At 38.3% G+C, this 72,089-nt stretch overlaps 1 protein-coding gene across 1 annotated transcript; it reads left to right on the top strand.

The window, feature by feature from the left end:
* Window positions 1-15,682: 15,682 nt before the first annotated feature.
* On the top strand, window positions 15,683-58,217 carry LOC111602263. Its single transcript, XM_023319258.2, has 13 exons — window positions 15,683-16,503; window positions 32,040-32,360; window positions 35,083-35,188; window positions 40,405-40,636; window positions 40,715-40,862; window positions 45,867-46,046; window positions 48,584-48,723; window positions 49,110-49,317; window positions 53,809-54,033; window positions 54,234-54,466; window positions 55,220-55,358; window positions 55,644-56,714; window positions 57,188-58,217. The coding sequence occupies exons 2-12, from the start codon at window positions 32,084-32,086 to the stop codon at window positions 56,099-56,101; spliced, it is 2,346 nt and encodes a 781-aa protein (XP_023175026.1). The 5' UTR covers window positions 15,683-16,503; window positions 32,040-32,083; the 3' UTR covers window positions 56,102-56,714; window positions 57,188-58,217.
* The last annotated feature ends 13,872 nt before the right edge of the window (window positions 58,218-72,089 follow it).

Below are 72,089 nucleotides of genomic sequence, written 5' to 3'. Positions count from 1 at the left end.
GATCGCGAGCATAACCTCAGTTAGTTTAACTATGTCTGCAAATGTCTTATCTGTCGCCCAATTCGATTCCTGTCCGTTTTCCGTCTTCCAATTAGTATCCCATTCTGTCTTCATAGCCTTTTTCCTACTTGTCTCAATATCTGTCTAATTATCCGTCGTCGTATCCACATCAGTATCCATCTTCTTATCCGTCTTCCCATTGGTTTATTTGACTCCTTATTTGTCTTTATATGCGTCCCTCTACCTGTCTTCATATTCAGCTTAATATGCGTCTCTCTATTCTTCGCTTTATCAGTATCCTCAGTCGTTTCCTTATCTGTCTCTGTATCCATATCTTTTTTCGACTACCTATCCGTCAACGTATCCATTGCCCTATCCGTCTCCATACCATTTTCCTTATTTTTCTCTCTATGTCTCTCGTTATCCGTCTTATTATCCGCCTCACTGCCCGTCTCTCAATTCGTCAATCCATCCGTCTTCCGATTCATCCCTTTATCCATTCACTCTTTATCCGTAATTGTATCCATTGTATCTATGTCTCTCTCTCTATCCATTTCTTTATCCGTCTCAATGTGCTTCTCCCTATCCATTTATCTATCCGTCTCTATTTGCCTCTCACTATCCGTCGCCTTACACGTATTTCGTCGCCTTATACGTCTTCTTATCCGTCTTCCCATCTGCCTCCCTATGAGACTCCATCTTCGTTCTCCTTATTTGTCTCTAAATACGTCTGTCTACCTATCTTCCAGTTTAGTCCCCTTCTATATGTACCTATATCCGTCTGTCTATCTAACCTTGAGTCTGTCCATTTGTTTGACCGATCTCCTAGTTTCTTCCTAAATCAAAAGCGCTAAAGACTCTCTTATACAAATTACGCTTAAGCCCTTAATAAGCTCATTATTTCGAGCCGATCTCATCTCATTATATAGTTATCTTCCCACGCCCTAACCAAATGTCAACGAACGGGCAATTATTTTATTTACACTTTGCAGGCGGAAAGCGCTCCGAAATGAAAATATTTATGAACAATGGCAAAGAAATTCATTTGAACGCAGCTTGTCCAGCAACAGCAGAGGGACTGCATATGGAGAAAAACTGAGCTGAACCCAAGCACAACAATTGACATTGACAAAGAGGCGTTGACGATGACAACGAGTGCGTGGCGGGGGCGTGTCGGCAGAGGGCAGCGTCTTGGGGATGCCGCTGGCAGACAGTGGCAATGTTTTCTAATAAATCGAGGCGCACTTTTTGCGCAGCACTGAGAATTTAATTAAAACTAAGCTCTTCTATTTGGGTCAGCGAAGTGGGCGTGGCAGCAGCAGCTGCTACTTCGCCCAACACCCAACAAAGTTTCGGGCCGGGTCCATATGCTAATGATTATTGTCATCATCTTTGGCATTTGCTTATTCATATTTTTAATATGCTTGTCGCAGCCGAAAATTAACGTCAAATAATATGTTTTCATTATGTTTTAAGGCGCCTTTTTGCAGCCAGCGCTGTCAAATTAATTTCACTCCATTTTGTTATTAATGCGCACAAAATTATGCCACGCTTTTGCTATTGTTGTTGTTGCTGTTGTTGTTGTTGTGGCTGTTGCGTTGATGAAATGATTAAATGGCCAACAAAAGCTTGTGGACAAATTATGCTACAAAAGCAAATATTTAAAATTCGTGCAATTAGCTCAAAGTTTACCCAATTTTTTAGAAAGTTACAAAAATTAAGAAGCAGCAATAGATGTTGGTGAAATATTTGGACTTTTGCGAATATCTGAATATTATTATATATATTTAAATAGCTTTAAAGTTACAAAATTATTTGAAATCGGAGTTAATTAAATATTAAATTATACTTATTTATTTATGTTGTTTCTTCATTTACACAAAAAGTGAGCAGGTTTTCTTCAAAAACTTCCTGGTGTTTGTTAAATGCCAAATCTGGCGGAAAAAAAGCCAGATTCGCAACACTGCTTACTTAGCCTTAACCAGTTGAGAATTCTAGGGTTGCAGCGAGCTTTCGCTTTCTGTGCGTCTTACAAACGACTGTAGAGCGAGACAGACTCTCTGTATGCTCTCAGAACGTTAGCATAGTTTTAGCCATGTGCAACACATATAGCCAATTCTCTGAATATTTCAGCACTATAAGGTATTATAAAAACAAATTGGAGAGCTAAACTGTAGCACAGCAAAGTGCAATTGGGGCTCACAAAACTGAAGCGTGGCACAAACAAACCGCAATGGGTGGATGCATGGCGATTGCTACACAGAGCACCAAGCCCACATTTAGTGGGCATTGATGTCAGCAGCCATTTGAACCCACACACACACACAGATACAGACACACACATGCACACACTCACCTATGGGATTATTTCTATCTCGCTCTGTCGCGCTTAGCCCTTTGCCTGTGTCGAATAAATTTATTTAAATAAATAATTTTTCCATTAACCGCAAACATGGATTTTGGCGCATTTGCATAAATGGAATGTAATAAATGAAGTGCAGGAGGGAAAAATTGCATGTTTAGTTGCTGTTGTTGCGGTTGATGGCGTGTTGACGCGGTTGCAACGGCTTGGCCTATGCATTGGATTTTCATATCCCTAAAATAAAATATAAATAGGGTATTGCAAAGTTATGAAAGCTGATTGCATCGAACAATGCTCTAAAGCAACTATACCAAATTATTAAAATAAGGTTTTGTGTGTGTTTTCAAATTTGTTGTATGGAATACTGTTATATAAAAATATTGTTTAAGCATGAACATAGCGAAAGTAATGTTTTTTTTATAAGAATGTGTCTATTCGATAAGAATTTGATATAAAAGGCGACTTTATTTGGAGCGAAGAATGCTGCAGCTTATGCAATCTTTAATAGCATTTTCTTTTGAAAAAGAAAATAACAATATTTCCAAGGGAAAATTCTATTGTGCAGCTATAAGACAACATTCATGTATCATTTTCTTTTTGGTTCAGGATTTGCAATGTGTTTTTCAATTCAAGTTTATATTATACCGGCAATAACTTCTCAAGTTAACTGTCAACTGATTGAGGAATCTAATAGAGAAGTCTTCAGAGAGTATAGAGGGAAAGCTAATCGATGAAAAACCTGTGAAGCACCCTATGTATAGGACTGTTTTAAAACTTCTTTTGAGAGTTTCGAAAGCTACAATTTTACAACAAAGAATGGACGCAGAGCCCACTGTGCAGCGACTCTAAGATAACATAACTCTTGGACTTTCGTTTAAAAGTAAATAATTGAAGTAAAATTTGGTAATATTTAAAAGTTTCTAGATCAAATTGAAAATCTTATGAAATGTCTGTATCTAATTGTTATCGATAACATGAACAACTACTGAAAAATAGTTATAGAAAATTATTCTAATTTAGTCATATTGAGCAGTGTAAAAAATAAATAATTCCTTTAATAAAAATATATAAAATATATTAATAAAATTGCTAAAAATGCTGAAGACTCGAAAATGTTGTCCGATAAATAATAAATAATGCACAAGTCAAATATTAAGTTGACTTACCATGTCAATAACTCGAACTGATTACACAATATCTCAAAGTCGATCCGCTTCGATTAGTAAAATTTGTAGCTTGGGCATTTTTTGCTGTTCGAGGCTGAAAATGAGTTTGTAATTTGTTTAGTTTACACTGGGTACAATGGCCGCACAATGCATTTACATATTACATATTATGTTTTGCGGTCGCATTGTTGTTTCGTGTTATTCGGATTCGCTGGTTTCCTCTTTCTCTCTGTGTGCGCTTTGTGCCATAAACTCTATGGCTGACTGGTTGTTAAATTTTAATGTCGACTTTTAGGCGCTGGCATCGAGTTAGTTAATTAATTAACTGGTGATTGGAGTGGGGCTGGGCAGCACGGAGTTTATGCCTGTCATGTGAACTTTAGTTATAGTAAGTAACTTAATGCCGAGTGTATGCAAAAAATTTATTTGTTTGTGGTTATTTACCTATTGCGTGGCATAAAAGTTGATGAGCTACCTCCAGAAGAGAACTTGACGCTCTTTTAATACAGTGTCAGTCTGAGATAGGGGAAGGAAAATTCATGTATATAGAAACTAATTCAGATGAACTGAGATGAAATGTCTGTGATCAACGATTATAAATTGTAAGTTTCCACAGCAGATAAATTGTCTAAGCAGCTTTGTTATTTGGGGAATTGAACAGGGGGAGTCGAGTCTGTGGAGACGTTGTCTTGTCTAAGCTGAAGGAGTTGGTAACTCAAGTACCTTCAGTTTAGCTTTAAATAGTAAGTATAATTCAATTTGGACTAGATTAATATTAATTAATTTCAAATTTAGTTAATAGTTATTGAGTTACTCAATAAAGAAGCCAATGGGTACATTTTGATGAATTGTTTAGTTTAATTAAAAAAAGTAAATTAATTTTATGTAATTATGTATATATATATAAATTAAATTTGTGGAATATCTCCTGAAATTACAGCAAAAAAATGACATATTTTATTTATTTAAATTTATTTTACATTTTTTTTATACATATTTCATTTATTTTCTGTTAATTTCGGTATGCACTTTCAGTCAGGCTCCTCTGATTGGTTTATCAAACTGCATTTACTGCAGGTTGACTCAAAATGTTTCTCTTTCTGAGGCTGCAGCCCACCTTGGAGCTAGACGTTCTGCCTCTTTAACCTTTAAGGTGGAGTCCATCTAAGAAGAAAGTCATAGAATATCGCTTTAGAATTCTATTAACTTTTTTAACAATTATAATTATGTGCGTAATATTAATAATATTATAAATAAAAAATATATAAAAATAATTAAATTAAAAAAAAAAACAAATAAAAATAATTAAATGTAATAAATGAATAAAAGAAAAATAACAAAAAAAATACATAAATTAAAAAATTAAATAATGTTATACTAATATATGTCTATATATATTATTATTTATTAAATATAAATTGTTTATATACGTTATAGTTATGAAAAATTTTAATTTTTATCAAAATAATAATATTTATGCAAATACTTATGATGTGAACAATATAATAGGCAATATTAATTTAGTAAATTTAATACTTTAACTTTAGCTTGTTAGAGAATTAAACCAGGATCTTATCTAATTTTCTATTTTTGTTAGTTTTATTTTTGGCATAATTTTCTTTATTATATTTCAAGCTTTTTACACTTATCTCTTATATTTTAGTGTATATTTTGCTTTAGGAGTATATTTTAGGCTTCATCAAATTTATTTGCCAAAACCTTAAAGTTAAGCATGAACACGCAGATATATATAAATAAATATATTTGTATATATACGCATGCATACGCGTATGTCTCGTTCAACATTTCAAATCTTTCATTCATACAAGTTATTCGAAGTTTTATGTTGAATGCTTTTCTCCAAAAACTCACTCAAACTTTCGCGCTGATAATCCAAACAACTTTTGCTGTTGTTGACTTGCTAGTTCTTCTTCTTCTTCTGGTTCTACAGAAAACGTTTGACAATTCATTGAAAGTGACCTCACGCGGCATGCAGCAACAACAACAACAACAATTGGAAACTACGAAACGCACATCTCATAAACAAAGTGACTTCAATTGAAAAATTATACAAAAATAACAGCAAATGAAAACAATTTGTTCGAGCATTGCCGCTGTTGTTGTTGTTGTTGTTTATCGTTTAATATAAACAAAAGAAAACGAAAAAAATAAAATACAAAATTAGCTAAAAGGCAACTGGCGAGTCGCGTTGAGCGTCGCATTTGGCCACTTGAAGCCATCGCCACGTCGATTTGAATCGATGCGATGCGACTCGACTTGCCATTCGAATATCCTGCCCAGTTCTCGCTCGATTATTATCGAAACGTGCACTGACAATTTGTGTACTAAATTTATGGCCCATTCCACAATAGATGCCAGGCAATGTATACATACAAATTTATGTATATATATATCTATATGTAGTTAATGTATGTATAGAAAACATGAAATGTTTTCTGTCATCTTTCGAAATTCTTTCAATAATTTTACGACACTTTTACAGCGTCACGTTTTCGAACTGTTTTCGAAGCAGAAACTTAGGTTTTTTTCTGTTTTTTTTTTTTATGAATTTCTAATTAGGCATTTGCAACGCACATTTCTGACACCTATTGAAGGGTTAAGCGCAGCTCGTAAAAGTTCTGAGCCGTTTTACGATATTTTTATTTAATTGCAAAAATAAGCATTAATGTAATCGGAGGGGTGGCGTGGGGCCAAGGGGGGAGAGGGGGCTGATGACTGGGGACAGCCCTGTCGGGGCAATCCGCAAGCTGCTTCGTTGGCTTTTACGACAGCTGGGAGCCATTCGCTGCGACGTTGTTGCACCGACGAGGTGTCGGCCAAGTCGTTACATTACAAGTTTTACTGTAATATTATTTAAATTTTCAAAACTCGAATGCCAAGTGTCGGCACACGCCCCAAACGGAAGTCATGATATATAAGTTAAGGCATCAGCCGAGACTCTGAACTGAAACAATATGTATTTCGCCCCCTCATGATTAATGCTTCAGAAATGCAGCGCCGCGCAGCTAAATGGAAACTGTAAAATTCCAATAAAATTCTTTCAATTTCACACAAATTAAATTTGTGCAGAAGCACAAATGGCAAACATGCCATACGAAGTGTATTTTTTATATGGGGTATATCAAGAGGTATATAGGGTATAATGCCTACAAAGTCTCTATGTTTGATTCTGATTATGAGCTCTGAGAAGTCCGTCAATCTGTATAAACGCCTCTAAAACGGATATAGAAAAACTCTTATAATATATCTTTAATATGAATAAGTCTAGATAAATGGACCTAGAAACTGTGATTTAATCTATATATAATATAGATGAATTCCAGATAAATGGACCTAGGAAACTGTTATACAATCTATATATAATATAGATAAATTCCAGATAAATAAACCTAGAAAACTGTTATACAATCTATCTTTATTATAGATAAGCTCTAGATAAACTGACTTATAATAACTATTATACAATCTATATTTGTTATAGATAAGCTCTAGATAAACTCACATATAATAACTATTATACAATCTATATATAAATAGTTCCAGATATATACAAATAACAACTGTTATACAATCTATATTTAATATAATAGATATGTAGATATAAACGGACCTATACAACTGTTATATAATATGTTTATTTTATATAGATTCCACAATGAACACAGATTGACTTATACATACTATATATGTGTAATATATGAATAACTCTTATACAATCTTTATTTAATATAGATTAATATTATGGTATACTGTTAAGGTTAACCAGATATGATATACTTCCGTCCATTTGAGCTGTGGTCAATCGAAAAAAAAAAACAATATATTCCAGCTTTTTCTAATATTTGCTAATATCGCAAAATATTGGAGATGAATTACAGACTTCCTAATTAAAAGATTCTTATATATAAGCGCGGTAATTGAGTTACCCTCGATCTCCTCTGCCAATGCCCCAAACATCTAATAGTTCCCTTCTATGGATTGACCAAAGATAATATATATTCACCGCAACTGGGGTAACTTTTTATAAGGATCTGGAGCTAGAGCTTCCACGTTTTACCAACAAGGTTACAACTGTGAACGAGTATTCCACAGTCGGTAGCACCCAACCATTTTTAATATAATTTATCCCAAAATTAGATTTTTAAATCAATTTCAACGCGAGTCTTGTAAGCCTGCTGACCTAGCGCTATATCCTACTTATATAGGATATAGATGATATATATTCTGAGCAGAACACACATAAAAATAATAAATTAAAAAATGTTAATTAAATCTCTATTAGCTGAACCGGAGTCTGTTGGCCAAATCTGATTCGAAATGAAGTCAACGTTCCACCTGGCTGAGCTCTTTAGCCAGCTGCAAATCGCTGCTGTTGCTGCCACAGTTTGGGGCAGCTGTTCATCATGCTGCTCATGCATCTGAAGTTTTGACAGTTGACTGTGATTATTCAGGCCCTCCTCATGCGCCTCTCCCCTGCTCTACGCTGGCGAATTTAGCAGTGCGTTTGCGTTTTACATCGACGTTAACATTTTGCTGCCTTGCATACTAAACAAAGCCTCCAGTTGATTCAGCAACCCAAATGTTATGGCTGCTGCTGTTGTTGTTGCTGCTGTTGCACAAACCACAAAATGGACAAAATGTGTTCAATTTCAGGCCTGTGATTTTTCAATAGAGACAACAACAACAGCACCAGCAGCAGCAGCAGCAGCAGCAAGTTGGCTGCGGCGGCTGCTGCTGCTGCTGCAGCTGCTGCTTTGGCGAATTAACATTGATGACGTGCCTATGAATGGATCAGGCCAGGTGATGGAGCGCTGAGAGGCAGCAAGGCAGGCAGCAAGCGAGGAAGGGCAGCTTATGGAGGCTTCGGCTGCTGCTCCATTTTGTTTGCCGGGCAGCGCTCGCAATTGCATTCGCACTGAGCGTTCATTAGCACGCACGTCGGCGCCATTTTGCAAACGCATTTCCGCTGCAGTTACGTGCAGTCGTGCGGCGGTTCCGTTCGTCCGTTTCCCGTTAGTTCAGCTTAACCGTTAAGGCCAGGTAAATGTTGCAGCTACTCTGATTCCTGTTTTACTACACTTTTCGTTGTTGTCTTTTTTTTAGTATGTGTGTGTGTGTGTGTGTGTGTGTGTGTTGTGCTCTGCGCATGTCATCATCAAAAGGCATTTTTAATTGGCGTGTTGCAGTTTAACGCTCCACGGAGCCAACGAAGCAGACAAACAGGAGCAGAGCAGGAGGCGGGAGCACTGTGTTTGTGTGTGTGAGTGTGAGTGTGGCAGGCAGACATGCAACAGTTCTCGAGTCGATAATTGGTAACGCGTCACGTGTAATGCCCCCAAAAGCCAAAAATGGAATTTCTAATTAAGTTTTGCTGGGATTTAATATCGACAAGCGAGCTGAGCTACAAAACATCAGTTTCAGTTACAGGCGCACACACACACACACACTAACGGTATACATATCCGTGTCTGCCTCCCAGCGAGTGTGTACGAAATTTTGGTCAATTAACACATCAACGAGCTTAGTTTGGACCAAGCCAAAAGCCAGAGCAGCGCATAGCCAGCCCCTTAGCCAGTCCCCCCACCTCCAAACAAGCTTCGCTTGCAACAAATATACAGCACACAAAAAAGTAAAGGAAGAGAAGGAGGAGGAGGAGGAGCATGAACTAAATTTTGACTTACTTTGCTGCAACATTTTGCAGTTTGCTGTTTGATGCGCTTGAGGGATTAGCAGCCGAAACAAACGCCAGAATATTTGGAATACAAGACTCTCTTCCTCTCTCTGTCTATGTTTCGCTCTCTGCTTTTCTCTCCCTTTCCGCTTGGCATTGATGTGCGCAAAATAGCATTAGGAATCACTGCAGCAATTCGAGAACTGCTTTACATGGCAATCTGATGAGCTTTTTATAGTCTGTCCGTTTGCAGTTGTGGATTAGACAGACTCTGCACATCCCTTGCTAAGCAGCACTCGTTGGCTGGTGTCTGGTGTCTGAGATTAAATCGGTTTCAGTTCTAAAATGACATAATATATACAGACGATATATAGCAAATGTAAACAAGCAACAAATGTGTCTATGCTGTTTATTAAGATAATATAGAAGAAAGAAAAGCTTTCGCTCTCTGCCGCTCTTTATCTATATATCTCTTTCTTTCAGTCACATTAAATTGTTTTATGAGTAAAAAGCTTTTTTCCTTAAGAATTGCAGAGCTGCAGAGCTCTTCGTTAACAGTTTTATAGTAGCTTAACTACACACGACACTTACTTTAATGCCTGGGAATATATGTTTTTTACTTAAAACAAAAAGTCACTCATTTAGTCTGCTAACCAATCACTAAATTGTCTCATTAAGCCCATATTAACAAAATAATTGTTAAGAGCTTAGAGTACACAACATGATATATCTATTGCGCTCACACTGGCCGCTCACATGTCTCTGTCACTCATTCTACTTTGCTCGTGCTCTCTGTTTAAAACGGGATCAAAAAATCCTGTGCTCAGAAACTCTTTTTTACGCTCTTTTACTCTCAGTACTGCGTTCAGTTTCTATGTGTGTTTGTTTTTGCATGCATCTAATGAGAAGCATTTGAATCAACGAAAAGCTTTGACATTTGTGGGGACTAAGAATTATTCATTAAGAAGTAATGTGAGAAGCAAAACGTAAAGAGCAAAGAGCAACTCAAGCTTCAGTTTACGTAGCTCACGCACACACTTATTTATACATGCATATTCATATGAGAGAATATTACACTTACTTTGTTTTATATCACAAAAAGCAACTTAATTATTGTAAAATATATCAATAAATTGATAAATTGCTAAAATTGTTGTCTGAAATTTAACATTAATACAGCAGACAAAGAGTTGATGAAATGCATAAAGAATCAATATAATATACACATATGTATACAGACAGTGGGACAGCCAAGCCGCGTAACAGGCAACCCGTCAATCGCTCAGTCTGTCAGTCAGGCAGGCAGGCAGGCAAGTTGGGCCATCATTTGCCTAGAGCTGGCAGCAACAATTGATATACGCGTACGTGAGCCGCATATCGAGTCGTCACACTGGGGCCGGCAATTGATTTGATGTAAGCGGAAGGCAGTTGGAAGCAAAGGGCGGGGGCGGAGGGTCGGGGTAAGTTACTTGCAAGTTTCCGAAGTGCGGTCGCAAACTTTGTGAGTGGCACGCGTTAAACGAAATTTATGAGCCAGGCCGTCAGAGCACCAAAGATACCAAAAAAGATACTCAAAGATACTTTAAGTGTAGCAAGTTGAGGAAGTCGAAAAAAATCATTTAGTTGTTCTGCTTGGCAGATACTCTGCACAATCTCTATTTAATTCAGCTTTATCTACCAGAAAAATATGCATATTAGATACTTGGGTATAAGTTATTAACTTATTAAAAGTATATTACGGACTGACTGACTGACTGCTAGTTAGCTGCAATATAAATATTATATCTAAATAAATATATATAAATATCTATAATATAATATATATATTTTTCTTTTGTATATTTTTGTATTAAAACTCAACTGATGTACGTAAAATCAATTTTGAATTATATTGTCATATCCATAAATTTCCAAGTTCTTAAAAAAAACAATAACTAAAAATAAAGTGTCAGAAGTCAATTTGCTTCCTAATTGAAAAGTTGAAAAATATATGTATTAAGCTGTCAAAATTAATTAGGGCATTATTTGCTCACAAATAAATATATATATAAATAAATATAAATATATATATTTATTTATCGAATTGTGAGAGTTAATTAATATTTGAAATGCGCTGTCAAAATGCATTAAAAAATCAAAGACTTGGACAAAAAATGTATTAAAATCTGACAATGTTAAGTGAAAGAGAAGGAGAGAGAGGGGGCTATAAGTGACAGAGAGAAAGAGAGAGAGAGAGATAGAGAGAGAGAGAGAGAGAGAGAGAGAGTGAGAGAGAGAGAGAAAGAGAGAGAGAGAGAGGAAGAGAAGGAGAATGAGCATGTGAGAGTCAGGAAAAGATAAAGAAGGAATTAGAGAGATGAATAGAGAGAACGAATGTAGAAGGGAGAAAGAGTTACAAAGAGGATAGATACATACATGTAAATATATATATATATATATATATATATAGAGAGAAAGAGAGAGACTCAGAGAAAGCAATGGCAAATGCACGGCAGAAAGAATAAGACAGACAGAGAGAGAGAGTGAGAGATAAAAAAGGAAGAGACGGAGCAAAAGAGCGGGAGAACAAAAGAAAGAGAGCGCGAATGAAGAACAAAAAAATAAACAGGCAAAAAGAGATAGAGAGAAGGACATAAACACAGAGGCAGAAAGAGAGACATGGACTGAGAGAGAGAGATAGAGAGAAAGAAAAAGCCAAAAGAAAAGACAGAAGCAAGGAGGTAGAAACATACACATATATAGAGAGACAGAGAGTGGAAGGAGAAATAAATTACATATTATGCATTATATTTAGATAGAAGGGTAAAAAATAGGGAGAGAGAGCGAGAGAAAGAGAGAGAGAGAGCAAAAGGAGTTCGAAAAAGAATATGTTATTGAAAGAGACAAAGAAATAGATATAGAAGAAGAAAGAGGATAGAGCGCGCACAAAAAGAAATAGTAATTTGTCAAGGGAGAGTGAGGGATAGAGATAGAGAGGGAGAGAAAGAGAGATACAGGGATATCAAGGAGGCACAGTGAGAGAGAAGAACAAACTGAGTTACAAATTCACAATTTTAAAGTTAATAAACAATTGAACAACTTTTCAATATTCAATAAAATTGTTCAATTAAAATTGTCAAATAAAGCGAATGAATTAAAGTGAAGCCATTCTCGGAAGGAAAGGAAAGTAAAGTGAGCAAACAGTTTTACTGTCGTGCAGGAAGTGGCAAATGCCAGCAACATTGACTAACAAAATAGAAATGCAACAAATAAGAAATTTATCAATTAGCAATTTATCATTTATGCAAACAAGCCCAGGCCCAAGACAACTGCCAACTGCCAACTGGCAACTGGCAGACAAACAAATGCGCTCAAAATATGAATGACGGACCCGAGCGACGACAGAGCTAGGGCACGGCGGGGTTGGCGGGGGGAGAGTACTACTTCCATTCAAATAGCTCAGTGCTAAGCAGTTGCGCATGCGCCGCAGTCGTCGCATTGTTTGCCTTCTGCCAAGAGCATAAACAAACAGACGACTCGAAGGAGCTGCCTGCCTGGCTGCCTTGCTGCCTTGCTGCCTGGCTGATTATTATTGTGGCAAGAATTTACACAAAAATGCAATCAGCGCGTAGGATAAATATACAAAATACCCGAAGACAGACACAACTAACTGAACGCAGACGACGACAACTGGCGCGTTATCATGACTGAATATTTACACAATTCGATAAATTTATCACTCGAGTCGAGGCGAGTCGCGGCGATTAGCGAGCAGCCCCTGCCCCTTGCCCCTGCCCCTTGCCCCATCTTAGCTGTTTAATTTTCATATTTAGCTGTCACTCGGCATTTGTTCGGCCGTAGATGAAGTCAAGAGATAGTTGCAGCTATGCCAGTTGCAACACGTCCCCAGCGAGACACAGGCTTGACATGAGCTTAAACTGATGGACATACCTGAAAGAAGTCAGCAACGCAGTGTGTTCTTTGGCAACTGACAGAGTGTGATATGACTAGCGAGACATGCAGAGACTCACAGCTCACAGATAAGCTGATATGCGAAATTAATGAACTGCAAGGGAATATCTATCTAAACAGTGTTCCACATTAACTGACAAACTATGATAAGGCAGACAGAGATTTAGATGCCTCCAAGAAGTCAGCAGATACAGTAAGCATTTGCTTTTAAGAAATCTTAAGCTGTAAACTCAAGCCAATTTACACACATTGCACTACTATTTTTATGAACAAAGCGGTGTTCACTACTATTTTTATGAACAAGGCGGTGTTCACTACTATTTCTATGAACTAGGCAGTGTTCACTACTATTTTTATGAATAAAACTGCATTCACTACTATTTTTATGAACAAGGCGGTGTTCACTACTATTTTTATGAACAAGGCTGCATTCACTACTATTTCTATGAACTAGGCAGTGTTCACTACTATTTTTATTAACATAGCGGTGTTCACTACTATTTTCATAACCAGAGCTGCATTCACTACTATTTTCATGAACAAGGCAACGTTTACTACTATTTGCATGAACAATGTTTTTTTCATAAAAATAGTAGTGCACACAATTGCGTTCATAAAAATAGTAGTGCAATATAATTTCGTGATAAAATCAAAATATTTTGCAAGCCATTTGAAATTAAAATTTGTTGTTTAATTTGTTGATTTTGAGTTTTGCATTGATTAATGTATAAAAACAAAATTTTTGTTTTTTTTTTTTCAAATTTATAAACTCGTTTATAAAGCTTTTGCTGAAAATTTAATTTTATAACATTTTTTTTTTATATAATTTTTATAAAACTAAATGAAATATAAGCTACTCAACCAGTTAAGCATTTTTAAATAACTGAAATTTCAATTTCTTTAGCTCTTTGATAATCCTACACTGTGAATAATTCTGTGCGTGTTCTGCATTGAAGCGAAAATATAGGTCAAGCAGCTTAGCCCGGCTCAGCTAACTGATTTGTATCTAGTGCACAAAGAGTGTCGCCAAGTCGAAATATTCGAAAGTGACAAAAGTTGTTCACTTAGATCTCTGTTCATATCAAAAAACAAACACACACTCTATGTGTGTGCGCGGGTGTGTGTGTGGACCAATCAATCAAACTGGGCAACCGTAAAGCGCGCCACGATATCATCTACAACAAGTGCCCCTCAGACATAGCTCTCAGACTCTATCTGAGAGTTTGTATCGCAAACAAGGCGTCATAAATCAAAGCGAGATCGCATGTTGCTCTCCCTTTTGCTCCCGTTCCGCGTCGCCCCGTATCGCTCTCTCTCTCTCTCTCTCTTACCATCTATGCCATTGGGCTGGCGGCAAATCTCGACGGCTTTAAGCTGCTTCTTAATGCCTCATTATGACAAGTTGCGGCGCGTTACGCACTTTATAGCTTTGTATCTGTATCTGCGCTTGTCTCTTGTATCTTGTGTGAATATCGTGATTAAAGTGATTTTAAAATTACTGAGCAATCGGCGGCTGATGATAACAATTTATATACACTTAATGTTATTATATAAAATGTTTATTAAATATTAATTAATATGAAGAGCAATTTCTTGCTGATAACAGCGCAACAAATTGTATCTCGCGGATAGCAATACAAATCAACAGTTAGATGCGCTGATTGTTTTGTTTCGCTGACATGCCAAGATGTTCCGCAACGGAACGAAATGGCAATGAAAACTCTACTACTAGTTAGCAAAGAGAATGACGGCCTGATGTGCTTATACAGAAGAGAAAGGCAGAACGGAAGCAAAAAAGGGAGAGTTTTGCTGTTAGGCAAAGAGAGAGATGAAGAGTCGAAGTTTGCTGCGAGCTACAGTTACATTGCACAGGTGAATCGGCTAAAGAGTCCAACATAGTAGTAAAATATTTAAAAAGCAAAAAAAATTGTTAAAAATTAAAAAAATAAATAAAAAAAAAAATTAAAAATAATAAAAATCTTACTTATTATTTTTTTTTTAAGTTTTTGGAACTGAATTATCAAATCTATCAAATGTAAATGAAAAATTGATTTATTTTTGACTACACTATTGTAATTAAAAAATTCAAAATAAACTAAATTAAAATAAAATCTTTAAAAAAATATAGAAAATGAAACACCAAATTTCTATAGAAAAACCTTTATTTTTAAGAAGCTTAAATGATTTTCTTTATTTTTAAAATAAAAGTAAAACTACTGATAAATGTAATATTAAAATATTGTTTGTTTACTTCTGGACTGCACAGCCCAATACGTTCCACAAACAAAACTCGCTCTTTACTTAAAAAAAAACCCGCGCTCTCTATGCCTCGTTCTCTCTCGCTCGCTTTAATCTCTGTATTTTGTTCAGCAGCCAAACGCTGTCGCTCTCTGTTTGAGTTCCACACTGAAGTTAGATTGTCGTCGTTGCTCGTTTACATGAACGTCCGTGTACGAAATGCGGCTCCTGAGCAGCTTTACAACGTTCGTTCAATTCAATCGCTCGTCAACCTTCGTTCGGCGCGTTACAACAAGCGAAACGGCAGCAGCTCAGCAGCAGCAACGGCAACGGCAGCGGCAACGACAACGGCAGTGGCAGAGATAGCGACAGCGGCAGAACGTTCGGCGTTGTTGCGACAATTCGGTCGGCAATGGTGGTTGCAACAGTGGAACCAGTCTCGTCCAGTTTCAGTCTCATCCCAACGTTCGTGACGGCAACAACAACGCTCAGCTCTGTGCAGATCGGCGACGGTTTCGGTGTTACGTGCTTCGCGTGAGTGTGCGTGTGCGAGTTAATGTTACCAGATACAAGATACTGTTAGTTGCGCAAAAGTATCTCAATGCTAGGCGAAACAAAATGCGGCACCTGTGCACCGGTCGGCGCCAGCAATGCAAGCCAAGTTCAATAGCCGTTAAATAAACGCCTCCGGCTGCCTGTGGCATGTAACTAAAGCCAAAAGTATTTCACAGCCGAAATGTGCTAAACATATCAAAACAACCCACAAGATACACAAGCTGCGAGCAACAGTGCAACAGTGCAACAACAACAGCAACAGAGTAATAATAAGATAAATCAAATAATTGCAACAGCTTCGACTGCATTTAATTTGCATTTACAAATCTATCAAAAATTGTGTTTAGCATTTCTTGATTGTGTGTGTGTTTGTGCAACGCTTTTTAACTATTATATAAAAAGGAAAATAAAATAAAAATATATACAGCAAATATAATAACTATACATAATATACCCTATATACAATGCATACAAGCAAAGGATACAATCTACAATCAACTGATTGAAAACATTTGAGGCGACAAATATTTTCAAATTAGGTGAGTGCGAGTGCAATGAAAACTAAACTTAAGTCGAAATGGAATGAAATAAAAAGTTAGAAAAAAATGTTCGACTCTTAGGCAGCAAAATAAATAAAAAATATTGCTTATTGCAGCATGTCTTTATATATAAACATTAAAATAAAAGTTAAAAATAACTTTTTATTGTCATAAATCTAAAATAGAAGTTTTAGGCTAAGTTAAATATTTCTTAATACAACTTTTTGTGTATTAAAAAAAATATATATTTTACAAGCGAATAAAAGATTTGCTATGAATATATACAAAATTAGAATAATAATAAAAGTTATATTATTAAGTCAATTGAACCTAGGCAGTTTACTTTTTAAAAGCAATTCAAATTGATTTATAAGTTTTGTTTAAAGATTTAAAAATTTTTAAAAATATTGTTTTTTATTTAAACTTTTTAAACAAAAAAAATATATATATATATTTAATACATTTGTATATAACTTAATAGAAGAACAGTGTATACTTTATATATATATATATATATATATATATATATATATATATATATATATATATATATATATATATATATATATATATATAAAATATTCAAACGCATATTTTGATTGAAACTTCAACAAAGAAAACCTTTTTCTCAGCTACAAAAAACCCTTCTGGCTTATATTAAAAAGCTATTTTTATAATATTAAGACTAACTGAATTGGTAGATACTTTGATAATAATTATAAAAATATTAATTAATTTATAAGATTTATATTATTATTTTTTTATTTAAAAAGTAAAAATGATTCTATTGGATTTAAAAAAAAATACTTAAAGCTAATTGAAATATTATAATCACTTTACAAAATGTTACAAAATATTCAGCAACTTTTTTGTTGACAAATTGACTTCATTTTAAATTATGAATTTCAGTTTTATTTCATATGTAATATTTATATGAAAAATGATTTTTTTTACTTAACTAAAATAAATTCAATATTTTAGAAAACTTTATAGATCATATTTATTGAGTTTTGATTGTTTGAATTAAATGTATTATTTATGTCGCATCTTTGACTCCAAGGTCTGCCGTAAATCAAGTCCGAAAAATAGAAACGAAGCACTTAAAGTCTCATTTTCAGTATTTATGACAACATTTTGTGACACAAAGTGAATCGAATGAATGAATAAATAAACAAATCATTGTTTAATTAAGCGAAGAGTGAATAAGAAACAAATGCGTAAACCTGAGACGGGTTCTCGATTGGCTGTCCTATTATATTTTACTATTGGACAACTTCGATCAAAACCTGTTTCGATTGATGAAGCTAACAAACCGAATAAATAAAACTGTTTTTTAGTGCAATTATGAGCAAGTCGCCAGGAAATTGCCTTTGATTGCAAATAGTTTTAAAACACAACTCTTTCGGCTGCGGCATGTGGCATGTGGCGTGTGGCGTGTGTGGAATTCAGTGTGCCACACTGAACATTAATTAAACACAAATTAACAAAAGTCAAACTGTCAGCGCGCCAGGCCAATCAAAATAACCTGCTGTATCTAATGGATACGAAACAGCAGCCAAACGGCTAAGCAGGTCAACAAAAAGTGGGAGAAAAACTGAAAACTAGAAATGAATTTTCTTTTCCATTTTCTTTATCAGCTGGCGCAAGATCTTTTAGGCTGACACGACCTGCTTATCTGGCATCCAGCAGATGCTTTGTATTTGTAAGATACGAGCTACTTTCCCACTACAATTTCATAATTAAAGTGGCTCAGATCTAAAGCTAAGCATAAATGTGCCCATGAGTTTAGCCAGACCAAAGATTAGTTTTTATTGAATCGTTTGCGTGTCTCAATCTGCCGTATACATATCTAAGATATTCAAGCTGCTGCAGCTACTGCTACTACTGCGCATGCATAATTAATTTCGTGTAAAAATCATAATTACAGCAATTAAAATTTATGTAAACAAGTTGGCAGCTAAAGCACGTTGGGGCTGCCTGCCTGCAGGCGCCATTGCGGCGCAATCATCATAATAATCTTCAAAACTTTTCCTCATCTTCTGCCTGTGTATATACAAAAATATATACACATATACATACATATACATATAGCATATCTTCTTCGGTTGTGGTCGATTTTATTAGCATTATGATCAAAGTTTTCGTTATCTTGTTTGCTCTGATGCTATTGTGCTGGACCTTGATAGGCAACGAAATAGCTTAGCTAGAAAACTTTGCGAAACTCTATTGAACAATGCATATAATATTCATACATAATATTTAATGAGTGTGTGTTTCATTAAACATAATAATGCTATCTATTAATAGAGAACTAAATGCTAAAGTTAAAAGAAATATTTTCATTTTTTTGTTATCATGAAACGAAATTAATTTCGACTTGGAGTTCACAGAAATCAACTCCAACTCAGCTTCTAGTCTAAATAATTTTAATTAATGCCTACATATGTATATTTGTTTTATTTACTAATAATATTTATGTTATACACAAAAGAAAATTCTTTGTTCTAGTTGAAACAACTCTAGAATCTCTAAGATATTTCATATTATAATTTAAGAATGAATTTCCACATACATATTTATGTTGTTTATGATGTTTAATATCATATTTCATATGATGCTCTATAAATATTGTTTAAATTTTACATTAATTTTTATAATTTCATTTTGTACTCTCAAAACAATATTTTATATTGTGCAACTATATTCAAATTTTATTTACTCATATTCTTCAGATATATTCAAAATTTAATTTAATAATTCATTTTACATTTTTTTAATATTTATTTTTATTTTTAATTATTTTATTCATATTTAAATCATATTCAAAATTTAAATATAGAATATTGCTCAATTTGTATTCAAAATATATGATAAATTTTATGCTCTCAAAATGAAATTTCATATTCAAATGCTTCAGACATAAATATTTATAAGCTTTGAATATGATATTTGATTTTATACTCAATAAACAATAGTTTTTTTTTCATATTCATAAATTAAAGATATTATTTCAATATTTTATGTATGTTTATTTTTATATTCATATTTATGTAAAATCCCAAATTCAGTTAATATTTAATTTAAATTCAATAAAATTTATGTATTATTTTATGCTTTTGAAATATTTTCAAATACTCATAATTCTTAAATATTCCTCTAAATATATCACATTAAATTTAATTTTCTGCTTTCAACTTCATATATTCTTCAAATACATCCCAAATTTATTGTGATGTTTGAGTTTTTATTTCATATTCAGATACAATTTCAATTCGAAATTTTGCCTAATTTTTGGTCTCCCAAAAGTTACCGATGCCGCTGACATTCAGAACATGTACCTGGCTATTCTTAACTTCAGCCAACTTTAGCCTGTCAGAATTAATGGATTCTTTCTCTCTATCTAATGCTTCTGGTCAGAGCAACACTTCCTGCCTTGAGTCCTCCCACAGACTCTGGCAGCGGGACAGTTGAAATTTATGCTCATCATGCACTGAGAGTATGTCATGCAGCGTGTTGCTTCGACAACGTCTGCCCACATATAGCTCCATATGTATGTGTGCGTGGTATGGGCCACCGAATGGCCCCTGGGCTGTATGTTCTTCTTTAATTAATTAGCATCTAACTAAGAATAATGTTTCCTGCGGCCGACTGTCATAACTTGGCCGGCAGTTTATTTGTTGTTGTTGTTGCTGCCGTTGTCGGCAAAGATACAAAAAAGATACCAAGCTACAGATACACGACTGCAAAGATACAGCGCAGCACAGGTGCCACAATTTCTACTATTTGCCGGCCCCTCAGCACCTCTGCAGGCAGTCGTGCATGGCCAAGGAAAAGAAACAGAAGGCAAACATTATTATATTTTTTCTTTTTTTTTTTTTGGGGCAGCCAAATAGCTGCCACGCCCCCACCCTCAGAGCGAGCTGGCATTTTTTCCTTTAGTTTCATTCTTGTTTTTATTGTTCGCCAGGTTTTTTTCAGTGCTCTGTGTTAAGTTGTAAAAATGCAGCTAAGGGAAATTATTTCTTGCGGTCGACGTCGACGCCAAAGTCAGCGTCTGGTTGTGAGAAAATTTTCAAGTGTTGCGGCTCATAAAAGTAGCCACTGTATCTATGTGTGCTGCATGTGTGTGTGTGTGTGTGAGTGAGTGTGTCTTAGCATGTAGTTGAGAATTTTTTCATGTAACGACTTGGCGCCAGCTTTGCTCTTGTTTTGCCCCTACAGACGTTTCTTCCACTTTTTTTTTAAAGGCGAAACAACTTGAAGTTTTCCACAGTTCGCTTTGGTTTTGGTCGTAGCGTGTGGGGCGCTTAATTAGTAAAAAAAGTGCTTGTTAAAGTATCCCAAATATTTCAGGCTGTCAGCAGAGCTTAGAAAATGGAGCACTAAAAGCATTTTACTTTAAAAAAAGACTAAAGCAGACCAAAGGAAATTACTGTATTGGACAGACGTGAATTGCAGATGAACAAATTGGGAATTTGTCAGTTTTAGCAGTCCAACAAAGTTGTATTTTTCAATTCTTTAATTATATTTATGTATATAAATTAGTTCGGTTAAAACTAAACTAAAATAAACTGAAAACATAAATATATATATTCTTTTAAATAAAAAAAGCTAAAATTAAATTGAAGTATAAATATATTCAAATGTAATTATTTTTAAAATATTTAAATTAAAGAAATTATTTTGATATATTTATATTTTATTATTTATGATAAATAAATAAAAAACAAACTTGAAATTAAATATATTATAGCGAAATTATTGTCAAAATATTTTAATTAAAATTTGATTATTATTATTATTATTATTATTATATAAATATTTTATTTTTTATATAATAAATAAAATTTTAGAAGTTTTAAATGATATATGTGTTATATTTAATAATTAAAGAAACACTTTAAATATTAATACATTAATAATTATTATTTTAAATATTTAAAATTTTATTTATTATCTGTAATAATAATTTTAATGATAATTTTTACCCAAATGTTATTTTTTCTGTAAAAATGTTAAAATATTAATGAAATTGAAAAATTGTTTAAAGATATTAATATTTTTTATGATACTCAAGATATTCATATTGAATATTTCGTATACTATTTATATGCTTCTTCAAAAGTTCAACTTCATTTGGAAAATTTTTCGTGCACTTTAGACTTCTGGCAATCTATCATTTATTTTTGAAATAAACCCAAATTCTTAGAAAAAGTGTTTTAACTGTTCAAAAATTCTTGATACATTTCTGGTTGATTACTTTGAGCAGAACAGTTTAACCCTTTTCTGTGCTTCCATTTGATCCAGAAATTGGTGCTACAACAGTTGGCACTTAACCCTCGGACTGGCTAAAGAGGGTTCGCTCTAATTACGCAAACATGTTGCCCATTTCGGGGAGGAAGGCAAAATGGTAACACGGCCATCCAGAAATGACAAGTTCCATTCGAATATTTTTTGACACCTGGCGTGCGACCCATCACGATATACACTTGGGAAACGGGCGCTATATTTGCATAGCCGACTAATGTGCCCGAAAGGGGCGTGATGTGAGCTAAGCAGTTGCCGCTGGACTGGACTAGACCGAATGGAACCGGCTGTCCCCGCCCCTTATTTTAGTATCTAACTTCGCCGAGTGAAACAAGTTTCGTCAGCCTGGTATCTGAAAACAAATGTGTTGACTGTGAAAAATTACTTTGCATGTATGACAAAACTTTTTCAAAAAATAAACTAAAGCCAGATAACAGCTAGAGAGTAACCGAGAGGGTGTGTGTGCACAGCATTGATTAATGAGCCGAGCTGTGCATAAGGTTTACTCCCAAAAAAAAAAAAGAAACAGAAATTAAAATAAAATAAGTTTGTGCATTCGCCAACTTAGAACTCAATTACCAAACCAAATTTATTTTGGATGAGTCTTCCCGCATTTTGATGGATTCGTAGGCTGGGTTCGTGACCCTGAGTCCAAGCAGAACGGGGCGCTAATGACGTTTTATGATTTTGTGATGCGTAAAATGTTGTGTTTTGCTTGTGACGACAGCGTCTGGCTAATTTCGAGCTGCGACTTGCTTGAATGCCTCTTACGAATCGAATGCGTCCACTGATCAAACAACAAAGCACACACTAGACATGCTCACACATACGTACACATGTGTGTATGTGTGTATGTGCTTATATGACAAAGGACGGGCTGGGCAGCAAATGCGGGAAGTCGTCAGCGAGCGACTCTCAACTTGATGAGCGGCGATTCATTTCCGCTCAACGTCTCAGCGCTACTAAATACAAATTTAATATGCCTTATATGTAGAGTATGCGTGGCACTACGTGTGTGTCCCCTGCTCCTTGGCTCGTTCTCATTGCCCGCTCGCAAATTTGCGCAGTGAACTGTAACCGAAAGTTAATTAGCTCAACGAAATCGTCGCAGTTGCATTCGCATCTGAGTCGCTGGAGGGGGCCGTCCATGTGACGAATTCAGTGTCTCTTTCATATAAGGTTCGAGTGTATCACAGAATATCGAGCAACCATGTCATAAGGGTCGACCCGTTGCTTAGATAGCGATGCAGCTCAAAAGGAAGTCAGTCGCTGCGTGTGAAAAGCAGGGCTTGGCTTTGCTGGGAATCTTTGCGCGATAATTGTGTTTTAAGAAAGAGGTAATGGACGAAAGAATTTCTTATATGAATACACATTTCAATGGAGGTTTCACTATGCAAAGACTAGATCTTAAGGGCACTCACATAGGACTAGATTTGGTAGAAATGAGAGAAGAGTCTTTATTCTAGTATTTATTTGCTCCCAAAACATTAAATGACATTAAATCTTAATGATTAAGATTCCTTCTCTTCATATAATTTATATATAATCGTTAAAATTGTCTCATATTTGGATAGCAATGCCTCTCAGTAAATACCTCATTCATATTTCGTTTACATATATGAAATTCTACTGCAATTACTGCAGCACAGCTTGGGTTCTTTTGTGCATAGCCAGCTGCATATTACGGTACCGCAACAAAGTAGTCATTTAATGCCCATTACCTTATAAAAACAATCAGCTAATAAAGCCTTCCTGCAAGCGGCAGCAGCAGCAGCAACAGCAGCCCAAACAAGCGTTAAATTTTATGACCACAAAACCCACAACGAGTCAACGTTAACCCGGCCAGCAACAGCAACAGCAACAACAAAAATAGCCAAAACAACAACAAAACAAAAGTTTTCAACAAGCCGCCTTTCCGGCTGCCGATAGAGAGATAGAGAGAGAGAGAGGGGGGCGTATGGGCAACTGTGTCACAATTGTTCAGTACATGATTTCTATAATCAAATGGCCCAAGCCGCTGCATGCCACGCCCACACGTGCAGCAAACAAACTTTGCCTGCATTACGAAATCAACAACAGCAAATTAGAGGCTATTTGCCTAATTGCGCATCATTAGACGACAGATGTGCACATGAAAGATACTTTTTGTATCTGAAAGATACATTTTGTATCTGCCGTCGAGTAGAGGTCGGCGTTGCCGCTCACCTGCTCGCTGCGAGCTTGAGCTGCTTGTTGTTCCTCTCAGTTACAGTACGCGTCATAAAAATTAATCAAGCGTTGCTAATTTGTCTGGCTATGCGGCAAGGCGAGGCTTTCCACTTCTCCTGCCCATCATCATTAAAAACATGTGAAAACAATGAGTGTTAACGGTACACAGCGATGAACCCGCTGCCTCGCAGCTGCAATTGCTGCATACGAAAATCGATAGAGCTTGAGACGACTGGGCTCAAAGTCTGTACCCACGTACCCACATGTCCTGGGCCACGCTTCGTTGCTCGGCCTAACGATTGTCTGTGGCAGCCCAGGCCAGGCCAGGCTTATGCCCTGCCCTGCCCTGCCGCTGTGCTGGCATTTTGTCTCGTCACTCGTCTGCCTGTCCATGTGCTTCGCTTTTGTATGCCTTCCTGTCAATCAGCGCTTTGTTGTTGCGCCCGCCTGGCAGCCACTTACTACTGCCTCATTGTCAATGTCGTCGTCGTCGTCATCGTCATCCTCGAAAATATTTTTACATATTTTTATTTTTTCTTCTTTTTTGGAGCAGCCTCGCATATAATTCATAAAAATTCCAGCAGAGGGCCACACACATACTCATGTCGAGACTGCTGACAAGCCGCAGACAAAGCGATCCACAGGATGTGCTGTGCAGGCGGGGGGCGTGGCTGTTGAGCCGCCTCTACCATTGACAGTTAAGTGAATGCCCAGGCGAGCTTATCAGCTGTGGCTTAACAAGCCGTTGAGGGATGTCGCATGCCCATAGCCTCATCCCTGCCCCCAAAAACCCTTTGACTGCTGCTTCTTTGCCTTGCCTAACTCCTGTCCATATTCATATTCAGCTAAAATTACTTAAGAGAGAGAGAGAGTTTTATATATGTATTCATTACTTTGTCATACAGCTCCTTACCTGAAACTTTCTTTAATTTGTCGCTCTACTGCTGTCCATATGCTAGCATTTGCCGTTATTCACTTCCTGTTTTTGCTGAGTGACATGTGACGACTGGCAGGGCGGTGCTTCAGAGAGCTTTGCTGGCTGCGCTCTTATTCCCTGTGAAACACTTTATGCAGCACTTAGCATGCATATATACATACGTGTGTGTGTGTGTGTGTGTGCATGTGTGTGTGGAGTCAAACATTTGTCGCATTCTTTTCAAAAAACTCGACTAATTTGATCCCCAGGCGCTGCTTGGGCTCGTCTTCGTTCTCAGCACTGTGATTTGCTCAGGCTGCCAAAGCGTGAAGCATTTTTTCGCAACCTTATGACCTCCCCCGCACACACACACACACTCGCATTGGACGACCCTTGAGCACTCATACAGGCATAGAAATTCAATATTGCGCTCTATGTCTATGCTAATGAATGGCTCGCGGTCTGTGAACCTGGTGGGCGAGCAGAGGGACAACGGCGCGGGTCGCAGCGCCGTTGTCTCGTCGCGCCTTTTTATTTATTTTTCCGGCTTCCTGTTGCGAGCGACGCTTTGGCTCGCTTCGGTTCGACTCGGTGCGCCTTTTTTTGTTGCCTCTGCTGCCTTTTTGCGGTTTGACGCAGCAACTAAAAGTATGCAACACTTTTTTCTTTCACTTTTCGCATGTTGCTTTTTGCATATTTAATGGCCGGGCACAGACAAAATGGCGTCGAGTTTTTTTTTTAATTTTGTTCTTTTTTTTTGGTTTTTTGGGTATCTTTCCCCTGGCGCCGTTGCGGTTAGGCGTTGATTTGTGGGCGCATCTCGTGTCTATTTGCGGTCGGAATGTGGGCAGAGCATATTTGTTTGTTTTCGTTTCTGTTTCTTTTTTGGGCCTTGATGTGACTTTAATGAACTTGGGCACATGTAGAAAATCAATATGCACTGTGCTTAAAGTGCCTTGAAGCCTGTGCAAAAACTTCCTGCTTGGCTTTCAAGTGGCAGACAGACAGCCGCAGAGTCGCACAGTCAACAGTCAGCAGTCAAGAGACAGTCAGACTGTCAGCATAATAGAAGAATACATTTGACTAGAGAATGACAGGCGGCAGCTACTTGTGTGCCAGGCAAATATATACACATATACTGAAGAGGTATAAATATATATAGGAAAAAGTTGTCAACTGTCGCTCGTGTGGCAGCTATGCAAATTTTATTTTAGTATTTCTTTTGCTGACTTTAAGCCAGACTGACTTGGCTCGCTGCTGCTGGCAACACACTTCACTCTTTCATTACTTGTGCTCACTTGGTATTATTAAATCATCAGATGTGTTGGCCATCAAATGCGACAATAGTCACAGAAATCGCGCACAGGAGTCAGCGTTGCTGCTCTCTCTCTCTCTCTCTCTCTTGTTGCTGTCTGCGTTGTCATTTGATTTGATTACAGCTGGGTAAATGCGTCGAGGCGTCTTCACTGCTGCAACTGTCTGCCTGGCTTGATGGATTATATGACGCTGCCGTCTGCTGCTGGCAAACAGCCCGCATGTTGTGCTTTAAGCCGCCAGCAGCAACCACGAGCTGCAATCGCAGCCAATTTGTCTAGCTATCAGACACCAGCTCCAGCAGCTCCAGCCATTGCACCAACTTCTAGCTACAACCCATTTAAATGCTGCACAGTTGCTCGCTTGATTAGCGCCGCTGAATTGACAGAAATTGTCACAAGCAGCTGACACGCCCATTCTCGTGCGCCCACTCACCAGCCCAATCCGGCCTCCCACAAGCTCTTTTCAGCACGCTCCACAATTTGCGTCACTTGTTGTGCATGTAGAAGTTGCATTAAGTCTTGCCTGCCAGCGCCCTGCGCTCTGCCTTCATTTGCTGCATTTTTCACAGATAGAGACAGCCAGCGAGTGAGATGGAGATAGAGAGAGAGCAGCCGTCACGTCAATTGCTTAATTGATCAATTTAATTTGACACTCATTCAAGCACTCGGCGCGGCAGACAAGATAAATATCTTTTGCTCCCGATTTGCAGCTCGACTTTTTTCGTTTGTTTTGTGTTTCGATTTATGCAAATTGTGTCGAGCCATGTGGCCTACAATATATATATATATATACGCACACATTCTATATGTCAGTCTCTGTCTCTCATGCCAGCTTCATTGATGTGTTCTACTTTAGAAATGCGTTTTTTTTCTCTTCTCTTTTTTCCATGAAAACTGCGCTGCGTTTCATCAATTAATCAATTTGGTTCGTTGGCATTTTCGTTGCGGGCATTTTTCAATTGTTGTTGCTGTCTTCTATTTTCGAGTTAATCAGGAAGTCAGCCCAAAACACAGTTTGATGTTTAAATTTTCAGCACGCGGGTACGCAATTTGTTTAATTCTTAACAGAGACACACACAGATTTAGCCGTGAGGTGTGTGTGTGTGTGTGTGCGTGTGTTGACATTTCAAATGAAAACTCTTTTGATTGATGAGCTGTGTCTAGTTAGCTAGATTTTTAAATGACTAAATTGGGGCGTTTTATGAAAGGAAAATGAAATTTGATAGAGAACATGTGAAAAGGTAATTGAGATTTCTAGCAAACTGTTAAAGAAAGATCAAATTTAGCTGAAAAGGAGCTAAAATTAGAAATCGTATTCTTAAATTTAACTTCTGTGCTTCCTTTACTTCTTGGAAGATATACCAGAAAGTATATAGAAAGGAAATGGCGGAAGTTCTAGAGCTCTAGAGCCTTTTCAACTTGTCTTTAGCTTGACTTTAAGTGTCGAACAGCTGTAGACATTTAGCCTTTCCTTGAGTACAAATTTCAATTATTTCTCTTTAAGATAACTCAGTCATTCCTGCTGCTTTGCTATGTACGTCTAGTTGGATACTCTAAAATTTTATATGGCTGGGATAATTTGTATAACATTTATTCAAATGTGCAGGAGCTGTAAAGGAACAGACTCAGCTCCAGCCCAGCAGTTGGTTTGGGTAAGTCGGGCATTCCCCACTCTGATGATAAATCTGATCTAGATTTATTAATTGCACATTTCTATGCTAAGATTTATTGTACGATAATATAATAAATTAACTTTAGAAGTTGGGCAGGGTACATGCAAGTTGGGCATTCTCCTTTATAATATTATAATAATATATTATAAATATATATTATAATAATATATTCATATATGTATATCTAGATTCATTAGTTTCATAGACGAATCGGCAAAAACTCTTTAAAATTTTTATGCTAGTCCTTACTATATTTACTCTAAAATTTGGGCAGGGTATATGCAAGTTTGGAGCTCTCTACTTTTTCAACTCTTCACATTTAACTAGATTCATAAGTTTCAGGAAAAACTGTTCCAAATTTCTATGCTGAGCTATTCTCACTCCAGAAGTAGGTTAGGGTATATCCCAGTTAGGCATACTCCACTAGAGCACTACTTCAACCGTATATAAATATACTTCTATCCATCTTAAGTTCCTGATTATTGCAAAATCTAAAAGTAATTTAGTTTCCATCGAACCATGACCCTTTCCCGCTGATTGCGCTGCTGCAGCTGGTTTTGCAAGCGGCTATTATATCACAATTTCATCGACAGGCCAACTGTGAATTGACTTTATATACATGTGTACGTAGAGTATATGCGGCTGACGCCTCTATGCGCTAAAGTTGGCTGACCATTGGGCGATAAATCTTTTATGACAACCATTAAAAATGCACTCGCTGAGCTCAAATTGCTAGGCTGGTTCTGCCAGCAGCCACTCGGGTCCGAACGCCTGGCCTAATGCCACTTTTAGAGCCAATTGAGCGTGTAATTAACTAACTGTACATTTCAATTTATGAAATATTCGCGCGCTGCAACGAAAAATAAAAAACAAACAGCGCGCCGCGTATTTGCCACAAAACGTGGCAAGCATCAGCCCGCAGCACTCAGAGCGCTCAAAGCGCCGCCAGGTGCAACAACGTCCAACTGGCTAACCAGAAGGCATTGCCACGCGCTCCTCTCGCTCCAGAGCGAGTGTCACTATTAATTTAACCTACATTGTGTGGCAGGCAGCGGGCAGCAAGCAGCAAGCAGCAGGCGGCTGCCGGATACCTAGATCGCTGCATTCGTAGATCGCTATTTCAGTGCATCGTTGCGGCTGCGCTGGCTGCTCTGGCGCATATGAAGCACAGCCAGTTAAAACTATGACAGGCAGCATTTGTCAAGCAGCGCATTTACGAGGCCAAAAGAGTTTATTGGCTTCATGGAGTCGCCATCTGCAGACTGTAATTTTTATATTTCTGTATTATTTTTTAGCTTTGGCTTACTTTAGGTTAAAATCTATAAAAAATATTGAGAGCTGCCAGAACTAAACAGATTTTTTTACTTTTATCTGATTGAGTCTTAGAATTATTTGGCAACTCTAAAAATCTAGAATTTTCATCATCTAAGATCGATTGCAGTTTATTAAATTGACTTGAAATTTGTAAGCTAAGAGAAGTTCTAGCTGCTACAACTTAAGAGTTAGCGCAACATATTATCAGCATATAGAAGATCAGATCAACATATAGTAGACCAGATCTACATCTGGTAACTTTAACTGTAATAAAAACCTAAAAGTATACAGAGTTCAGGCACAACTTTCGATAATCTCTTCAGTCAAGGCCGATCTCGATAAAAAAAACCTCTCTGTTTAACTAAAACTGATTCCACTCTTAGCTGTAAACAGGCATTACACAGTTGGTTACGCTTGAAGGCAGCGTTCTTCCTTATGTCTTTCCCTGCTGCAGTTGAGAATTTTCTAATTTGTTTCGGCTGCGTCGAGCGTCAAAGGCTGCCGCTAGGGCCGAGGCGAAGTACCTGCGCCCTGCGACGTTGAAAGATGAGCAATTAAGCGCTGAGTTATTGACAAGAGTCAAGGGAAAAACCAACACACACGCAGAGTCGTCTCGGAGCGGGTGTTGCTGTATCTGCTGCAGCAACAGCAGCTGCCTCGGCGTGACAAATTGCCACATGACGTTGCCCATTTCCCATTTTTTGCATGCATGCACTTGGTGGGGATATATTTTGCTGGCCGTGGAGGAGTCATCAGGCAGTCGATAAGGTTGCTCAGGTTGCCAGCTCTGCCAGCCAGAATGGACACATTTGTTAGATAAACATCAGCGAAGGAGGAGCACAGCGTGGCCATTGGCTACACGTAAATTGAGCCGAGGATCTCGTTAGCTATCGAGGAATGCAAAAATAAATATGCCAAAGTAAAGTTTTGGTAATATTACAGGAGGCAGCTCGAAAGATGGATGACTTTACGGAAGAAAGGAAGAAAAGCTATAAAGGAAAATGTCTAAATGCATGAAGAAAAGTTTGACTTGCTCAGAGAAGGAAAGTCCAATGGAACCAGATAGAACAAGAGAGAATTTTCCCTTAAGCCAAGTCCATTTCAAAATCTTAGAACCTTAAGAGCTATCCATAAGCTTTAAAATATACCTTCAGGTAGGTCTCTCTTTCTGTCGAAAAGGCACCTATCATAGGTAGCTGCAGAGCTCTGCTATATAGAAAAATAGCAGTCACTTGAGTAGTCAAGTTTTGAGCTTTAACTGACTCTTAACTTCAGTTGGCTGTCTGAATGGTTCTCTGTGCAATCTGTGGCTGTCTGCGGAATTAGAAAGCACGTTTGGTTATCGCATCATTTGGCTTTAACTGTGAATGAATCTCAAACTCAATTGCTGCTAAAAAGCCGAAACAACAACAACGTCTTCGACAGAGGCTTCCACTGCGACTTCGACTTCAGCCACGACTACAACTACGACTTCGCCTTCGAGTTGAATGAATGCAAAGTGAATGTGCGTGACGATGACGCGGAGGAAGCCGGCCAGCAAAAAGTGTAGCCGCAGAGGGGAACGACACGTCGTCAGCGGATGCGGCGGTATGTGCGAGTGCCCATGCCAGCCCACCTAATGCCGCCCGTCCACTCGCTCGCTCTGACGCTGTGTGGCTGCCTGAATGACTTTGTGCTTTTCATTTAACATTATTTTGCAACAATTTTGCCAGAGCCGGAGACGCAGCAGTTGGGGCAGAGATATGTGAGCCATAGAAAGCGGCCAAAAGCAAACATGTTGACTGCCTAGTCACAGGCGAGCACTCCATCTCTCCTCAGAGCAGGACGGCACAAGCCAGTTTCCGCTTTAATTTAACGCTGGCTTACAGTTGAAGAAGAAGCAGCCGCATCATAGACCCCAACCCGTCAGCTGGCGCAGCAATTTAAAGCAGAAGCTGCACTGCCAACAGACACCCTGCCCAGACCCGCCTCCAAAAGCTGTGGACGGACCAAAATCCAAGTCAGCCCACTTTATGACATGGCCGTAAGGCGGGCGGCCAAGAAATTTATTTAGTTTATGCAAAGCGTGCCGCACAAAATATATATAAAAAGCTAGAAAAAAGGGCAAAAGGTAGCACAAAAGGCGACAGCAGATGAGCGAACGTGCCAAGCTCAGCTAGTCGCAGGACCTGCAAAAGGACATTCTAGGCGCAGTCCAACAGCTGCTGCTGCCGCCTCTATGTTTGTGTTTAGTTTGCAAATTTCTTTTGATGTCTTTTAATTTTAATGAGTTGCGATGTGGGCGGCGTCGGCGACTACCCTAAGCAAAACTAATTAGAAGCGAAAGCGGCTTGCACCGAGAGCCGCGCATACGTAAACTGAATGAGTGTGCGTTGGCGATGAGAAGCGCATAGAAAGGCGCTTGGCTGAAATGAGCTGCCATTGTTTACGAGCTTGAGATAAAGTTGGCAACTGTCAGGAACATCTAATCAAGCTACAAATGCAATTAGACAGGCTTTGAGAATTGCAGAGAAGGGCGCAAATGGGTTTTTTCTTAACCAATCATTGTAATGGAAATATGATTTTTTTACAGAAATTCAAGTAAAAAGAAAGGAGTTTATATAGAATTTGTTTGTTGAGAATTGCATAGAAAGGCAAAATAATTTGTTTTGACTGCGTGTATTTAGGCAATAAACAGAAGAACATTATTAGAACAAACTATAAGCAATTTATATTGAAATTTATTTTTAAAATAAACCATATTTATATTTAAAATAAAATATTAAATACTAATACATAATTCTCTTCTTTCCTCTCTTGCAGATCTCTAGGCCAATATCAATCCATTATCAATTTTTCGCAGCAGAATGACGCACAGTTTATCAGCAAAGAGTTTAAACAAATCTAGCTACAAAATGTTCTCCCGCCAGTGCCTTTCCAGCTCCCCACGCTCTAGCTATTCCCGCTCAATACCAACAACAATCACATCCCCATCATCATTGTCATCGATATCAGACCAGAGTCGCGTTCGGCCGACAAGAAACTGGAATGGCAATGGCAACTGGAACCTTAGCCTCTTGGCATTGATCATTGCCAGCGGCTGTTTAATGCTCAATACGCCAGCAATTGCTGCTTTCGATATTGGTGAGTAGACGTCGAATCGTTTTATCTGACAAATCAAACTAAGTGAACTCTTGGCTCTGGCCAGCCAAAAGGTGCGCACATTTATCAATTTGCCGCTGCTGGCATCATTAAAGTCGAAAATGGCTTTATTTTCATTTGATTCAAATGGCACTTGGACTGGGCTTGGACGGGGAATTGCTGCAGTTCAAGCAAAATGTATTTTAATTGACATTGAAAGCACATTTTTATGTGGCTCATCATTCTCTGGGGCAGCGACAGGCGGCACAGTTGGTGGCTTCTGGCCAGCTCGCCATGGGGCGTCCATCTGACAAGGCACAGACTCAGCCCCAGCCCCAGCCCCAGTCCCAGCCCAAGCTCTCTCTCTCCTGCTCATTAATTGGCATATGGACATTTTTATGCAGCCTCTAAACTTTTGTGCAGAAATTTCCAATACAAACACACACGCACACACAGTAGTTGCCGTTGCTTAATGAAGCCATACTGTGGTAGTAGCAATGGTAGCTGGTAGTTGGGGTCGCTGCTAACTTAGGATTATGGCCACTTTGAATGGCCCTGGCATGTCAGCGGCTCATAAATTTCTATGCTGATATGAGGACAGGCCGCTGGGGACATTGTGAAGACTGCCTGATGGACTGAACAAAAGCTAAGCGGCATGGGAAGACTTTCAAAGCAAACGTCTAAGACGCAAATGCGCTAGCATTACAATGCCATAAATACACATACAAACAGACACACATACACATATACATACGGACATATCATATGTATTTAGTACAGACAAGAAAAGAAAATAATTTTGGAGAATGCAGCTATGGATTATACTCGCAGAGAAGCTAAAAGGTTGAGCCATTGAAATAAAAGTGTTAATTTGTGTAGCACATATAAAAATGTAATAATATTATTAATATTAATAATAAAAATATCTTATTAGCAAAAATATTATTAATGAAGAAATTAAACAATTTTCTAACAAATTTTCTGGTAAAAACTTTTTTATAAAATAAAAAAATATTTGACTAAATTTCAGTTCAGTTTTCTATATCAATTATTAAAAAAATGTTAATTAAATATTTAGATTTTAACTTGCCTCAAAATATGATTTCTCACTAAATTTCAGCTCATTCGCACTACTATTATTATAAACTATGCTCTTAAAAGTTGTTATTAAATATTTTATAAATTCATTTATATATTTTTGATTGAGTCAATTAAATCGTTTTACATACCTCAAGATTTTCATATCAATTTCGCTCCGTTCTATCTGAAATGAAAAGTAAAGAGAGAGAGAAAGAAAATGAATTTAATTTATTTTATAGTTTATCTTGTGAGCTTTGCGAATAAGTTTTCTAGTTTCCCAGTTTTCTAGTTTTCTATTGCGTCTGCTATTTATGTACATTTTCCTGGAGTCGACCTCAAGTTTTCATGCCAACTTTCAGCTGTCGTATTGCATAAACAGAGGCGTCTCTGGCTGCCTTTGTCTTCTGGTCTAGTAAATCAAATCTAAGCCATAATATTTATAGTTAATCAAGCAAGCCAAATACATAAATACGAATTTATAAACATGTTCGAAGGCAATACTACTTCGCTTCTAGACTGCCTTCAATATTTGCACTTTGGACCCTTAACACCCCCTCCGCCTCGCCCAAAATAAAAACACATAAGCAAATAAGCAAGAGGAAGTGCCTTAGTTGCACCAAGTTCTTCTTGTTGTTGTTGCTGTGCCAGACACATTGAGTTGAGTTAGCAAAACATGCAACAATTTTCCAAATGAATACACTTGCAATATGCAGTTGAAGGCAACGCAATGGCTTCTGACCCGAACCCAGCCGACTCGACTCAACTCGACTCGACTCGACTCGACTCGGTCCTAGATCTCGGCCCAGCCTCAGTTTTCAGAGTTTTGCAGAGCAGCTTTCAGTTCCCATTAGCATTGCCAGCTATCAAATGCAATCAAGTGCGAATGCAAAGAGCGATTCGTCCAGGTTCTGTGTGTGTGTGTGTGTGTGTGTGTTTATTTATAAACTTCTAAACGAATGCACGCACCTTGGGCAGGAGCCAATGCAGTCGGTATATTGAGCTGGTAACTGGAAGCTGGTCCATGCTGTGCCTGTGCGCAACAAAAGTCATGTCAAATCAGTGTTGATTCTGGCGAAAATGTCAGCAGGCAGTCAGACAGTCAGCCAGTCGGACAGCCAGCTAGACATCTGTTGGTGGCGGCGGGGGCTCCAGCTGCAGCCTCAACTTCAATTCACATCAAAAGGCTGGCTAGAGCTGGGGCCAGCTGGGGATGGGGTCTGCAAAATGCAATCGGTAGGCAATAAATTAAGTAAAGTAGTTGACGTTCTGCCCGGCTTGGCTTGACTTTGGCAATGATTAAGTGTTTGCCTTATTTAAAAAGCAGATAGTCTCTAGCCGTATGGGAAAGTGATAGGCCCTACCTCTACCTACATACACTGGCCGTCAAAGCCGACATAAATGGCACTGGGCGTGCCCACATCCAGCCGCCATCTCCTTCGTTCAAATGTCAAAAAAGTCAAATTGACGCTTGACTTATTTTGATAGATTTTATGGGCGTTGCCTCAGCTCCACTTGGCATAGCTAAATTTACATTTAGCTCGTCGCTGCGGTCCATGCGAGCTGCAAAGCGCATCCATCATTAATTAAAGTTGTTTCTTTGAGATTTTCTAATATTTCTTTTTATTTTTCCTCTCTTTTTTTGCAGCTACATGCAATGTGCCTTTGGGCATGGAATCGGGCGCAATTACAGATGCTCAAATCACAGCTAGCTCAGCCCACGACACGGGCTTCGTTGGGCCACAACATGCAAGGTGAGTTTCAGTGCTAATATATTAAATTTACATAAATCAAATACAAATTTTTAGACAAGAAAAAATTGATAAGAAAAAGTTTTAAGATCAACAAAATTTATAAAATGTAAAGAATTCAGACTGATCTCTAGATCTAAGAATAATGATACGAATACGATTTCATCTAAGTATAAATATTTTATTTTATTTTTGACACTTCTTTACTTAGTCAATGTATCTTTAACTGTTCTTTTATTGCCCAATTGGGAGAAGTTTCTCTGCTTTGCACGCACTTAAACCTCAGTTGCCGCAGCTACTGCCAGGGCTTCCCTCACGCCCTCCCTCTCTCACCCTCTCCCTCTTCATCATTCTCCTACTACAGAGATTATTATGAACTCTGCAGCGTGTTCGTTTAATTGCTCAGCTTTAGTAGACAACTTCATTAGTGCGATAAGACTGAGAGTCTATAAAATCGAAATTCGAAATCTTTGAAGCGTCAAACTAAAAACTAAAAGAAAAACAAAAACAAAAACAAATTTATGTTATGACACAAACAGTTGTCGCCATCATCAAAATACCAAACAAATAAAGAGTAAAGTTTTTGCATATCTGAGAGATATATATATATATATTTATATTCAGTGTTCAGCTAGCGCGCTTTAAGAGATATCGGATTTGGGTTTTGGGAAAAATCTGTTCGGAATCGCTTCATGAATATGCAGCACAGCACGAGCAGCCGTTTAATAGCTGCCCTTTTCCCTCTAGTCCCCCTTACTAATTAAATGCAATTTCAATGCAAACCGCAAACCGGTTCACAAGGCGGTTCAAGCAAAGGGCAGAAGCACAGAAACTAAACTCAACTGAACTGAACTGAACTGAACTGAATGCATTTGCCAGCTGGCTAGACAAGTTTAGTGATTTCTTTCTGTTAGTTTGAGGTTTTTCTCGCTTTTTTTTGTTTACTTTTTATTGACGCATTTTTCTTTTGAATTGAAGTTTTATGCGTCGGCCAACGTATGGGGAAGTGTGAGGCAATGCGGGTCAAAAGATTGGGGCGGAAGTTTTGCAATCGCCCCAGCGTTGGCTCATTGCAAATGATTGATGACACCATCAAGCGCTGCATAGCTGTATAATTAGTATAGGATATCAGTGGGCATACTACAGTCTATATCTCTATAAAGTAAAGCACTCATTCAAACCATAAACATGTCAATTACCACGTGAGTTACGGCAAAATCAATGCAAACATCGCATCTTATATACTTGCCACAGATTCTGGCTTTGCTCTCTGTAATAATTCGCTGCGTCTGCGTTTATAGACATGCACTTAAAAAACACTCAAGTGCAGGGCTGGCTGCCAGTGAGACAAACAGGCAGACAGACAGACAGACAGATGGAGAGACGGACACACACCACAAAGGCATCATTAACATTAACCCTTTATGGCGGCACTAAAGTAAAACCACAAAACGATGCGTGATGAGCACGTTGAGATAAACAAAACAATATATATATATATACATACACAAATACATATATACACACACATATATATACAGTTTTTTAGCTCCCGCTGCCGCTCTTCATTTGCTTTTTGTTTTTGTCCAACTCGGATTAACTGGAATTTTTACTAAAGAGCTGCGCGCGTAAAGCTGAACTTACACAAAGCTAAAGACAATGTCGGGAATTGGGCTCAGCTCAGGGCTTGGGGTTAAGGTCTGCACACAGCATTTGATATGTTTTTTTCTTCTGCTTTTTGTTGTTGTCCAACTCTGCGGGCTTTTAGCTGTTGGCCAATGGCAGCCGACTGACTCACCTGAGTGGTCGTGCCTGGTGGTTTCTGCTGGTGCTCGTCGGATTGACAGCGCAATGTGGTGCAGCTAAGTGACTCGAAATTTAATGCCAACTGAAGCAATGTATTTATTATGCTACTCCTGGCGAGTTATCTCCAAAGAGATTTACCACAATTTTAAGTATGAAATTTGTTTGAGGTTTTTGATTTGTTTTGTTCTTTGAAGTTTTTGATTTGTTGAGACTTGATTTATGTAGGTTTGAACTACATTGCTTAAGCCACATTTTATTTATAATTTATGTAGATTTAAATAGTTTGCTTAACAGTTGTGTTCTTAAAAATAGAAGTGCTGAACTACAGAAAATATAAACCAACTGCTGAGCTATTATTTCCTTTAAAAAATAGAAATATTCCTACTTTTTGCTTAGAATACAATACAAAGAAGAGAATTATAACAAAATCAAGTTAGAATTATTTTGTTTTTAAAGATTTTATAAAGCTGCAATCGGCTGTTCATAGAAATAGTAGTGCTCTGCGTGAGAAGTCTTTATGCAATATATTTTTATTCACTCCACCAAGGCTTAGTACAACTATAAACTTCTCTAAGAGTCAAACTCCTTCTCCACTGAATAATATTTTGCAAAAATCATTTCACTCTCTAACTCAAATTGAAAGACTTTTTCCATGATTTTTTCACGTATTTGCACATTCTTAAATTTTTGTGAAATATTCTTGGTAAAGCCCTACTCGCTGGCAGCCTTTCACCTTAACCAATTCGAGTTAGTTTAACCCAATGACTGCTGCATAGCGAAATCAACTCTTCAAACTAGCTGAAACTTTCTTTTGTCTTTTTCTTCCGTGTTGTTTGCCTCCCTCTCTCCCTCCCCTCCTCCCTCTCTCTTGCCACCCAGTAAGTCCAATCAAGCGCAGTGCAATTTGCTTAACTAAAGTTCCAGAGCCATGCTGCAAAGTTCAAAAGTGCAGGCAGCATTATAATTTGTGGCTGCCGTGCACTTAGCTAACCAGGCAGCTAACTAGCCCAAAAGCCCCAGCTCGCAACGAACTTAAAGTAATTCATTACAAAAAGGAGAAGAAGAAGAAAAAACCGTGCACTTAAAACAAATCACGCGCATTTGCTTACTGAGCGGCGGCGGCAGCGCCCGCCCAAGGCCCCAAGATCTGTGAGATCTGAGCCCTAAGCGGCCGCAGGGCTAACAGGATGCGAACATGAACGCTGATGCAGTTGACGTTGAGGTTGACGTTGTCCATGTTGGTCGGTCGTCTGTAGCTATTGAATTACAAAGATTAGTTTAATGACAGTTGGCGCTGTTTGATTTTCATTACCTCGCCCAGCGACCAGCGGCCGTCGGGCCATTAAATTTACAACCTCTTACATATTAAAGAAAAAAACATACAGCCAAAAGGAATGAGAGAGAGAGAAAGAGAGAGACAGAGATAGAGAGCAAAAGGCGCTTGATTAGAAGCCAAAGCCAGTCCAAGTCCGAGTCGAGTCCAGTGCCCGGCAGGCAGCAGTTAGTCAGTCCATCAGCCGCTCGAAATGAGCAGCCGACGACGGCGCAGATTGTTAACTTTGGCAATAACAATAATTAAAGTCAAGTTGAAATGCACATAACTGCGGATATTAGCATTTTAAATGATGTTTATACGTATTTCACTCCGATTTGCTCTCTGCTCTGCTCCGCTCTGCCTTTGGGTTATTTGCGCAAGAGCTACTGCCCCAGCGAGGAGGCGGTTGAGAGAAAATCTAAGCAATTTTATGATGATTAAATTGACCTTTTTCTGTACTTTTTTGCACGCCCAGCTGTGGGAGCTCTTTCAGTTTTTTTCGCTCCTTTTTTTTTTTAATAAAGCAACTTTGATCTCTGCACTTGAAAGTAATTGCAGTCGGTAATGGCCGGGAAGTGTTATAAGCCACACACAGTGCTTGCGGGCAAGAGAATATTATGCAATGAAGCATTTAAGGCATTTGTAACGGCTCTGAATATACTCGTTCATTAAGCGAGAAGAGTATATTGGTTTTTGGCCAGTGTCTGTCTGTATGAGAGCAAAATAACTTTTGTAGTTAGAGATTTGATATAAGGAACGTATATGCAGTTGTATGTGTGGTCTTATAAAGTGTGGAGATTTATTGGATCTGGCCAGTGGAAGCGTTGAGCTGAGCGTAGTGGTCCTCCAACTGCTTCAATTGATTTTCCATATCATGGCCATGGCCTGCTACTGCTTTCGCATTTCCCTACAGACAATCATCTCATTACAGTTAATATATTAAAAGTACATGCATAAAATGAAACATTGCCAGCTCATTAAGATTGTTGCTTAAATAATAAAATTATATAATTAAATAGATTTTTTATAAATGAGAATTTCATTGGGAAACCTTCGCTTATTTAGCTGACATAAAATGATACAAATTCTGCTAAGCAAAACTTCAAAACTATCTTTAGGTGGTCCGTCAGTAGAGTCCCTTCTGGACCTTAATTAACATTCAAAAGGACCACTTGATGGCTACAGCAACACACAAAATTGCCTAAGCCTCTCAATTGATGCGGAAGATATTACTAATTGCAGTCGCTGCACACACACGCCACACGCCACACGCACACACATAAATATATAAATAACAAATTGCAAAAATGCATTAAACGCATGTCGGCCACTAAATAAATATTGCAATCAAATTCAATAACCTGCTGGCACAGGTACAGCCAGCAGCTGGCAAGAAAATGAAGCAATTTGCGAAAGACAACAACAAGAACAACAACAACAGCAGCAGCAGCTAGCAGCAGATGCTGGCTGGAGTCAAGCAGAGGGGTCTAGGCCTAGTCACAGTCGATGAATAATGGGCAAACATTAAGGCCCCAAAATGCAATCAAGCATGTAAAACTTAATTGAAATATAAACCGAAAAACGTATTTGTAGTGGTTAACATATCAATACCAGGCTGAGCGAGGCTGAAGGCGAAATTGATTAAAGTGGCATGAGGGCGGCGGCAGCAGAGAGGCTGCCAGAGACACACACACACTGAGTGCCGTCCCGGCGTCTGTGTCTAACTTAAATTAATCCTTAATTACATAGACAACATCCTGCTGCGTCGAAAACCGCAACAGCTTAACGAACGAGACGAGCTGCCAGACAAACGTCCACCATGGCATTCGCCAGGCTACAACTTCAGCTCCAGTTGTGGCCTGGGGGCCCCTCCTTTGGGGCCACAAACGTCAGTGGCTAAGACTGTGTGTAGCTGTGTAGCTGGCTTTGACTACGGCCGGCGGCCCGTGAGGCACCAACGCCGTGTGGTGCCGAACGCTTAATGTCAATTAATTTATAAAAATTTTCCAGGCGTAACTCCTGCGCAACTGGTTGCTCGCGCAGCTACCGTTTTGCACGCGGCTAATTAATAAAGTTGTTTACTCTTTTCTTCTTGCAGACTGAAAACCGATAATAATGGCGGTGCCTGGTGCCCCAAGCACATGGTATCCAATGCGCTCAAGGAATATCTGCAGGTGGACTTGCTGCAGACGCACGTGATAACCGCCATACGGACGCAGGGTCGCTTCGGCAAAGGTCAGGGTCAGGAGTACACCGAGGCCTATGTGCTCGAGTATTGGCGCCCGGGCTTCGACAAATGGCAGCGCTGGAAGAACACACAGGGCAAGGAGGTAAGACCTCAGTCTTTCCAATGACTTCGAGCTTAATCTCAGCCCAATCCAACCCATTCCATTCATTCATTTGCACAGATATTGCCGGGCAACATCAATACGTACAGCGAGGTGGAGAACGCTCTACAGCCAATTATATTCGCCTCCAAGATACGCATATATCCATATGGTCAATACGATCGCACCGTCTGCCTGCGCGCCGAGATCGTCGGCTGTCCATGGGAAGGTAAGTCTCCTTCTTCTGCTTCTGCTGCTGCTGCTGCTGTCCAGAGGCGAATTTAAACGAGTGCGATAAAAAGTCGACATGAGCAATGATAGCGCGGAAAGGCTAACAGAGTTTTAGTGTCAGCGTTAATTTATCATCGCTGCAATGCCGCCTCACAAGGAGTGCCCAGGGCCCCAGCCTAGTCGCTGTCTATTAGGCCAGCCAAAGCGGCTTAAGTGTGTAGTTAGCATAGAGTGTGTGTGTGCATTAGCATAGCTTTAGCAAGACTTAAGATGCGCCATACCATGGCAACAAACTATGCGAACATTTTTGCTTATAAGGCTTGGCCTGCTCTTGGCTATGGGCTTAAGTCATTTAGCTAGCAAAGCAGATTTTCTGTTTGTTGCCAAAGTTCACATTTATACTTATATCAAGTCAATTCTTAAGCCTAAGCCTTTGCATACACTTAAGTTTTACTTAGCTGGAAATGGCAGTAATTCGTCAAGTTATCGCCCCTAAACGGAATGCCATAATTGTGAATTCCCCCACTCTCTCCAACTGCCTCTCTCTCTCTCTGTCTTAAAACCCTATCGCAGTTGTTTAGTTGAAGGAAAACATGACATTATGGTCAGCGTATTAGTCAAAGCGCATAATCCAATCAAGGCAACGACTGCGCCTGTGTTTTTCTCTTTTTCCTTCACCTTTCGAGACCTTCGGGCTGCTTTACATTTGGCCAACACATGAGCTACCACGCAATGTTGATTTGTTGCCGTTGTTCTCTTGGTTGCAACATGCGAAATGTACTTGAAAAAAAAACCAAGTAGGAAGAGCTGAAGAAGAAATATCGCGTGCAGACATTGGCTGTGCCCATGCCAGAAACCGAAACCAAATCGAAATCCAGACGGGCTGAGAAACTATGCAGACGACAAGCCAAAACAGCAAACAACCAGCGCGAGTTGTTCTCGTTGTTGTTGCTGTTGCTGTCGTCTGGCTGACTGTTGTCGATGTTTGCACGCAATTGTCAAGTAGTGCACGAGCAGCAACAACAACTATAACTAGTCTGGACAAACAAATTTTTCTATAATTTCCAGGTAGTCGACGATAGCAACAACAACGCGCGCCTAATGTCAATTTGTTTGACCAGAACCAGGTTGGCTTTTGGGCTATCCTCTGGGGGGAACAAGCGGCATTAAGCCGAAGCGCGGAAGTCGAAATTATTCCGTAAATTAACGCAATGTGCGCCTGGAGTTTGAGGGGGGGCCGCCCGATAACTGGCGCCATTTGTGTTGGGGTCAGAACTATGCACACGCCCTTTAGTGGTTGCGTTCCATGGCTACCAAGGAATTAGGGAGCTGGGCTCGGGTCTGCCGCACGGACATGCAAGCTGACCGCCCCCCAAATGGGGCCGGTCATGTCATTCTGATTTGCTATGGGGAATTTAGATGTACACAGCGCAGCACATTTCATATGCAAATTAAATGAGATAAGTTGTCGTGGGCTATGGGAGGTCTAGACAAGTGCCAGACAAGGAAATCAATAAAGCTGCCAAGTAACGAGCGCATTGACAAAACTCTGCTGGACTTTTATCGCGCTCGATAGACATTTAGTTCGAAATCATAATTGTTTATAAATTGTGGCTATAAATTCTGGCACTCGACTGCCAATGCTCAGCCTTTAAATGCAAATCAATGGACACACCTACACGGGCAGCGGCCGCACCCAGGTTTTCTGTCTTTCCTCTCGCTCTGGAAGCGCCGGCATCAACAAATGGGGCAGATGGCGGGGCAAACTATGGTCACGTCATGGCTGCAGATTATCTTCGGGGCAAGTGACACACTCTGATTTCACATCGAGCTAAATACAAATTTGTTTCGATTTAACAAAAGCTTAGCCCTTTCGGCTTAGCGTTTTATCCACTATGCTAAAGTGCATTTTATTTTTTTTTTTATTTTGTATTTTGTATTTTTTATTATAAATGCACCAAACTGATTAGCGTTGAGCTCTAGATTTATGAGTGCTGCATAATTTATGAGCGTTTTAGCTAAAGATTTTTGTTGTTGTTGTGCATTATGTAAATTGAAAGTTGAGCTTTAATCGATGGTCTTTGTGTAGGTGCGCTTACTGTGGCAGCTGCTTTGGTTAAGAGTGTGAAATAGTTGTGTGGAAAACGAAATGAGAAATGAGAAATGAGTGTAGGTTGGCATTTAAATCGAAGATTAAATCGAATAACATGCTAAAACGGCTATTAACTAGCTTTGTAATCAGCTAGTGTGGCTTATAAATGAAATCCAGTGCGTTGTGAGCGCTGAACAGGCTCAGCTGCTGATCAGGATGTGGGACTCCTTACTAAAATGAGCAGTGGGAAATTTATTTAAAATTTAATTAATTTAGTTTAAAAATTAAGTTTTTTCTTATTTTGTATTAAAGTTAAATTTATGGCATTATGTATGGAATAACATTCGCCAAGGCATAGCTGGCAGTGCTTCAAGTTTTATGAAATAACTTGGCTCAATGTATGCGTTGTAATTACAGCAACATTGCCTTTAATGCTATGGTCATGCTCTTCCAAAGTTTTCGAAGACTTGACATTGCCTCAGTCCATATAGTCATCGTGTTCAATTGATTAACCACAGTGCTGAGCTGACTCATTCACCAAATTTTAACATTTCAACTGCCTGCATTGCATGGCAGCAGTCGTCATTTTGTTACAGTTTTTAATTAATTTCGACACACTTGAGCTTAAGATGATTCACAAATAAATGGCAAGGCTTGCTTTATATTTGAACAGCTTCGTATTATCTATAACTTAAGTAAATGATTTATTATAGTTTTTATAAATTATATTACTCTTATTGTGCCAGCTTGTACTAAACTTTTTAATTGTATAAAATTTCATATATATAAAGCACTTCTGAAATTGGCAGTTATACATAATCAGAGTCCAATCTGTATTCTATAACTTCTATATTTCTGTGCCAATTGCATTTGATAACTTTCGCTTGATGTAACATAGCCAAACTACAAAGAAAGATGAGTTTAACTTGGCCTTTGCGTATCTTTCCGGTTCACTAAGACATCCCCAGTTCTAGTCCAGTTTTGATAACTTTTTGCTTATCTGCTAACCCAGAAAAAAACAATTTCAGCCATGGTTCAGACCGAAAATGTTGTAGTTTAGCCGCAAGTTGACTGTTCCGCCAAGCAGCTAAGTATCTATTTATTCATTTATTCATTCAACTGCTGCTCAATTTGACTCATCAGCAAAAGTTCGCAGACATCGTTTGCGTGACGCCCAGCAAAAGGGAAGCAAATTACATTCCATATAAATTTATATATATATATATATCTATATATATGTGTGTGTGTAGTGTGTATTGTAGTTGCCCGATTTCGGCTTGTTTTCTCCACCTACAGTTTTTGGGGCCGTTGCACGCACTGCGAGGACTACGTTTTGTTCCTTTCCTTTTTGTTTTTTTTTTTGGCAGTTTTCATCTTGTCTCTCGCTCACTCGACACGCAAATAAAAATCGCATGTGAGCACGCGAATAACAGGGCTAAAGTGGATGTTGCCCCAACCTCATCCTCCAGCCGAAGAGGGCGATTACATGTGGGCATTGCGTGAAAGATGTCGCGACGCAATTGTAAAACGCGCTGCCTTAAATGTCTTTGCAGTTAATTAAATAACCCATATGCCATTTATATACTATATACACTATATATATATATATATATGTGTGTGTGTGTGTGTGTGTGTGTGGATGTGTCGTGTACTTGTTTAATGAAGGCTTATCTCTCGCTCGCTGTGCTTTAGTGGCCGCGACAAGGACTTTGCCCTAATTTCTGTAATTAAGTGTGGCGTTTCTCCTATATCCCTTGCTGCTGTTGTTTAACTGCCCACACATTATAAATAAATTAAATAATAATTAATATGAAGCTACCCTCAGTGCTTCAGCCAAGACATATTTACATAGTTGCCATACTCAATTGTCTGACCAAGTTCGATTCGTGCTTTCTGCTTCGTAATTATGTATAATTATGTGATTTTTGGTAATTATTGGAAAACGCCTTTGACTGTGTTTTGTCCTGTGTGCCACGAGCCCAGCTGTGTAAATATAAGTGCTAGTAAATTAGCCTAGCCAGGCTAGGCCAGGCTGTTCCCTACCCTACCGTACCCTGGCCAGCCTGTTTGAGCTTTGTGTGTAATTATTCTGAGTGCCCTGGCAACCCGAACTCTTGTTGTTCTTGTTCCTGTTTTTTCGATACAAATGTAATTGTTTTGTAGCCGTGGAACGTACATACTTATCTCTAGGTAATTAGCGTCAGGTGTTGTTTGTTGTTTAAGCCCTTAACCAACACGTGTTATTTTCCCTTTTTTGCTGTATTTAAGCTGTAACAATCCTTGAGCAAACATCAAACCACTTTATAAACTGCACCACAGAAGCCATGACTCAGTTCTCTTTGTTGTGTGTCAGCCACTGTGACTTTGACATTGAAAAACTATAGCCAAATACACACACCTCCTACATTCGAGTCCCCAATTCAGAAACTGTAAACTTCCCCCATCCGCTCTTGGCTAAAAATAACCGCAGAAACCAAATGGCAGACAAAAGACAAAAGTGGCCGCAAAACGAAATTATGTTTCAAGTAACTCAATATCCGCTGCCCCACACCCACAACCCCTCCCCCGTTGTGCACCCCTAAGCAGGCTGGAAAAAGTTGTTGCCAGCTTTGCACCGGGGGAAAAACTTTAAAATTTACCGCAGTTTAAAAACCCAACACAAATACAGAAATTCGAGGCTTTGTTTGTCGCTCGTTTGTCTGTGTCACGTGACACGAAACGTGACGAGTCGTGACGTGACATGACGTGATGTGAAACGAAACGAACTAATACGTATATCTAAAAATATATGTTATATATATTCTCAATGCACGTGTGGGCGTCTCGAGTTACCTTTGAAAGGTTTTCAAAGTTTTTGGTTCCACGAATTGCGTCTCTTTATTTAATTTCCTTTTTATTTATTCCTTGCAGAGGGCATTGTTTCGTATAGCATACCCAAAGGCGTGCAGCGTGGCATGGAAGTGGATCTTTCGGACAAGACCTACGATGGCAACGAGCAAGGCGATCGCTATGTCGACGGCTTGGGTCAATTGGTGGACGGACAGAAGGGCAAGGACAATTTCCGCACGGATATACACGGCTTTGGCAAAGGTAAGTCAATTTGGCTATGTAAATGGGTATATCTAAAATATATTTTTATATCATTTTATTTATATACAAATACGTGATATGGCATTATATGAGTCTAATCTCAATCGTCATTCGAATTAAAGTAGACCACAAATTTTAGTTTAGAAAAATAATTCAAAATGTAGTAAGATTTTTGGAAAATTTCAGAAGAATCGTAGCAAAGAATCTGCATTGACTTTCGGCTTTTAAATAATAAACACAATAATATTTGAGTCTCTTTCCACATATTGTAGTCAACGGAATTTTGCACTCAAGTCTAGCTAGTTATATTGATATAAAGTCCTTATCTCTATATTAGACACGAAAAACTTAGACTATAAATTTAGTATAAATGTATAAAATTATTTAATTAATTAAATCAAGCAACCATAAACCAATTTCGATATTTAACTAAGTAAATTGCATTTGCCTTGCCGAAACTAAATAATTCTCAACTAAACTTCCACAAATATGAAATAAACTCTTTCACTTAGCATCTTATTGCACATTAGACTCTGCAGAATTCTCTTTATAAATTTAGTTAGATATATTCCCTATGCATTAATCTATATCTGAAACATAAATAATCCAATATTTCACTTAGACTAACCTCGCTCATTAAAACACACCAAATAAAAAGTTAAGCCTTTGTGTATTTAGCAAAACTTGCAATGGCTAAAAGTTGGTTGGTTTTTTTTATATTTTCAAAGGTTCGCCTTCTATAAAAACACAGTGCAAACTTTCTCCATATATTTAGCCCGAAAATTTGGCTGTTTTCAGTTGCTGAAATCGTTCGCCCACACACTCACACACAGTCAAAGATTTATTGCAATAGAAAAAAACTGATTAACATCAAATAATTACAAAAGTTCACCGACAGAAAAAGCATAAGGCAAATTCCAAAACAGGGCGACCAAGCTGAAAGTTCACTTCATTGAACATCGTCTGGGGCCCGAAAGGGGGGGCGTGCGGCTCATGTTCAAGGGCGTGGCCGAGCCGCGGCCAGGCAAAAGTTTTTGCTGGCAAATAATTTGCCTCACAACACAATAAACAAAAATAAATAATAATAACTATGGACTATTTGCTGGCGTCGCAGCAAAACTTGGCCGGATACAGAAACGCACTCAATCCAACCGAAGCGAACCGAACCGAACTGAGCCACCCTGTGAACTATGCGCCTGTAAAAATGTAAACATTATGCATATTTGATAATTTATGGCAACACTGGCATTCATTTCCGAGCTGCCGGCGGCGGCTGCTGCAAAACTTCGCAACTGCCAAACTGCGAATTTTCACAAGTCTCGTTTCTTCTTTCTCTCTCACTCTCATTCTCAATATTTTACTATTTATTTGGAGTATATTGGCTGTGAGTTAGTGTGGCTAACTTTATAGACTAGAAATTCAGGTAGACTTAGACTTAGCTATGCATAGCTGATCTAAGATGAAGCTGAACTCAGCTAAGTTAAAAGACGCTCTACAGGCAAACCATGGCTTATGTACCTGAGCATACTCACCTGTAGCTTTGTAGCTGTTCTATAGTATATATATAATCATATTTATATTATATTGTAGTAGTTCCATAAACCAGATTTGAGCTACATAGTCGGGCATACGCGTTGGTAGACGAGCTAGAATAATCCAAAGTCTCACTTTAAGTCTCACTCTTCCGTTCTGGTTGAGCGAGCGAGTATTGTGCAGTCTGTCATAGCCGCTACACTTGCTTTATTTTGCCATTTGGCTAGCGCTTTGGCAAATGGCCAATAATCGAAATTATTGAAAACTTTGCGCTGTGCGAATTTAAGTAGAAAAGTTCGCACAGACAATTAGACATGCAGTCGTCGTCGTCGGCGCGACAGAGACGCACACACACACACACATACATACACACATATCGAATCGTATCTAGTGTAAAAGTTTTTAGCGCATTATTTTGCCAGACCTTTATTATTCATCGCTGACTATTGAATGGTAATTTTCAATATGATTATGATGTCCTGGCATCGATATGTGGACGAGCTTCTGTATTGAAACATGGAAATTGTATAATTTCAGGGCTTGTTAGCGGAGTCGTCTGTTGCAGTTAATATTGCATGACTTCTGCAACGTGACGCAAATGCTTCCTGGGGCAACTAAGCCGCGCACGTAACCTTCTCCTGTGGTGGCAAATTAGGGCCATGCGAACAAAACGAGTGGAAAGAAATGGCTTAAATGTCGCGTTGGCCATAATTTCTAGTTATGAGGCTCCCCCTGGCTTCATCCCCCATGTGGGGCTTTACCGTGCGCATTTGTTTGTTTTATTTATTTTTTTTTTTTGGCTACAAAAATTTCACCCCAAAGTGCGATTGACTTGGTTGGCTTAAATAGCTTTACATGCCACTCCGAAGCATATGCTTCGCCGGGTGGGCCTATTGATTATTTTTTTTTCTCTTTTTGGGCAGCAAAATGATGATACATTTCATTGAAATATACTTTCATATATGATATTTTATTGCTTTGTTTTTTCTTTGATATTCTTTCAGGCTACGAATGGATTGGCTGGAGAAATGATACGCCCGGTCTGCTGGGTAAACCCGTTGAAATTGTTTTCGAATTCGACACGGTGCGCAATTTCAGCGCCATCGTTTTGCATACGAACAATATGTATACCAAGGATGTGCAGGTGAGTGAGAGAGAAAGAAGGCCCTAACACGTATGATTTATCGAAGCCAATTTGAGCTCGAGGGCATTATTAAACTATATTATTGATGTTTGGCAAGTATGACAAGTTGAGCAGGATTTGTTTTAGTTTTATAATTATATCTGCTTTTCAAAGTATTTTTGCTACTAGGACGCATAGTCTATCAAAAGAGTGAATAAGTTTTTATTATTTAACCAAATCTTTATGATATAATTGCCATTATTTTTGATACTTGAATTTATATTAGCCAAAGTAAATCTATTTAATCTATTTAAATATTTGTTGAGCTTCTTCATGAATTGGTTTCATTAGTTTCTTCTTCTTTCTTCACTTCTTTATTAATCCCTCCATTCTTCATCTTCTTTTAGGTTTTCGTGCATGCTAAAGTCTTCTTTAGCATTGGTGGACGCTACTTCTCTGGCGAGCCCGTACAGTTCTCATATATGCCAGATACCATAATGGATCATGCCCGAGATGTTACGATTAAGCTGCATCATCGTGTGGGCAAATATCTGAAAATAAATTTGTACTTTGCTGTCAAATGGATTATGCTCTCCGAGATCAGTTTTATATCCGGTAAGTACGTGACTAAGCATCGGCAAATGAAAAAGGTAGAAAAAAGTCGGAAAATTGCTGCGCAAATTGCCCGAAAATTGCATTTGGCATACTATGTAGAGTGGAAAAAACTGCATACGCGAGTGCAAATGCATTTTTCAGCTTCATTTCATTTTCGAGTGTGCGACAGCGACGGCAACTGCTACAAAGTGCAATGCATTACACTTAGCCTGGCCGGATAAAAAACTGCCCGGGCTCGGGCCCAGCAGAGCAAAAAGGGAGTACAAAACACATTTTCCAACATTTGGCTAACAACAATGCGACAGAGATGGAGAGGCAGGCGAGATAAGCGGCCCGAAAAGGGAAAATCTCTTTAGGACAATTTTCGTGTTTTTTTCTGCTTTTTGTTCGGGCAACTCGTGTGGGGAGGCTAAAGTCAATAAAATACCCAAAGTCCATGAAACGGAATGAAGGGTCTCCGACGAGCTAACGCTGGTCCCTCCGCATGCAAAAGTAAACAAGCAGCAGGTCGAGCTTAGGGGTAGCTGCAACCCCCTAAACAACAATGCAGGGACTGACGGGATGCATGCATGGCATTTTTCGGCTACATTTCCTATGAATGCCGAGCGTGTCCCCGTACTGATTAAATTGTACCAAGTGCAAGGATGCTTGGACAAAGATTTAGGCTACCTCCTACCCCATCCCTCCCTCGACAGATATTTAGACAATATTTTCATGGCGCATTTGCCGAGGGGTCGGGCACAAATTGTTCATGGGCAACAATGCTGTTAACATCGCAGGATCGGTCACTGAACCGAGCAGATCATTTATATTCATTGATTCACTGTAGAGGGGAGGTTGCCGAAGGAAAATCCATGCGCGGTAGGTGTGAAAATGAGTAGGGTATCGAAACCCAGTCAGTCTGCCAACGGCATTTGATTGATGAGTCAAATAGAGCGTGCCGCATCAATAGGGGATTTTCCACAGATGGCGGCGCGCGCAGACCGAGCTGCGTTGTAGGCTTAATGGATTTATGAAGGAAGTCGCCAATAAACCCTAACTGAGATTTTATAGTTCAATATAAAATGCGTTTGCTTGCAGTGCATAAACAGGCAGAAAGTTTTAGGGAAACAAAAGTCTTCTACATAAAGAAAATGCACATAAAGAAAGAAATGCAAGCTGTTCCTTGATCAATTTATGAAGGTATTGTCAGGATCAAACTGGGTAGTGAGGCTAAACGCAATAAGAACTTAAGAAATGATTGCAAATAAATCAAATGTTATTGTATTAAAGTATATATAAGAAGAATCCTATGAATAAATACAAAATGACGACGTTTTGAAGAGCTTAAAGTGAATTAAAATCAAACATTATAAAAAGATTTTGTTATAAGTTTCGGAGGTGCCGGACTAGGAAATACCCTGAACCCTGCTTTTTTATATACATACATAGCAAATACCATATGTACATACACAAGCACACACAGAGGCACTTCTCTCCTTCTACCCACGTTTTACAAAGGCTGCGCTTGAAGTGCAGTGAGAGCTTCAGTATGGAAACTTAATAGTTAAAAAAGTTATTTTATAGGTAGAATTACACAATGTTAATGGTTTCAGAGCATAGGAAAATAAGGATTTGAAATGTATAAATCATTTTAAATATAGAAATTCACATCATTTATAAGTTCACATCATTTCATAAGTTCCAAGAAATTAATTTTGTTAAGTAGATTTTTATAGTGTGCTCAAAATAATTTATTTTGCTAATTGAACATGATTCGCAATGCTGAAATAAGTTCATAAAATTGTTTACGTCGTAAAAAAATATTTGAAAAATGTATACCTATCGATATTTATCGATTAGTTGCCCATCAATTCGGCACAGCATTGTAAAGTTTGAGTATGAGACCCAATACAGCAAATAGGTTATCTTTAACTCTTGTAATCTAACCGACAACGATTGAACATGTTTTATAGAGACGACATATAAATTCAATTATTACTTCAGCTACTTCTTTCCTTTGCTTCATCCGAGCTAACAATCAATTTTACCTGATTCAATGAGACACAAATCTTGCATTGTCATCGAACATCATAATCATGTTGAACATGTTCCTTCTGTCAATCATTACAGTTCTGTAGAATTGCATGAGGCATGGCTGTGACACGCAAAAGATCGGTAGTCGATCAGTGTTTAGCTGAAGGGCTTTAGCGAGCATTGCAATGCACTTTTTGCGGATAATAGGAAAAGCATTCAATTGGGTGGTGCTCAATGTCTCAGCAACTGTTTCGCTGATTCAAGGATATTCGAGAGCGCAAAAACCACAAAGCGTTAGGCAGAGCTCAGACCAAAACTCGGTTGCACCACATGCTGCGCTGCTCTGGCAGCAATTACATGACGAGTAACAAGCACCACGACGCATTTGTCACGCACAAGATGGCAGGGGCAGAGGGGGGCTTGGGTCAGGGCGATGGGGGGCAGCCACAGCCACAGCAGCAACAAGCAACCAGCTGTTAGCTGGTTCTTATTTTTGTTTTTTTTTTCACTCTTCATTGTTGTTGTTGTTTTTTTTTTGGTGCAAAAACTTTTTTTGGCTGGAAAAACTAGGGTAAGGGTAAACAAAAGAAACGCACGTACGGACAAAGAGAGCAGTGGAGAGAGAGAGGGTGGGCGGGGGTAGGAGCAGCATCTTTCAAGTGTGTGCGTATATTTTTATCAGGCACTGCAGAGATTTAACCCCAATTTGTGAGATTTGCTTGCGGTGATTGCTGCTGCTGCTGCTGCGGCTGCTCTCGTTGTTGTTGTTCTTTATGGAGTTGTATTTAAAGGTTTCTAAAAATACAAAGGCCAAAAAACAATGAGTGAATAGAGACCCTGGGGACACACAAGAACACACACAAAGAGAATTAGTTATAAAAGGGCATGCGACAGCAGCCAAAAAACAACAACAAGAGCAAAGTAAATGCGAAAATAAAAAAGGATATGCGGCATATTTGCCATTACATTCAGGCTACAAGCTAACCCTGGCACAGTGTGTGATAAATGTGGCTCAAAATATTTTAATTATTTTAAACGTTTTATGACGACCACAGAGAGCCGACAGCCGACAGCCGACGGCCGACGGCCGACAGCCGAGAGATGCAAGATATGCCTTTATAAGTAGGAAGTGAGTAGCAAACAGAAAGGAGAAAAAAGAAAATATTAAATAACAACAGCAAGGACAATGGCATTGGCGAAACAAAAGGCAGCCAAGCACAAGCTTCAGAGGCATGCCTGGCCGTGCTTCGTGTGTCCTGCGTGTCCTTCCGGCTGCTGCTGTCCAAGAAGGCGACATAACTCAAAACAGCGGCAGCAGCAAGCACAACAACAACTTCTCACAGTAATTACGCCATTTACTGTCTGTAGAAACGGGGTCACCCACTCAAGAAGGCATTTTTCGGCTGCCCGGGGGCGTCGTCTTTGGAGACTGGGCTCGGTGCAAAAAGCTGCCCCCGGGAGCCGCCTTGCGTTCGTTACTTCTTTGTTTCGTAATGCCCTCAAGATGTTGAGCGAAGATAAATGACAACACTTTGCAGCGCTGAGCCATATGCTCTAGCTGCTGGGTGGGGCCGGCGGTGGTTATTAGAGATCAAAGTGAACGGCCTGACAAGCAGGTGTTTGGCATTGCACGGCCTGCAGCCTGCAGCCTGCAGCCTGACGGATCTAAGCTAATAAGCGGAATAGCCCTGGGAATAAGGTCAGCATGGAAATGTTTATATTCTCAGATTGCTAAGCCCCAAGCAGAACTCACCTAAGGGTGGAAACAGTCATATAGAAATCATAATATTCTACGGCACAGAGACAAGCTGCTAAGCCATAGACAAAACATGCACACTAGCATTATAAGCCTATTGTAACTCAAGCTATAAGGGTGCCGCAACAGCTCTACTCTTATAGATAGTCACTGGACTTAAAGAGAAAGTTAAGAACAGCAAAACTGAACAACAAAACTACAGCACATAATATATGGGTAACACAGTAAATTTTCGACACTTTTGTAGGTAGAAAAACTGTTATAAGTATTGTCCAGAACATATATGGTCTCGCCATGTGCACCAGATCATTAAAATATAAAAAACTCCATGCATATTCATAAGACACGCGTCTGAGTGCTGTTCAAATCAAACATCTGTAAAAATTTAGTAATGCTCGAGACGAGACGAGAAACGTAAAAAACCCTAAAGGTCTGACAGGAAATGAACACGTTAGAGGTCTCGAAAGAAAAGCGTAGCGAAAGCAAAACAATTTAAAGTGGAACGAAAGGTGTAGGGCAATGAAGAGCGACAGAAGAAGAAGAAAACGAAAAAGAAGAAGAAAAAACTAATCATGAAAGCGCAGCTGTGCGCAATGTTCAAATCGAGGCGGCAACTTTTGAAGATGAAGCTGAAGATTCATGCCACAAATGGCACTTTATATAACTGTATTCCGCTCTCACTCACTCTCTCTCTCTCTCTCTCTCTCTTTCTCTTGCAGTGCCCGCTATGGGAAATTTCACAGACGAACAGGAGCAGCGCAATAATGCGCCGGGCACCGCGCCGGATACACGCGAATATCCTTTGCAGAGCAACGACTATCAGCACAATCAGCATGGCAAGAATAAAATGAATGGCGGCAACTCTGGCGGCGACACAAACGGCGGCGCCACCGATGCCACCGGCAGCAGCAGCAACAACAACAACTACAACAACGGCCCACAACGTAAGCAACAATTTCGCCTGATAAATTCAATTAGCAATTTTGCCTTTTTTCCATTTCGCTCGGCCTCACTGCTAATTATTTTAGCAGAACAATATTTACTTTTCATTTCACTGCAATTCAATTTGTTGCACTTTGCATTTGGGTCTTCTGTTGACTCACCTTTCTCTTAACGCTTCTCTGTTTTGTTTTTGTTGTTGCAGTAATTGCGCCGCGGCCCATCGATCAGGAGCCGAACGAGGCGAACTTCATTGGCGTTGTCATTGTCGTGCTAACCACAATAATTATACTGCTCGTCGCCATTATCCTGTTCATCGTGTCACGCACGAAGCGAGCACGCGGCAGCAACGTACTCGATGCATTCCAATATAGCTTCAATCCGAATACACTGGGCGGCAATGTCGACAAGCATCGTCCGAATGGCAATAGCATTAAGGTGAGACCAAACACACACACACACACGCACACACACACACACACACACATATATATATATATATATATAAAGAGGACAAATTCCTGCCTCGAATTTCACATAATTGTTCAATGTAGCGTGGCGCTGCCACGTTCTCAGCCAGGACACACTTGACCAGACGCCGAGCGGCATTTATTTTATTTAATAGAACTTTTCAACGGCTTCCCTTAGGGTCCGGCAGAAACTGCCCTCCGCTCCTCAGCGCCAACTTGTGGGTGCTAAGCTTAAGTGCCGAGTGTGTAACACTTTAAAGTTGTCAGCGTGAGCAGTTCAGCAGGACATTAAAAGCAACTGCTTTAAGGCAGTTTCCTTAAAGCACGAAGAAGTTGCTGAAACTTCAGTGCATTCAAGAAATGTAGACTCTGTAGGGAATTTCCCAGCCAACTTAGCTAAAGAAATCGTAGGCAACTCCTCATAATATTGATTTAGTTCAAGACGATGTAGTTTCGTGATTTATACTGAACTCAAGCTTCGCTCTTTTAATTTTCAATAATCAAAAAAGTCTCTGGACAATGCCTAAGCTTAGCTAGACAGCCGCAATGCATTCAAGTTGATAAAACGCGCAGCTGTCTAGGCACATTAAAGAGCTAAAAGATGCCATTAGCTCGCACACGAACTCGTAATAATATGTGTATATATATATATCCACAGCAAATACCCCAACTTGACACTATATTAAAACACTCTCCTTTGCCCGCACGCATTTCGTTTCAGGCCAGCGTCGACGACAACGATTCCATTGGCAAGAACAGCCTTTACCACGAGCCCTTCAATGTGAACATGTATACGAGCGGCGTGAACGGTTACGCAGCGGTTAATGATTTACAATGTAATATGACGCCAGACTATACAGGTGTGTATGCCAAATGGCTAGAGCCTCAGCGCCCCCAAATGCCCCCGCCCCAACCTGGTACCCAATTCCCTTGGCTCGCCCATTTCCGCTGCGAGCCATAAAATATGGCGCCGCCAGCAACTAATGCAAATAAATTTTTGCGGCGATTGCCACACACACACACACACACACACACGCACACACATGTCACACACACACACACCTTTCAACCTTTGCCATTTGCCTGACTAAGCGAAATCCTTTTGCGTCTTTTACGTTCGCTCCCCCGCGGCCACACGCCAACAGATGTGCCCGAAGGTGGCTATGCGGTGCCCCACATGCAGGACTACATGCCGGCTTCGAAAATGGCCAATGCCGCCGGCGTCGGCGGCTATGTGAATGTGCGAAGAACGCCGCCGCCACCGCTGAGCAGCATATTCCCTAGGCCGCCCACGGTGCCGCCGCCGCCCATGGAGAAATACTATGCGACCACGGCCATATTTAAGCCCATCAAGGGCGGCTCGGCTAGCGGCGGCAGCAACACGAATACGGTTAGCAGCGGCGGCGGCAAGAGCAGCCACAGCAATCAGGACCAGCTGAATGGCATCTACGACGACGGCATGGGCACCATGAATTCCCAGTCGACAGCGCCCATGATCAATCCGTATACCAGTGGCAACAGCGCTGCTGCTGCGGCTGCCGCAGCTGCTGAATTTCAACGCGCCAGAACTTACAATTTCCGCAGCTATCCCGATAATCTCTAGTTCGAAGCCTCGCTCAAGTTGGCAGCAGCGGAGGCAGCCGTCGCTGGCAGCGATCTAGCCGGCATTAAGCGCAGCAACGCCTCCACAACAATGCCCAAGAAGCCGCAGCATCTAAGCATCAGCAGCGGCAGTGGCAACGCGAGCAGCAGTGGCAACACTCTATCCGCCAAGCCCAAATACAGCTTGACGCTGCACAACAACAAATACAGCAAGAATCCCACATCGATGCGCGACAATCATCAGCAGCAGCAGAGGCAACATCTGAAGGCGCTGCGTCTGACACGCGACGTGGCCAACACAGATGCCAATAGCTGCTCTGCTCCCGACTATAAGAGGCCGACACTAACGGGTCTCTCGCCCGCCGATGATGTGGGCGTGCATCTAAGCAGGAGTGCAGCTCTCAAAGCTGGCTCCGCTACTGTCAACAGTGAAGCTTCGACTAACCAACCAACGACAACAAATGCAACCAAATTGACTGGCAATACGAACGGAAATGGAAATGGAATTGCAACGGCACCAGCAACGGCAAATCCGCTAGCAAATGGTGTCATCAGAACACAAAACAACAGGCTGTGGTATCATTGATGAAAACCCCATATTAAATGGATTTGAGGTGAGTTGTGATGACGTAATTAATATGGAAACTAATGAATAGAAATTTGAAGATGAACGAAAATTTCATTAAATATCATTAAATTATAGAATAACATAATTAGAAAATACATACAAATATTTATCCTTAAAATATTAATATATTTTTCTGTAAAATAATTATATATTTATCTACAAAATATAAAATATTTATAAAAAAATATATAAAAATATTTATTAAAAAATATTTAAATATTTTAAGTTGTAGAAATAATTAATTTAATCATTTTTCTATTCTTCTAATTTAATATTTTAATTGATAATATTTAAAATAAACTTCTTGTTAGTAATATCTTATTATATAATAATAATGTATATAGCTTAGTATAATTTACTTAACAATCTATATTTTCATTAAAAGCTTAGTTATAATATCTTCCACAATATAACTTGTTAATTAAAACTTTATTTTTTTATTTTTTTTACTTTTCACAGCTCTGGAACTCTACACGGACATGCAACTAGAAAATACAAAATATGATAGAGAAGTGTTAAGTACTCGTTATCGTATCATACCGTAAATTGTGTTAGAACCCGCCCCTCCCTTATATGGAGAGCACAACGCGTCGAACAATTAAACCCACTGAGCAAATGGTAAAAAGATATAAAAGCAAAAAAGAAAAAAATGAAAAGAAAACAAAATTTAGCTAAAGTCGAATATCTAAGCAAAAATGTAGCGTCGAATATATGCCAACGAAATGATAATGATAATGATAATGATACAACTTATAGAATATAATCTGTAAATAAATATATATGTATGTATACCTAGTATATATCACCATGCAAGTAAAAAGGTAGTGAAAAATGCATATGATAGTAAAACGAGCTGAATTTTTAAAAACCTACAAAACAAGCAAAAAATATTTAAAGAACAAAAACACACGGCACTAGTTTCTCATAGATCAAATGCAATCGAACAGAACATTGAAAAAAAAAACAACAAAAATGAAAAACAAAAAACGAATTTAAGGTCTAGCATTTAGCGACACTTATTGTTTATAAAACGAATCGAAGCGAAGGTAATAACTGATATAATGAGATGAAAGTAACTAGCATATATAATAGAGTTCAACTGATTTTTAGTACCTTTCCGAATGAAGAAATCGAAAAGCAAAAATAATAATTGCAAAACTAACTGTAAATGCCTCTACAACTCCTTAGCCCTAAACTATATAACCCCGCCCCCAACTACTTAAAGCCCCACTGTAAATTTCTGTGTATAAATTTAGAGAGAGATAGAGAGAGGGTATCCGTGAGATACATAGATTGTTTGCTTACCGAGCAGATGGAAAATGCCGCGTCAAAAATTATGTAGAGACGTTGATGATAATGACGATGATGATGATAAAATTGTAACGGAATTTAACGGACCAAGAGAGCGTGCAGAGCGTCATCGCCTAAAACCAATTAAAATGAAGTTTTCATCAATGATTTGTGATTAAAAATATATATTCAACTACTTACTTATAGCAAAAACAAAACAAAACCCAAAAAAAAAAAAAATGAAAAACTTAAAAATATATTCAGTTCTTAATGCTAATTATAATTTAACCCGACAACAAAATGACTCTGACTATAAAAAATTACTATGAATTAAACAAAAATAATGTTATATATATACGTACAAGCATATAAATGAAATCAACTATAAACGAGTATAATAAACGTATTGTATAATTAATAAATAATCATGTATATGTTCCTTTTTAGTTTAATGCGCATACAATTTATCACAGCAAGTACTAAAAGTTAAAATCGTAGTTGCTTCGTAGTAGTTAAACGAAAACAAAAAAAAGTATAAATAAAAATAAATAAAGCAGTAAATAATGAAAGGAAAACACATACACATACACAGACACACAAATGTAAACACCGCATTTTATAAAATATTAACTAAGGCGTTAAAATAATATTTAAAAAACAAAAAACGAAAAAAAAAATCAAACACACAGACGCACACAGACACAATACATACAAAATGCAGAAAAAAGTAGTTGAAATAGTAGAAAAAAAATGAGAAAAAAAACAATTACACAGAGACATAACAAAAAGGTATTTAAAATGTTTGTGCAACACCTTCGAAAAGTTTTCAAATTAACAACAACAACAAGAACAGCAATAAACGAGCTAAACATTAAGCTAGACATTTTTAAAAATCGTATTTAAATGGTTAATTACAAATATAAGCTGTCAATGCCCGAACGATATAGATATACTAATCAGTACACACATACATACATATATATATACATATATATATATATATATATATATATATACATTTATATTTATATATATAATATATATATATAAAGATTTCCAAAACTTTCTGCACAGTTCTTAACTTTCCAAATTTCCAATTGCACAACATGTTTGCCAACACTGGCCACAACAACAGACACAACACACACTTTCCGCATGCAAGTGCAGCTCGGCAACACTGGACACTGGACACTGAACACTCTCAAAACTGAAATCACCAACCTAACTACAAGACTTGTATAAATTATAAAAATAAAAATAATAATAAAAGCGAACAAAAAAAAATTAAATAATTAGTAACTAAGTTTAAATTACCTTTTGTAAAAATTAATAAGCCAGGCGTAAGTGTACACTGTAAAAAACATGGATATAATACTTGTAAACGTTTTTATGTTTTTCTTTATCCTTCTTTCCTTGTAAATTGTGGCAAGTTTCGCAGACGAATTTCTGATTTGCTGTCGCTTCGCTAATTTATTTCGTAGACTAGTTTAATTTCTAAATTAATTTAATTGCATTTATTATGTGTATGAATGTAAATTGCAATGCAAGAAATATATATATATATATTTAGTATTAAATTATTTAAAAAGAAAAAAAAAATGAAGAAAAACAACATTTATTTATTTTTCTCTCTCATTTATTAATCCAATTGCAAACGGTAGAAATTGGTTGGCAAGTATGAAAGAAAGTAAAACCGAATACATATTTCAACAATGGCATCACATATTATAATTAATGCTAACACAAATAATACATTTAAATTATTTAAATAAAATTTAAGTAGCAATGCGTCTGCAAATCGATGCACATTGCACACAAAGCAAACACATGACAATTAACGAAATGGGTAATAAATAACGAGAAAAACAAAACAAAACAAAAACAAAAGCAACATAAAAACGCAACTAAAACAAAAGCGTGCTAAATATAATAAAAATTTGAAATAAAAACGAAAAATTTTAAAAACAATTCCATTTGTTTTCTTTTATGCGTGATTGAGTCTGCAAATTAAAGTGCTTTATTATAATGGTTGGAACTTTTTATAAAAATTATATTAATGTAATTGGAAAAGTATCGAATGTTTTGACATAAGTTCTTCTAGAATTTTGTTATGAAACAAAAATAATAGAAGAAATTGTAACTTCATTAAATTTTCAGCTAAATATTAACTTAAGCTTATATGACAACAAAAAAAAGATTTCGTATCATGTAAGTATTAGGTAAGCTATAATTTCTAAAATAATAAAAATGCATATAAGAAAGGTAAGCAGGACTTTAATAAGATTCAAAAAATAATAAAGTTCTAACATATATATAGTAATAGTAATAGCACTACCTAATAAAAGAAATAATTTGAGAGTTTAAGAATATGCTCAAAATTCCAATTTTAATGTATCCCAATAAATATAAAAATTGTGTGAAACTACATCAAACCCATTCACAAAACAAAATCAGCTAAATTGCTTCAAAAATGTTTATTTTCGTATATAACATTTATATGTATATTTGTAGAAGTGGTCAACTGTGATCCATCATATTTCATTAAAATTATTCTAGATTTCCGCATGCCAAGACAAACATATTCATTTATTTTATTCCACCTACAGAAGTAGCTCCACAGAAATTAACTCGTGAAATGCTCTAACTTTGGAACTATGATTGATATAGTGTCTATCACTTTGGCACCAATATGCAAGACCCTAGTTGCAAAAATATTTTTTAAAAATGTGTGACCTAAGACTGGTTAAGGATTCTCCATGCTCCCAGCAGTCTTGAATTAATTTTAACTTCAGTAGCAGCAGAATACAAGATATTTGAAAAGAAGTTTCCATCATAAGACTTATGATTTCAAAATATATATTAAAAGTTCTAAGTATTCTACAATACCTAAGTCGACCTAGTGATAATTTTTGAAATACCTTTTGCGAAGAAACACAAAGCAGCAACAATCCACTGGCCAAATTGATTATTCATTATTATATTTCTATGAATTTACTCCCACTAATTCCAGAGATTATACTTTAATACGATATACTTTATACTTAATATTTATTTGGCTTCCCCATTGACATCAGTATATATAGTAAGCAGCTGCGCATCAATTTGCAATTCAATTGCAGTCTTAATTTAAAGGCGTTGCATAAACAGAAATTTAATAAGACAAACAAATGCCTCGGGCACTCGGATGATAGAAGCCTGTTCATATTGGCTCGCGGGCTTTGATCAACCTGAACAGAAAGCAGAGCATTAAGCTAATTCTCTAGGGAAGTTAAGCTTAAGACGGCATTAATCAGAGCACGTTATGAAACTGGGATCAATGACCGCCAAGGGGTACAACTGACATCTGTTTTAATTCACGCATATTTCGCAAATGCCAATTGAAATTGAAATGGAAATGGAAATGAATGTGGAAATGGAACCACAAATCGCAGGGTTGACGCGATAAATGGGCAGGCCGGAGGGAAAGTTCGCACATGTCGATTTCGAAACGTTTAAATCAAATATAATAAAATAATAACGTTGACTGGCGTTGCGGCTGGCACTTGGCATTCGCTATTTGTTGCTGTCTTTTAATTGACACTTTCGATTGTTCGACTGAATAAATGACGTACGGTAGCTCTGCCAGAATGCCTGTCCATCAATTCGCTGATTGGGCATGCGAAGCCTTCACCTGACTGACAGACTGTCTGACTGTCGGTCCGTCTGTCTGTTGAAAATTAGTTGAAAGCCATTTACGAAAATCAAACCAAATAGCACACAAAATGGGTGAAATGTTTGTTGCTGTTGGGTGTTGTGTGTCTTTTTTCTTCACTTGCCCCATGTGCCCTCTTTATTTATTTTGTTTATTTTTTTTTTGGGTGGGTCGAAAAGTTCTCTCAATTCGTCAAATTGTCATTTGGCTTTTGAGTTGAGTGTTAAACGATTTTATTCTATTTATTTTCCATTGCACTTTTCGGTTTTTCGTTGTTCACTTTACAACACTTCAATTTGTAACGCTCGTCGTTTGTCCTCTTTTTGTTGTTGGCCTGAATGACTTTATTTATCGCATTATGTGCGTGGGCCAAAAGGGTTGACCACCCGCCTGTAGAGTTGACAACTTGATGCGACACGCACTCCATCTATCTGAAATTGAAATTGTGTTGCGATAAAAACCCGTGAAATAATCATAATTATGGGCAATATGGCGAAAATGTTGGCCAAACTCAAGGGTTACTGTCACGCCCAGAAGCGAAAGGGGCAAACGCCTGTGACAAATGCGAATAGCTACGTAACAAATCGATTTTTGCTTCATTTCGTGTACAATTCAGTTGTAAGTCGCTTAATTGATTCATCGCCGTTCTACAAACTGTTTGAATGAAGAATGATCACAGAAACCCATTTCAAACCATTAAGCAATGCCTAAGTATAATTGATTAAGGCATGAATGACAAGGCAGACTTGGGTTACACAGAATCTTAACATTTATTTTATTTTTATGTATAAATCAAAATTAAAATTTAATAAGCCTCAAGATATTTTCACATATATAAAAAAAAGCTTAATATTAATATTTATGTATACTAAAGTATCTTTATGTCTATTAATATAAAAATTTAAGAGAAGTCTAGCGAAATATGCAGTAATTTGATTAATACGAATTATTGCAAATTTTTTTAATAATGTGTATGCAAATCTGAAACTGAAAAATTTTATAATTATATAATCTTTCTAACTATAAAAATGTATTATTGGAAATTGTAAAATAAAATGTAGTTTTTTTCGGACTATTTACACATATTTTGTTGGTAAATTGTGATCGCCAAGCAACGCATTTTTCGAAGTTTTATACTAGAATCGAAACCATAATAGTAAAGAAATATTATTAAGATTTTATAGTTATTAATAATGCTAATTGCATATTAATAACCACAATAATATTATGGTTAGTATAATATGATTGTAGAACAGAGAGGAACTGTTTATCGATAAAACACAAGTGGCTCAGTAGAGTTACGTTCCATTTTCTTTTACTTTTTTTACAAATACAGAAATATACAAAATTAATTCAAAAACAATTTCTATCAATTTCAATTCCTTATTAATATAAAGGGTTAATAACTTCTCTTACAAGAAAAAAATCTTTGAACATTATACTGCTCTTCAGAATTCAGTTTTGCTAAACAGAGAAAATTGTTTGGTTTTGCGCTTGAAAATAATCTTCTATACAATGCCAATTTGTTCACCCGGCTCGAAGCGTACACAGATTCATTTGGAATATGAGGAGCAAAGGCATTAGCTAGTTCATCTATGATAATGCCCACTAATTCGCATGTATCCCACAACTGTGCCATTGATATAATAATATGGTCCTGCCATGCCAGGCCAGAATCTTAGCTCATCCTGAGGCTCAGAGCATCAGCTGCTGCTTGCCGTATCAGGGCCGCATCATGGTCATGCTATTAACTGGATACAACGACTCCCTACTAAGCCGTCTGGACAAATACTTTAATGCCGTGGCACAAAGTCCAGGACGTAAAAATGCAGAAATATGTTTTTTATATGCCTCGCGAGCCGTCGACCGAGATCCTCTTCACCAACTGTGCAAATAAGTAAAAAGTAATCCTAATTACAATTGCTAGTTATAAATAAACATGGACAAGGAGAAAGTAGCTCGAGGCACAGCACAACAAGCCCGACTAGAACAGGCTCAGTCTGGCTCTGCTGCTGCGAACGATGACGACGTCATTGTAATAATGAAAATCCCCAAACAAGCCATAAAAGGGATAAACGAAACGAAACGTAATGGAATGAATGAATGAATGAATCGTTGAATGGGTGAATGAATGAAATTTTTTGGCAAGCTGCGAATGTGACAGGGTAACAGATTTTCGCTCGCTACAAATGAGAGATTGGGCTGGCAGAGACAGTCGAGGACATTCAGATTGAGGAGTCAACAATATGTTGACGAGCTGTGCAAAAAATCTTTTTGGTGGTTGGTGGTGGATACTGTGCAAAAATGTTTGTTTGCTTTGCTGCTTAAGGATTTTAATAAAGCAAATCGCTTAAATAGCTCGGGCTCAGGCCCAGCCCCGAGCCCCGAGCCCCGAGCCCCGACTCATAATTACAAATGTCAGACGGCAGCGAAATGAAAATGTTTTAAATCGTTTAATGCCCAGGCCCAGCACAGCGCGAAACCCAGCTCAAACCTTTGCGACACGCAATGCACCTCTGTGTAACAGATTCATAGCATATGTACCCCTTTTTGACTTCCGCACAATGGCCAAATCGAACAATGGCCAGGGCTATATATACCCTATAGCCAGTCGACGTCGCAGTTGTCAACTGCTGCAGCAGATTTGCTTATCAAGCGTTAAATTGCAGCAATTTGACAGTTTATCGTTGAGTCATCGTCGCAAACTCATTGTCAAAGACAATGCCAAAGGCTTTCTGCTATTTGCATAGCGCAGAGCTCACTCCGTCCGCACTTGACCCTGTTGCTGGCCAAAAACAAAGTACGAGTAAAATGTCAAATTGTCGCCCAGTTTTCCGTTGCAACTAATGCAATTCATGTGTTGACTGTTCTACAGCGTTGCTGGCCCAATCATCCTTTGCCCTTACGCTTGCCCCTCTCGCTGCCGTTGGCCTGTTTGCTTTTGTTTGTGTTTGTGTTTGCCATGTCCTGGCGTATGTCCTGCCTCCCTCCCTCTCTCTCTCTCTCTCTCTCTCACTCTGTCAATTTGCATGTTACCTTGCATTTGTATTGGCATTGAATTGCATTTCGTCTTGGAACTCTTTACCCCACACCCTCTTTCAACTATTAGTTTGTGTGTGTGTGTGTGTCCTTATCAACTGCTGCTTCCTGCCGCACGTCCTTGCTCTGACTTCCTTTGTCTGTCTGTGTTTGTATATATCTAGATGTGTGTGTGACTATTTGTTTATCTAACTATCAAAGTGCTGCGTGCTGCTTGCTGCTTGGTACTTGCATAACTCGAGATTCGAGTGTGTTAATTGCTGGTCTCCCCAAGCTCATCCCGGCCACGCCCTTTTGACCAGTGTGCTGCAGCCATTGTTGCATTGCCATTGCCGTCTCAGTCTACTTATCTATTATTAAGCCTCACATCTCTGATAAATGTGCAAAAATCATCAGTTCATGTTGCTGTTGCTCTTGCTGTCGACCAATTTGCAAGTATTTTCAGTTACTCAACAGATTAGAGCGAGATTAAGCTTCAAATTGAAACAAATTAAAGGGTAATGAACTACTCAAGCCATGCCCGAGATGTTCTAATTGTGCACTTGCTTACGTAGTCATTAAGTATTTGCTGATAAATAAATGTCTGCAAATGTTGATTGCTGCATTATTATTAGCACTGTTATTGCTATATTACCCATGACATTTATATGATAATTATTATACTTCAGGCACTTATTAGTATTACGAATATTTTAAAATTTATTTACGAACAGGTTTATGAAGCTCTTTGTTTAGATAAGGTCAGTTAAGTCATGATTTTGACTGAATTTTTATTGTAAGTTAAAATATATGAGAAAAATGTTAATTTCCTTAGTTTGAACAAAATAAATGTTGAATAAGTAGTTCTTGCTTGTGTCAGTTGACAATATAGCACATAGTTGATTCGTGCTGCCATTGGAGAATATTAATAATGCGCACTTATTTCTTAAACAGCTTTGAAAAGTTTGAAACATTTGTGTTGTTAACACTCTGATTCAATTTTTATATTCTGAACCTATTGAAAATGGAATTTCAGGTTATAGCGGAAATAAACTATAGATATTCTTTATCTGAATGACGAGCTGAAATTGATATTGAACTGTTAAAAGTAAAACGTATTGAAATTGAGAGAGATATAGAGACTTTGATAAATTGAACTATCCACAAATGTTATTGATAAAAGTGCATTTAGAACAAAAATTATTAAACATTAACTTCTCAAAGTAAAGCCAAAACTGTAGTCAATAGGAATTAAGAGAAGTAAGTTCTTAGACTCTTCGCAGGGCTCAAGGTATCTCCTAGTCGGGAAGTCTCGACTAGAGCATTTTTAATTGATTGTTGTAGCCTGTATTCAGGACAAATAATATTCTACAACTGCATATTTCTTGTCAAATTTGTAGGAACACAATAAAAATTTTAAATTAGTTCACACAAAATATTTTTAAAAATAAACAATTTTTTTAAATTTTCTAGATGTTATATAAAATTTCATTAAACTTAAAATTTGTCTTATGCAAAAATAAGAAATCTTAAAAAGTTGTAATTGACTGGAACAAATTATACAAATAGATAAACAAAAAGTTTTCCAATTGTCGATTTACTGAGACACACATTTTCAATAAATCTGTGGGTGCAAATGGACATTGCTTGAGACAAATAATATTAGGCAAAATACTATTAATATAATTATAGGCAGGCATAATATTATTAATATTTAGACTAAATATAAGTTCTCTGTCTCTAAGACTTATCAAAGTTCACTTTAATTAAAACTATCCAAACATATTTATAATTGAATAATAAATATCTTATATTGAATATTCACATAATTCAGTTATATTCATAAATACATAACACTCACATTTAATTTGGTTTTATTATTACAATAGGAAGCAACAAAATTCGTATTTTACTCTCTTAGCTTGAAGACGTTGTCTGGTTTGACTAAACCAAAACAATTGGCCAGACATGTGGTTAACTCAAGTGGTTTAGGAAGTTAAGTTCCTTTTTGGCTGCTGCTAACTAAGCTGCCCCAAAAATTTATGAAAGTAAAGCAAAGTTTGCCATGCATCGATTGGCGCCCAGTTGGAGAACGTGAAGAGTCCACTTAACGCCAAACTAATTGAAAGTTTGCCTAATGCCTGTTTATGGCACAAACAAACTGAGAAGTGGGTGGAAGAGGCGTTGGTATTGTATGACAGGGATAGGCCAATGGCTGATGTGCCAGATTATAAACTGCAACCTAAGACTTGGCAATAATTTGGTAATTTAATTACACTTAACCTCGTTGAACCGACCCGCCACGCAGGCCATCCCCGCGTCCCTAAGCGTCCCAAGCCAACATAATTTATGCAACTGCTAATGTGTGTGTGTGTATGTGTTGGTGTTGCCGGCGACATTTTGCTTGCAGAAACGCATGCATAAATAAGTTTTCACATAGGAGTCAAAGCGGCGCCCTCTCCAGCCCACAGCGCAGCCTTTCACGCTGACGCTCAACCCCTCGGCGGCTCCTCTTGCTGGCAATATGTGTGTGCGGCATCCACATAATTGTCGGCCATGTATCTTACAAATGCAAATTAGATGCAAATGTTAATAATCTGCGTGGATGAATTTTAATGAGCAGCCAAAGTGTTTTGGCGACTTGTCTCCGTCGCCGTCGCCGTCGCCATCGCCGTCGTCGACGTTGCCGTCGCAGTTGCCACTAGAAAGTGTCAGACATGCATCAAGGATTAGCCCTGACCAGCCGGAGATGTTGTTATACAAGAATACGTTTCTGTTTCCAGCGAATGACAGCTGGAAACGTGCCTCATAAACGGCGCATAGGTAGCCTAACCCTAGCCCCTGGTTACGTAGCCAATTTAAAGTTAAGAATTTTTTAATGGGGTTTGCCGGTCGCCCTAGCCCAGCAGCTGTGCCAGGCAACAGACATCAAGTGGCTGCGGCTAATTAACGCCGCTGTAAAGATGCCGAGAGCAGAGCAGAGTCAAGCCAAGTGCGTCACGTGCTCCGAGCTGCGACTATCAAAATTATGTTTTCTGACACTTTATTCGAGTCCAAATTTAGATGGTTCCGTCTGCATCGTTTCCTTTCCGTTGCCCGGGCCCAAAAATGGAAACAGATGTTGAAAATCAGTTGCACATTAAATGCTGTTCATGTGGAAACTTAATTGTTGCCACAGCCAGTCCCTCGATCTGTCATTTTGCAACTCGGTTTGATTTGCGGCAAGTGTCGCCCAGTGTGTCGACTCGGCTTAGGGGTTGCCGTCGCTCCAGCGTTCCATTTAGGTGTTTAATATTTGCCAATAATAATACATTAATTTGGCTCTTTTTCCATTTGTTTGGGCAAACACACATAGTGCCTGGACACAGGACACAACGTATATATACATATCAATAATACGAGTTTATTTGCCCACACTGGAGGCGACATATGTTGGCAACTTCGGCTGGGCACTTGGTCATCGAGCAGAGGGCATTTGCCGACTGCAGCTAGAAATTGAAATCGATGACTGCTAATGATTATTATGATAGCGCACCGATGGCAGAGTGCAACTGCAAAGCTATAATAACATATATTCAGCACTAATTTCCGGTAGATGAGTTGTTTATGTATTCACCTTGTATTTGTTGTGCTGTACAGGTGTACTTATGCACCTGTTTATAGCTATAATTTATACAAATGAAAGCTATATTATGTTATCTGAATGAAGAGATATTTGGATACATTGCTCTTCACATAGGAATCTTCAAACACTCTGGGACTTGAATCAGAATTTAAAAATTGAAGTAATGTAAAAGTCTGTTAATTATGATTATATGTTGCAGCTTCTAGAGGGAAATGAGGATATAAGTTGAACTCTTTCAGTCTTGACTCAAAAATGGAATGTTTTATATTATTCGAAAATTCTATCATTCAGCTATAAATCACTTAGACTACATCAGCTTCGAAATTAAAAATATCAATCACTGTGAATCAGAATTAAGATTTTATCAATTAATGAGATATTTACATTTTTTTTTATGTTATTCTTTTTTATTTTATTTTTATTTTCTTATTAATATTTTTAATTTTTTTTTATATTAAAATTTTTGTATTATTTGCTGCAGATAATCTGATAAATGATAAAAATTTTTTTGTTGGAAAGATGAAATTAGTTTTCCAGAAAAATTAAAGAAATGTGTAAGTCCCATTAGGGAACTACAACGTTCATGCTTCACTTCAATAAAAACCATTTGATCGCATTATGCTCTATTCGAAATCAGAGATCTGCACAGAAAAAACATATCAAAAGGCTTTAAAGGTCTACTGCGTCTTTATTGTGAAGGACAAGTCTTTAATTTAGTCAAATCTGTGTATCTTCCTCTTTCTCTCTATCGGTCTCTCTATCTCTGTCTCTTTCAAATATTTCATAGATATATGTATACATTTTCATTAATTCTACATTTTTATAAGTAGCATTTTAATCATAATTAGTTGTAATCCAACTCATTTTACCTGCACTCCACAATTGCCTTAATACCATAAACGGCAAAGCAAAAGACAAACATTTTAAGTAAATAATCGTTTGAGCCATGAAGTCTATTTGTGGTGCTCAAAGACAAAATAATACTTAATATAAAATATCAATTAACACCTTTTACCTGTTTGATAAGTTGTTGATATTAAGTGCGCAAACACTGAAAAAAACTCTCATTCATATTTTATTCTAATTAACCGACAATATTTGTTATTTTGCTACTGACTCAGGCTTCCTTTTTCCGGCAATTTTTTTTTCTTTCAAAAAGATTTTCTGCACGAATAATTTCTTATTCAGTTTGAGTCAACATTCGACTTTCCACTGTTTACATAAAACTATCTCCCTTTGCCTTCCACTCCTCATGGCTGTTCCAAACTCTTCTTTCTTTTTGCAGCCATCGCCTATTCAGTAAAGCCGTTCACATATGTGCCTATCGACCACCTATTACAGTTTTCGCGTAATCGAACACTCAATTAAATTGCATTACTATAATTTCAGAGTGGGAACAGCGTAATGCATGATATTTCGACATACGTCGTGCACATGATGCATTCCCAGATCGATGAATGCTGCGTGTACGCGTTCAGGGTTCAGCGTCATATGACTGTGAGGATAACTGTGCCGATGTGTGTGTGTGAGTGTGTGCGTGTGCAATAACTGCGCAATATATCAAACAAATACACCTGGGACCACGCAGCTACTGCACCCGGGGATGTTTGGCTCGAGAGCGTGAAGAACCGAGCGCAAAAGCAAAATAAAACAACAACATAGGGAAAACAAAAGAATGGAAATCTACAAATGGAAATGGAAAGCGTTTGCCGAACGAAAAATGTATTTATATGCGATTTAATGGAAATGCGAGGGTTGGGCGCGAAACAACAAATAAAAATAATGGATTGAATCAAATTTTTGGGCAAAGAGTCAGTTGAAACCGTAGACTATATATATACGCAAAGAGAGAGCTAGACTCTAAAGTGTGCATTCAGTTGCAGCAGCATCGACGGCAAACACAACAAATGACAACAAATATAAAGCAAACACTGCCAGGGCAATAGTCCAAGCAAACAGTTTCGCAAGTGGATCGCCCCCAATGAAAATAAAACTTATAAATGATAAGACGAATATTAAATGATCTACGTTGAGATATGAAACAGAAAGTCATTTGGTTATGAAGCACAAATTTGTTTTTCATCAATCAAAAGCGAACAAAATAAGATAAGATAAGATACAGATATAAAAGATATAGTAATGCAGTGTGTATATTCTATCACAACCATTTACGAATACCCGTCCTAGCTAAGAGTATTAATATAAAAAAATGAAAACGACCTTGTAAAATGTGAATGTCACTTTAGTCCGGCGCTGCGACGCTGTTCTGCTTCGCCTTAACCACTTCCGTTTTGTTGTCCAAAAAAGCAAAGAGCCATGAGCATTGTTGTTGTTTTTACCGCCATGCTAATCCTGTAACTGAGCCGTCGAGGGTCACCCCGAGGGTGGCACCCGTGTGGCATGCCTCAGTGACTTTCGCTGTCGCCAGCGCAGCCTCGACTGGGATTAATTCCACACATTAGCCGGAAATTGTGTATATATATTCATATATATGGCTGTGCGCATGTGGTATATGGCCTGGCCAGTTGGTTATTCCCTGAATATGCTTCGTTCTTATAAAGTGTGCCTAATGCCGACAGTTAAGCCTGGAAATCTTCTCGAGCTAAGCCGACATGACCAATGGCAGCCACTTGTTAATTTCTCATACTAATTTTTGTTGGCAGCTCTGCTCTGGTTTGGTCTCGTTCATTTTTTAAGGGGTTTCTTTTTACGTTTGTATTGCCCCTTTCATTAATCACACTGATCGCTTTTCGAGCACGCACTATTCGCCATCATTTTTTAGGATTTGGCGCGCATGTGGAATTTCCACACGGCACAGCAGTCTCTCCTGGGGAAAGACTGCGACACAGCATTTCTCTCACTCTCTCTTTCTCTCTCTGTCTTAGCGAGTAATTGAAATTTGTGTGAGTGATAAATTCAGTTGTGGTGCGCCATGTTAAGCGCATGATTAGCGCATTTTCCTCGCACATTTTGGCCACAACTCTCGGGAAATGGAGGTGTGGCCCGTTCGTGCGTGGCCTGCCAACAATGGCTTTTAATTATTTATTGCCTAATGACCTAATGACTTTCCTTAGGCCAGCCTGAGAAAGGCCCAAGCTCTCAGTGATTGGCATATTACTGCTAGTCGACAGCGGCAGGAGACAACCAAACCTAAGCAAAGACGCGAATAGTCAAAGAACTGAAACGAAAGAGCAGAAAGGCAAGGTTTTGCATGTTCATACAAATCGATAAAAAGTTGCAGCTGCAGTCATGCTATAATAGCTATTACTGATCTCATCAATAATAAATCAATGACTGTTATTGATATTAACTCAATTACATTGAATGTACAGACAAATCTGCATAGAGATCTTTTCATATAGAGTGATAGAAAGGAAATCGTGTAAGATATTTCCATAGAGAGAGAGAGAGAGAGAGAGAGAGAGAGAGATTTATCTCTCTTTCTGTTTGGAGTATTCCAAGTATTTCAAAGATAAATATACAGCTCATAGCTTAGAGAGAAAGAGAAGAAATTCTATCTATAAACAGAGATTTAGAAAACTTTAAAGAGATAAAGAAAATATCATTCTATTGGAAGATCTTTGTCTCTCGAAATGTTATTTCAAATGCCTAGTCTTTAACCTCTCCAAGCTTACAATTTGCCCTTGCTGGTTTTATTTAGTTTATCATTTCCATCAGGCATATATTCATTTGGTCCGACTTGTTCAGATGAACTCCGCTTGAAATACTTATCAGAA

Source organism: Drosophila hydei, unplaced genomic scaffold, assembly GCF_003285905.1.
Source record: "Drosophila hydei strain 15085-1641.00,03,60 unplaced genomic scaffold, DhydRS2 tig00000149-arrow-pilon, whole genome shotgun sequence".
NCBI lineage: Eukaryota > Metazoa > Arthropoda > Insecta > Diptera > Drosophilidae > Drosophila > Drosophila hydei.
Note: the sequence above shows the minus strand (reverse complement) of the source record. Positions and strands in the feature narration are given on the sequence as shown.

Bases quoted from the DNA above. Each gene is read 5' to 3' on its own strand.
- LOC111602263 (XM_023319258.2), top strand. From the start codon at position 32,084: ATGACGCACAGTTTATCAGCAAAGAGTTTAAACAAATCTAGCTACAAA. The intron at 40,863-45,866 runs GTAAGTCTCCTT...TATTCCTTGCAG, and splicing joins CGTCGGCTGTCCATGGGAAG to AGGGCATTGTTTCGTATAGC. The intron at 54,467-55,219 runs GTGAGACCAAAC...ATTTCGTTTCAG, and splicing joins CGAATGGCAATAGCATTAAG to GCCAGCGTCGACGACAACGA.